This window comes from Lathyrus oleraceus, chromosome 4, assembly GCF_024323335.1.
Source record: "Lathyrus oleraceus cultivar Zhongwan6 chromosome 4, CAAS_Psat_ZW6_1.0, whole genome shotgun sequence".
NCBI classification, from domain to species: domain Eukaryota; kingdom Viridiplantae; phylum Streptophyta; class Magnoliopsida; order Fabales; family Fabaceae; genus Lathyrus; species Lathyrus oleraceus.
In genome coordinates this window covers 216,345,430-216,417,518 of record NC_066582.1, presented here as the reverse complement: position 1 = coordinate 216,417,518, position 72,089 = coordinate 216,345,430, and the positions used below count along the sequence as shown (strand labels likewise).

The following is a 72,089-nucleotide window of genomic DNA, read 5'->3' as shown; positions in this document are numbered from 1 at the left end:
TTTGAAGAAGTTATTTTGGTGGCCGGGAATGAAAAGAGAAATTGCGAGTTTTGTTTATTCTTGTTTGACTTGTCAGAAGTCAAAAATTGAGCATCAGAAGCCGTCTGGACTAATGCAACCGTTGGCTATTCCAGAGTGGAAGTGGGACAGTATCAGTATGGATTTTGTTTCTGGTTTACCGAGGACAAGTAAGAATTTTGAAGCCATTTGGGTGATCGTGGACAGATTGACGAAGTCGGCTCATTTCATTTCGATCAGAATGGATTATCCGTTAGAGAGATTAGCCGAGTTGTATATTGAGAAGATTGTAAGCTTGCATGGTATTCCGTCGAGTATTGTTTCGGACAGAGATCCTAGATTTACATCGAAGTTCTGGGAGGGTTTGCAGAAGGCTTTGGGAACTAAACTGAGATTGAGTTCTACATATCACCCGCAGACTGATGGTCAGACTGAGAGGACGATTCAGTCACTGGAGGATCTTTTGAGAGCTTGTGTTTTAGAAAAAGGAGGTGCTTGGGATTGTTATTTGCCTTTGATTGAGTTTACCTACAACAATAGTTTTCATTCGAGCATTGGTATGGCACCGTTTGAAGCTTTGTATGGTAGGAGATGTCGGACACCTTTATGTTGGTATGAGTCCGGTGAGAGTGCTGTGGTTGGACCGGAGATTGTTCAACAAACTACGGAAAAGATTAAGATGATTCAGGAGAAGATGAGAATTGCTCAGAGTCGTCAGAAGAGTTATCACGATAAGAGGAGGAAATCACTTGAGTTCCAAGAGGGAGATCATGTGTTTCTTCGCGTCACTCCGATAACTGGTGTTGGTCGAGCTTTGAAGTCAAAGAAGTTGACACCTCGATTTATTGGTCCTTATCAGATTTTAGAGAGGATAGGGGAGGTAGCCTATCGTATCGCTTTACCGCCGTCGCTTGCGAATTTGCATGAAGTTTTTCATGTGTCTCAGTTGAGGAGGTACATTCATGATCCGTCGCATGTAGTCCAAATAGATGATGTACAGGTGAGAGATAACCTGACTGTTGAAACATCACCTATGAGGATCGAGGATCGAGAGTTGAAGCAGTTGCGGGGTAAAGAGATTGCCTTGGTGAAGGTAGCTTGGGGAGGACCAGCAGGTGGCAACGTGACTTGGGAACTGGAGAGTAAGATGAAGGAGTCTTATCCAGAGTTGTTCGCTTGAGGTATGTTTTCGAGGACGAAAACTCTTTTAGTGGGGGAGAGTTGTAACACCCCGATAATAATAAAATAATTATTTGAATTGAGTTAATAATTTAATTATTAATTTAATTAAATAATTGGAAATTTTATTATTATTATTTTTTTTGAATTATTATTATTTTGGAATAATAATTATTGTTTGGAAAATATATATATATGTTGGAATTAAGGAAAAAGTCCCATTGGGGAGTAAAAACATTTCACGTGAAAACAGAGAAAATCGTGAAAAGGGAAAAGGGCAGAGAAGAGGAGAAAGGAGCTGAAGAGCAAAGGTTGAAGAACGGAAAGGCTTGAAGCTCAAAGATTCGCCGGATTGTTAAGGTAAGGGGGGTTTATCGTCGATTAATGGGTATTTTGGGATAATATGTCATGGGTAGTGATAAGCCGTTAATTTGACCCTAATTGGGATTTGTAAATGTTGAAATGTTGTTGGATGAACTGTGCTGAAGGTTGAAATTAAATCGGTATTTGTGTGAGTAATGTTTTCCCGATCGTATAGCTTTTTACGGAATCGGAATCGGAGGTCCGGAAGTCCTCCAACGGCGGAATTCTGCATTCTGCCGTGTGTTAGCGCAGGAATGGTTGTTGGTCTGCGTTAACCGGTTAACCCAGGGTGTTAACCGGTTAACACTGTATTGATATGTGAAAATATTGAGTTTTTGCCTGCGTTAACCGGTTAACCCAGGGCGTTAACCGGTTAACGCTGTTGCGTTTTGCCAGAAAGTGAGTTTTGCCTGCGTTAACCGGTTAACCCAGGGCGTTAACCGGTTAACACTGTTGCAGAGTGAAAAATTATTGTTTTTAAATGTGGTGTACCTAATTGAGGGTTGGCCTATGTTGCCTATGGTGTAATAGGGATAAATTCCCGCTGTTTTGAGCAGTATATGAAATATTGAAATGTACTAATATTGTGGTTGTTATTTGGCATAATCTGACATGCTTATGTGATGAAAGATTGATGATGTATAATGATGTACATGATGCTGTGAATGTATATATTATGCATGTATGTGTGAATGGACTGTTGTATGGCTCAGAGTGTGAGCATATGTTTATTCTTGAATTACTGTTGATGTTGCATTGCTAGATGATTAGCATGCATGGCATAGCCTTCGGGGCTGTAGCTAATTCCCATAGTGAGGAATTAGTGAGTGAACCATTGTGGGTTTGTTGTTGATGTTTGCATACTAGATGATTAGTGTGCATAGTCTAGCCTTCGGGGCTGTAGCTGATTCCCATGGTGAGGAATTAGTGAGTGAGTCACTAGGTCTCAAATGAGTGGGACTAGTGAGCTTAGTAGCCGTATCTGGAGGGATCGGTGAGCTTGAACTATATGTTCAAGAATAGTCGGTACCGCATGTGTAGAGTCTCATTGCATAAAAATATGTATGGCGTATAATATGAATGGATGTGTTCCAATATTATACGTGTGTTGTGTTGTTGTAAGTATGATTTGAGATTATACTGGTATTGTATATTGATGTTGAGTATGATGTTTAAGCCAATGAGCTATTACTGAATGTGTATTGCAATTAGGGTGATTGATGTGTTAATTACTTGGCATTACATGTTTTATAATGCTTATTATATTGATTGAGGAACTCACCCTTACAACTATTTTTTTCAGGTAACGAGAAATGAGTTGAGTAGAAGCAAATGCTTGGAGTCTAGTGTAGTCTCCCTAGTGGGTCATGCTCTGATAGATGTAACATCGGGCGGGAACACTTTGATTTTTATTGTTGTTGTTGTTGAACTAAATTACATGTGATGTTACATGTTTTGCTTGATTGAGTTGATCTATATCCGCTGCGTAATTGTGCAAATACTTTATATTTAAATTAACTAAAAGAGCATGATTGTTATATTGTTTAAATGGTGTGGAATGTTTGTGTGACACCCTTGGTGCACTATTACTCTGATTTTATGTTTATTATTTTAATTAATTTTTTGGGGTATTTTAGTAGGGTGTTACATTCTGCATATGTCATAAGAATTGGGTCAAAAGAGACCTTCTTCCTCTCAAAAGTTTATTGTTGATGATTGTTGGTATTGTTGTTGTTGAAGGTGTTTGCTCGTTGTTATGGTTGTTGCTGCTGACGTGGTTATTGTTGAATTGGTGTTGATTGATTTGCTGAAAATACTGGAATTATTGAGGATACTTGATGATGGTGTTGATGAGGTGGTTGATTCCTTCTGATCTGAGGCCTCCTCTGCCTCCCACTAATGATTGCGTTGGCTTCACTATCTTTCTTCTTCCCGAAATTGCTGTCATATCTCTTATTCGATGATGCCTCCTCTTTTAACAATCGTCCTTCTCGGACACCTTCTTCAAGCCTCATCCCCATATTTACCAGTTCGGTAAAGTCACTAGGGGCATTGGCGATCATACGTTCATAGTAAAAGGAACTCAGGGTCTTCAAAAAGATCCTTGTCATTTCCTTCTCCTCTAAAGGAGGGGTGATCTGAGCAGCTAACTCTCTCCATCTCTGCGCATATTCTTTGAATGTCTCATTATCTTTCTGAGGCATGGACCTCAATTGGTCTCTATCAGGCGCGATATCCACATTATACTTATACTGTTTGACAAAAGCTTTTCCCAAATCGTTGAAAGTGTGGATGCTTGCACTGTCCAACCCCATATACCATCTAAGCATAGCATCGGTCAGACTTTCTTGGAAGTAGTGGATTAACATCTAATCATTGTCAATTTGGGTAGACATTTTGCGGGCATACATCACCAAATGACTGAGCGGACATGAGTTCCCTCTGAATTTTTCAAAGTCAGACAATTTGAACTTCACCAGAATCTTCACATTCGGCACCAAACATAATTCAACAACACTCTTACCAAAAAGATCCTTTCCTCTTAATGTCTTCAATTCCTTGCGCAGCTCAAGAAATTGATCCTTCATCTCATCCATTTTCTCATAAACATTCATGCCCTCAGATGGCTCAGAATGATGAATGGTGTCTTCTACGCGAGGTAAGGTGTGCACAACGGGAGGTGGCACAGACATGACCGGGCTAGATGCCGACATAGAAGCAAAGGTAGGTGCAAAGCCTTCAGGCATGAAGTTCGGCGACATTCCCCACGGGAATCTGGCAGACATGACAGGCGCAAAATAAGCGGTAGCAGCAGGCATGGTAGAGGTAGTCACCTCTGAGATATAAGTCCTTTGAGGAGGAGGAGTTGCGGGTGTTGGAGAAGACTAGCTCTAAGCAACTAGCACTGACTCCATCATGGCAGTCAGTCGAGCGATCTCGTCCTTCAGCTCTCTATTCTCTTGCTCAAGATATTCCATGATTCTTGAGTGATTTGCGCGAGTATTGTACCGATGAGTCAGCTTGGCTGAAACATAGAAGAAACACTAATGAGACATCTGGCGAAAGAGAAACCTGCTTATGCAAATGATGCATGAAATGCAATGCTTGTTTATTTATTTTTATTTTTATTTCAAGGAACTTACTATATTATTTGCTAATATATATATATATATATATATATATATATATATATATATATATATATATATATATATATATATATATATATATATATATATATATATATATATATATATATATATATATATATATATATATATATATATATATATATATATATATATATATATATATATATATATATATATATATATATATATATATATATATATATATATATATATAACAACAATTGCAACAATTTGATATGACCAAAAATCTCTTTTATTTATATAATTGGAAGGATTACACTGAGTACACTTTCAGAAACCAAATGGAAAGTACAAGAGCAAAGGAGACTAGTCATCCTAAGGATCCCTAACAACAATGTCAGAAGATCTGGCTGAAGGCGCGTACTTCCTTCGGATGCGTCGAATATCGGTCTCAAAAGAAGCCTTCATCTGAGTCTTCCCGAGGACAAGCTGATCAACAATCTTCTTCCAAGCGACGAAAGGCTGAGGCATACTGGAGGAAGATGAAACCTCTGGCTCTCTCTGTCTCTTTGTCACTCGGTCTTCAAGTAGCTCAATGAGTGCATCTTTGTCCTTAGACTCCAACTGCAACTCCTCATACTTCTTGCTCAAAGCACGGAAACGCTCTACCCACATATCCTTCTCTTGCTTCATCTTGGCGAGTGCGTCTTCCAACTCCTATACATCTTCGTTAGGGAGAGTTAATGGCTCAACCACAACCATAGACATAGGTCTATCACAAGGATAAGGCATCTTTAATTCCATAACTCTTTTCTTCACCCAAAGAGTGTAAGCTTCCAAAGCTACACAATTGCACAGACCAAGCTCGGATCTTCCCTTCCTATGCACATTATGTCAAGCATGCACAATCTTCTGCTTCAAATGTTGGGGATCTTTACCCTCTTGATAGAAAAGACCTTCTAACAAAGTGTTATTAGGTTTGTCTCTCAAGGGGAACCCAAGTTGACGATGAGCCAAAGCAGGGTTGTAGTTAATTCCTCTTTGTGTACCAATGAGAGACACATTAGAGAATTCACCACAACAATCAATAATCTCCAAACTGCTCAAAGAAGGATCATGCCAAACTATATCATCATTAGTGAGAGACATAAGTCTTTGAGACCACTTTAGACATTGTTTGTTCTCCATAAAAGCATGTGTATGAGGCAAGTGCGAAATAAACCACTTGTACAGAAGAGGAATGCAACAAAAAATAGTTCCACCACCCTTAGAATTACTTAGATGCAAAGAGAAATACATATCACCCAACAAAGTAGGCACATGATTCTCAATCAAGAAAAGTTTAATTGCGTTAACATCAACAAAACCGTCAATGTTAAGGAACAAAGTCAACCCATAGATGAGCAACATAAAGATAGCTTCGAAAGTGTCCATACTACCGGCTTGAGCAAAGGTAATAGCTTTCCCAATAAGGAACTCAGAAGTCAACCCAAACATTCCTCCTTTCTTCACCCAATGAGCCTCTATCTCAGACTTCTTCAAGTGAAGAGCTTCAGCAATAATATGAGACCTGGGAATCTCTTCCAATCCACTAAAGGGAACTTTACTAGAAATGGGTATCCCCAAGAGATGAGAATACTCCTCCAACATAGGCATAAGCTGATAATCTGGGAAAGTGAAGCAACGACAGAGAAGATCATAGAACTGCACCAATACACTCAAAAGTCCTTCGACCACATCAACAAACAAGATAGATAGAAGCTTCTCATGACGTTGTTTGAAGTCCAAGAGATCTAATACAAAAGATGATATCTTCCTTAACTCTTTCAAGTCGGGACATCTGAAACTGTACTTCTTAGTGTTCCTTCGTCCACAATCCATGGTCTAAAAATATTTGCAAATAATACCTCAGTTCCTTGAAATTTTCGTGTGATGAATGTTATGATGCGCATGAATGTAACAATCACAAATAAGGGATCACACACAAGGCAAACAAACAAAGGTCAAGGGATGAATAAAGTCATTGTCAAGATCAATCATCCATTTTGGTGGATTATGATTCACACTTTATCAACACCCAAGTTCCATTGATATTGACAAGACTTGATTGGATCAACCAAGAATCAAGGGTTTATTGTGAGTCACGAGCATGAAGTCTGGGTAAGAACCATCCCAAAGGAGTGAATAACAACCTATGGATCATGTCCTAAAAAGTTCCCAGAGTCTTAATTCCATCTATCGGATATTACAGGTTAATATGACTGACTCATCGACCCATAATATTCTTAAGAGAAACTTGTAACACCCCGATAAAATGTGATAATTATTTAAATTAAGTTAATAGTATATTTATTAATTTAATTAAATAATTGGAATATTATTGGATTATTATTATTGGAATATAAAGTTGGAATCAGTAAAAAGAGTTCCATTTGGTAAAAAGGGTTTTTTCACGTGAAAACCAGAGAAGCGACAGAAAGTGAGAAAAGGGCAAAGAGGAAGAGCAAGAGAACAAGGGTTGAAGAAGGGAAAAGCTTGAAGTTAAAGAATCAATTGCCGGATTAACTCAGGTAAGGGGGTTTATCGTCGTTTAATGGGTATTATGGGTTAACATGTAATGGGTAGTAATAAGCCATTGAATTGACCCTAATTGGGATGAGGAATGCTGTAAATGGTGATGAATAAGTTATGTTAAAACTGTAATTGAATCTATATGTGGGTGAGTCGTAAATTTCTGGACGTGTAGCTTTTTACGGAATTGAAATCGGAGGTCCGGAAGTCCTCCGACGGCGAGAAATGCGGGAAATCTGCATTCTGTTTTCGTGTTAGCGCAGGAACAGCTTTCTGTTCTGCGTTAACCGGTTAACCCAGGGTGTTAACCGATTAACACTGTTATGATTTAGAAAAATTAATTTCTGTTCTGCGTTAACCGGTTAACCCAGGGTGTTAACCGGTTAACACTGTTAACAATTGCCAGAAAGCGTGTTCTGTGTTGCGTTAACCGGTTAACCCAGGGCGTTAACCGGTTAACACTGTTTGGAAAGTGGAAAATTGATATTCAAATATTGTGTACATATTTGACGTTTGGCCTATATTGGTGTATGATATAGTAGGGATCATTTCCCGTTGTTTTGAGCAGTATAGGTATTAGTAGAGTGTGCTAATACTGTGATTTATTATTTGGCATGATATGAATATGATTCTGTGATAAATATGTTGATGATGTATGATGGTATGCATAATGCTGTGAATATATCTATTATGTATGCAATTGTGGATGGACTGTTTATGGCTTAGAGTGTGAGCATATGTCTATCTTGGATTGTTGTTGATGTTTGCATGCTAGGTGATTTAGTGTGTATAGCATGGCCTTTATGGTGGTAGCTAATTCCCATGGTGAGGAATTAGTGAGTGAGTTGTTGTGGATTGTTGTTGATGTTTGCATGCTAGGTGATTTAGCGTGCATAGCATGGCCTTTATGGTGGTAGCTAATTCCCATGGTGAGGAATTAGTGAGTGAGTCACTAGGTCTCAAATGAGTGGGACTAGTGAGCTTGGTAGCCGTATCTGGGTTTGATCGGTGAGGTTGAACTATGTGTTCACGAATAGTCGGTACCGCATGCATGGAGTCTCATTGCATAATGTATGTATGGCGTATAATATGAATGGATGTATTCCAATATTATACGTGTGTTTTGTGTTGGGTTGAGTATGATTGAGATTTTGAGTTGATGTTGCCGTTGCTGAATGTGTGATCTGATTTGGGTGATGAAATGTGTTAAATTACTTAGCATTACATGATATTTTATAATGCTTATTATATCGATTGAGGAACTCACCCTTACAACTATGTTTCAGGTAACGAGCAGTGATTGAGTAGAAGCTAGTGCTTGGAGTCTAGTGCAGTTCCTTAGTGGGTCATGCTCTGGTAGATGTAACATCGGGACGGGATATTTTACTTTGTTTTCATTTTGGTTGTTGAACAACTTTACATGTAATGTGTTACATGGTTTGCATGATTGATTAGATCTCTATCCGCTGCGAATTGTGCAATGTTTTATTTTGATTAATAAATGAGCATGACAAGTTATTATGGTGAATGGTGTGAAGTGTCAAGTGTGACACCCTTAAATTGCATATCTACTCTGATTTATATTTTGTTGAATTAATTAATTATTGGGGTATTTTAGAAGGGTGTTACATTAGTGGTATCAGAGCATAGTCGGTCGAGTCGAGTCGTAATTATTCTGTTTCCCTGTACGTGATAGGTGTTGTGTAACCCTATCAGTACTTAGTGTTTTAGCTTGTTGGATTAACTCAGAATAGAGATGGCTGGAAGAGGTAGAGACGATACTGCGATTGCTGAGGCTCTGGGTATGCTAGCTGGAGTACTTGGAGGGAATCCGAATGTTGTGGGACTGGGAGCTGCTCGTCAACTGAGTGAGTTCCAGAAGAACAATCCTCCAATGTTCAAGGGAGCATACGATCCAGATGGTGCTCAAAAGTGGTTGAAGGAGATCGAGAGGATCTTCCGAGTGACTGAGTGTGCCGATAACCAGAAGGTCAGGTTCGGTACGCATATGCTATCAGAGGAAGCAGATGATTGGTGGGTTGCTGCCCGCACTGAGTTGGAAGCTGCTGGGAGTGCTGAGATCACTTGGGCGGTGTTCAGAGAGAGATTCCTGAGGAAGTACTTTCCAGAGGATGTCAGGGGAAAGAAAGAGATAGAGTTCTTAGAATTGAAGCAGGGCAACCGGTCTGTCACTGAGTATGCTGCTAAGTTCACAAAGTTGTCGAAGTATTACACTCCTTATGATGAGGCAGTAGCAGATGGGGCAGAGTTGTTTATGCTGTTAGCGACTTTGGAGGCTAAAGATAAACTGGTGATTTGTGATCTAGCTGTGGTGTGTGATTTTCCTGATGTGTTTCCTGAAGAAGTGAATGAATTACCGCCAGAGCGTGAAGTTGAGTTCTCGATTGATTTGGTACCTGGTACTAGGCCGATATCGATGGCTCCGTACCGTATGTCTGCTGTTGAGTTAACTGAATTGAAGAGTCAGCTGGAAGATCTATTGGATAAGAAGTTTATTCGTCCGAGTGTGTCACCGTGGGGCGCACCAGTGTTATTGGTTAAGAAGAAAGAAGGTACTATGAGGTTGTGTGTGGACTACAGGCAACTGAATAAAGTGACGATCAAGAATCGGTATCCTTTGCCGAGGATTGATGATTTGATGGATCAGTTGGTTGGTGCGAGTGTGTTCAGCAAAATAGATTTGAGATCGGGGTATCATCAGATACGTGTGAGAACTGAGGATATTCAGAAGACTGCTTTCAGAACAAGGTATGGACATTATGAGTATTCTGTAATGCCTTTTGGTGTGACTAATGCGCCTGGGGTATTTATGGAGTATATGAATAGGATTTTCCATCCGTACCTAGACAAGTTTGTTGTGGTGTTTATTGACGATATTTTGGTGTATTCGAAATCTGAAGAAGAGCATGCTGAACATTTGAGAGTGGTTTTAGGAGTTCTACGAGAAAAGAAGTTATTTACTAAACTGTCCAAGTGTGAATTTTGGTTAGAAGAGGTTAGTTTTCTTGGTCATGTGATTTCAAGAGGTGGTGTTGCTGTTGATCCTTCTAAGATAGAAGCGGTATCTAAGTGGGAAGCTCCGAAGTCAGTTCTGAGATAAGGAGTTTTCTTGGACTTGCAGGTTATTATAGGAAATTCATTGAGGGATTTTCTAAGTTGGCATTACCGTTGACGATGTTGACTAGAAAGGGGCAAGCGTTTGTTTGGGACTCAAAATGTGAAGAAGGTTTCCAAGAGTTAAAGAGAAGGTTAACTACTGCTCCTATTCTGATATTACCAAGTCAGTCGGAACCATTTGAGGTTTACTGTGATGCTTCATTGTTGGGTTTGGGTGGTGTTTTGATGCAGAATAAGCAGGTTGTAGCTTATGCTTCGAGACAACTCAAGGTTCATGAGAGGAACTATCCGACACACGATTTAGAGTTGGCAGCTGTGGTGTTTGTTCTGAAGTTATGGAGGCATTACTTGTACGGGTTAAGATTTGAGGTTTTCAGTGACCATAAAAGTTTAAAGTATTTGTTTGATCAGAAAGAGCTGAATATGAGACAGAGGAGATGGTTAGAGTTTCTGAAGGATTATGACTTTGGTTTGAATTACCATCCGGGTAAAGCAAACGTAGTGGCTGATGCATTGAGTCGGAAATCATTGCATATGTCTACGTTAATGGTTAAGGAATTGGATTTAATTGAGCAGTTTAGAGACTTGAGTTTGGTGTGTGAGAGTACTCACAATAGTGTTAAATTGGGAATGTTGAAGTTAACGAGTGGTATTCTGGATGAGATTAGAGAGGGTCAGAAATCCGATGTGCTTTTGGTTGATAAGTTGACTCTAGTGAATCAAGGTCAAGGTGGTGAATTCAGAGTTGATGAGAATGGTGTTTTGAATTTTGGTAATCGGGTGTGTATTCCGGATGTTACCGAACTTAAGAGGAGTATTCTTGAGGAAGGACATCGTAGTGGCCTGAGTATTCATCCTGGGGCTACGAAGATGTATCATGATTTGAAAAAGTTATTTTGGTGGCCGGGAATGAAAAGAGAAATTGCAAGTTTTGTTTATTCTTGTTTGACTTGTCAGAAGTCAAAGATTGAGCATCAGAAGCCGTCTGGGCTAATGCAACCGTTGGCTATTCCAGAGTGGAAGTGGGATAGTATCAGTATGGATTTTGTTTCTGGTTTACCGAGGACAATTAAGAATTTTGAAGCTATTTGGGTGATTGTTGACAGATTAACAAAATCGGCTCATTTCATTCCGATCAGAATGGATTATCCGTTAGAGAGATTAGTTGAGTTGTATATTGAGAAAATTGTAAGTTTGTATGGTATTCCGTCGAGTATTGTTTCGGACAGAGATCCTAGATTTACATCGAAGTTTTGGGAAGGTTTGCAGAGGGCTTTGGGAACTAAGCTGAGATTGAGTTCTGCATATCATCCGCAGACTGATGGTCAGACTGAGAGGACGATTCAATCACTGGAGGATCTTTTGAGGGCTTGTGTTTTGGAAAAGGGAGGTGCTTGGGATTGTTATTTACCTTTGATTGAGTTTACCTACAACAATAGTTTTCATTCGAGCATTGGTATGGCACCGTTTGAAGCTTTGTATGGTAGGAGATGTCGGACACCTTTATGTTGGTATGAGTCCGGTGAGAGTGTTGTGGTTGGACCGGAGATTGTTCAACAAACTACGGAAAAGATTAAGATGATTCAGGAGAAGATGAGGATTGCTCAGAGTCGTCAGAAGAGTTATCACGACAAGAGGAGGAAGTCACTTGAGTTTCAAGAGGGAGATCATGTGTTTCTTCGTGTTACTCCGATAACTGGGGTTGGTCGAGCTTTGAAGTCGAAGAAGTTGACACCTCGATTTGTTGGTCCTTATCAGATTTTGGAGAGGATAGGGGAGGTAGCCTATCGTATCGCTTTACCGCCGTCACTTGCGAATTTGCATGAGGTTTTTCATGTGTCTCAGTTGAGGAGGTACATTCTTGATCCGTCGCATGTGGTCCAAGTAGATGATGTACAGGTGAGAGATAACCTGACTGTTGAAACATCACCTATGAGGATCGAGGATCGAGAGTTGAAGCAGTTGCGGGGTAAAGAGATTGCTTTGGTAAAGGTAGCTTGGGGAGGACCAGTAGGTGGCAATGTGACTTGGGAACTTGAGAGTCAGATGAAGGAGTCTTATCCAGAGTTATTCGCTTGAGGTATGTTTTCGAGGACGAAAACTCTTTTAGTGGGGGAGAGTTGTAACACCCCGATAAAATGTGATAATTATTTAAATTAAGTTAATAGTATATTTATTAATTTAATTAAATAATTGGAATATTATTGGATTATTATTATTGGAATATAAAGTTGGAATCAGTAAAAAGAGTTCCATTTGGTAAAAAGGGTTTTTTCACGTGAAAACCAGAGAAGCGACAGAAAGTGAGAAAAGGGCAAAGGGGAAGAGCAAGAGAACAAGGGTTGAAGAAGGGAAAAGCTTGAAGTTAAAGAATCAATTGCCGGATTAACTCAGGTAAGGGGGGTTTATCGTCGTTTAATGGGTATTATGGGTTAACATGTAATGGGTAGTAATAAGCCATTGAATTGACCCTAATTGGGATGAGGAATGCTGTAAATGGTGATGAATAAGTTATGTTAAAACTATAATTGAATCTATATGTGGGTGAGTCGTAAATTTCTGGACGTGTAGCTTTTTACGGAATTGAAATCGGAGGTCCGGAAGTCCTCCGACAGCGAGAAATGCGGGAAATCTGCATTCTGTTTTCGTGTTAGCGCAGGAACAGCTTTCTGTTCTGCATTAACCGGTTAACCCAGGGTGTTAACCGGTTAACACTGTTATGATTTAGAAAAATTAATTTCTGTTCTGCGTTAACCGGTTAACCCAGGGTGTTAACCGGTTAACACTGTTAAAAATTGCCAGAAAGCGTGTTCTGTGTTGCGTTAACCGGTTAACCCAGGGCGTTAACCGGTTAACACTGTTTGGAAAGTGGAAAATTGATATTCAAATATTGTGTACATATTTGACGTTTGGCCTATATTGGTGTATGATATAGTAGGGATCATTTCCCGTTGTTTTGAGCAGTATAGGTATTAGTAGAGTGTGCTAATACTGTGATTTATTATTTGGCATGATATGAATATGATTCTGTGATAAATATGCTGATGATGTATGATGGTATGCATAATGCTGTGAATATATCTATTATGTATGCAATTGTGGATGGACTGTTTATGGCTTAGAGTGTGAGCATATGTCTATCTTGGATTGTTGTTGATGTTTGCATGCTAGGTGATTTAGCGTGTATAGCATGGCCTTTATGGTGGTAGCTAATTCCCATGGTGAGGAATTAGTGAGTGAGTTGTTGTGGATTGTTGTTGATGTTTGCATGCTAGGTGATTTAGCGTGCATAGCATGGCCTTTATGGTGGTAGCTAATTCCCATGGTGAGGAATTAGTGAGTGAGTCACTAGGTCTCAAATGAGTGGGACTAGTGAGCTTGGTAGCCGTATCTGGGTTTGATCGGTGAGGTTGAACTATATGTTCACGAATAGTCGGTACCGCATGCATGGAGTCTCATTGCATAATGTATGTATGGCGTATAATATGAATGGATGTATTCCAATATTATATGTGTGTTTTGTGTTGGGTTGAGTATGATTATGATTTTGAGTTGATGTTGCCGTTGCTGAATGTCTGATCTGATTTGGGTGATGAAATGTGTTAAATTACTTAGCATTACATGATATTTTATAATGCTTATTATATCGATTGAGGAACTCACCCTTACAACTATGTTTCAGGTAACGAGCAGTGATTGAGTAGAAGCTAGTGCTTGGAGTCTAGTGTAGTTCCTTAGTGGGTCATGCTCTTATAGATGTAACATCGGGACGGGATGTTTTACTTTGTTTTCATTTTGGTTGTTGAACAACTTTACATGTAATGTGTTACATGGTTTGCATGATTGATTAGATCTCTATCCGCTGCGAATTGTGCAATGTTTTATTTTGATTAATAAATGAGCATGACAAGTTATTATGGTGAATGGTGTGAAGTGTCAAGTGTGACACCCTTAAATTGCATATCTACTCTGATTTATATTTTGTTGAATTAATTAATTATTGGGGTATTTTAGAAGGGTGTTACAAAACTTGTCTGAGTGTAGTATCGTGTAACAACTGTTATCAAGTCTACACTTGAACAGTCTCCGCACTACGTCCTAAATAGGCCAAGAGGGGGTAAATGTTCTACGGTCCTCAGCTTCTCGGACCCAAATTAGAGATAGTAATGCCTAACCATAAATACTTGTGTGACATTTCCAAATCCAAAAGGGTCTCCACTGAGTAGATGGATCTCAAGCCAAGTTATTAAGGACTACTCCACACAAGTCGAACATGACTATACCATCCTCCTATCTTAATTGCACTCAAGTTCGGGTTAGAACTTATCTCACCACTCAGAGATCACCAAGCACAACAAACAGATTATATCACACAAATATGCATACATCACATATATACAATTATATACACACAACAAAGTAGGCTAAACCCACTGGAAACTACTCCCCAGCAGAGTCGCCACTTAATTTCTATAGCGGTAAATTCATGATCATCAAGCTATGGATAAGCAAGACATCAAATAACAAGAGTCGCCACCGCGCTTTTATTGTTTCCAAGGGAAAAGGGAAAAGTACGAACAAAACCCAAAAATAAGAAGTCTTCAAATCAAAACTAATAAAATGCCAGAGATTACAAGTAAGGGGGTTGGTTACACAGAGGGAAGGTGTTAGCACCCAAAGTGTCCTAGGTACTCCTAGGGAGACCTTTCTTGTGAGTATATGTATTTTGTACAAAGTGATGTTTACAAATAAATAGAATGGGGGGATGAGAAAAAAATTCATTAACTATATTTTTGTGTTTGACAAGACCTTCGGACTTGTGCCTACGTACCAACATAAAAATGAGGGATCAAAACCTCGTAGTTCGTGATACAAATTTCAAAGTGGATGCATTGCTTTTAATCAAAAATTAAGTTTGAAAGGCACAAGGGCCTAGAAAATGGTTTGAATGAGTTAGTTCTTTTTGGCTTTTGAAAATTTTAAGTCAAGTATAGTTAAGTTTATTTACAAGTTTGATTTAAGAAAAAAAGTTTGAAAATGCAATGGCATAAGGCCAAAGTTTCTAATTTGCAAAGGGTCTAAGTTTTAGAAAATAACAAGTTTAAACAAATAAGTTTTTTAAAAGGAGGGAGATATTTTGAAATTAAAGAAATGGGGGAGGAGATGAAGAGACTAATCCTAAGAATAAATATAAAAGTTAAGAGTTGAAAAGATCTGACCGATGGACTGCATTCCAATAGGCAAGAATGTCATATAGAAACCCCAAATTCCCTTGGATATTAGAATCAAGCAACAAACAATGCATACAAAATTAACTTGAAGATCAAGGCATCAAATAAAGATATCCACATCCAAACTTTAGCCACTTTATGATCTTCTTCAAATTGACTCTTGTAACAGATGAATTCCACAGGTCACAGGTTCAAAATAACAGCTTCACAATGATCATATTGCAGATGAACTCAAATGTATCTTCAATGATGTATCAAATGAAGTTTCTAATTGCAAGCACTTGGTTACATGAAAATTGGCATTGGTCAAGTCCTTTTGCATAGGGATGTTGCCTAGATTCTAAGTCCAATTGCATAAGATCAAACCAACGGTCCACACAATAATTTTTTAGGGTTTTTGTTTCTTATTATGTACATTGATGGTCAAAGACCACACAAACAAACAAAATATACACAAACAAGATATATCACATAATATGGTCCAAGTGGACAAAGTGAAAAGGCATTAATATAAACAATTAGAATGATATGAATAATGGCAAATGAATAAAGCTTAAAAATTAAAGTGCATTAAAAGTAAATGGCTTGAAATTAAATGTTAGTTGTTAATGAGTTAGAAGTTGGTATTGTTTTTGCTTTTGCTTTAAGTCATTCTTTGGAGAACACTCAACCCACTTATCACAAGCATGGATCCTTGAACCAAGACATCTTCCAAACAAAGGAAAAAAGGCCAAGTTTCCACACAATACCATGAAAGAGGGGAGACTTACAATCTCACTAACTAGAATTTTATGTCTTTTTGTTTCAAAAATTTAGCGCTATGTTAAGCAATCGTAATTGGACTTATGTAGAAGTCACAACTATTTGAGGTCGGGCAATAGAATTTTGGTGTTAATGCATGTTAGAGACATAGTATAATAGACTATGCTCATGAAACATACCACACACAAAAAGAATATGCAAAAAAGGTGGCATAATCTCATCCATACTTATGTTGATTTTTCAATCAACTAGCCTTAGGACTTTGAGATATCATAGGCCAAATGAGATGAATGCATAAAGAAGGGGAATTAGATGAAGAGGGAGGGGAATATATCAAACCTCAAATTGGTCAAAGGAGGACTTTTACCAGATTAAGATCATTCATTCATTTTGGGAGGTGGAATGTACATTCCATCAATCCCCTAAATCCAATGATCTTAACCTAGCAAAGTCAAATCAACCTTGACCAAGGCCCAGCAACACAAGTCAAATTTATACAAATCATCAAGATAGCTCAACACAATTATTATTTGGCATTTATTTAATTTTAAAATACTAAAAATAATGCATTAAATTAAATATGGTTTATCAAATTCCTAAGATCTTATCAAAACACCAAAGAAATGGCCATGAGATTTATCATAGGTCAAACAAGGTCAAAGGACCTTGGAGAAAAAATTTCAAAATTTTTGGAGACTTAAAAGTATTTTTAAACAATTAAAATTATTCACAAAATCAATTAAATCATGAAAAATATTAATAATGATCCAAAAAATAACTTGAAAGAAGAATTTATTTAAATTTTTTTGGTGAAACTCTCATATTCTTTGGATCAATATTAAAATTAACATGAATTAATGAAACTGAAATAAAATGAAAATTAGAAAATCAAAAAAACGCGGACCACTTGATCTCCTTCGTTAATTGAGGTGGCAGATCAAGTGGCCTAAAACGCGCATTCCACCAAACACACGAGTCAGCCCGCGACACCAATGGTATTCAAAAGCAACACTCAAGATTAAAACAATTTAAACAAGATCAATGGCTTAGAACCTATCTGTAACACCCCGATAAAAATAAGATAATTATTTAATTTAAGTTAATATTATATTTATTAATTTAATTAAATAATTGGAATTTTTGGATTATTATTATTATTATTATTATTATTATTGGAATAATAATTATTGGAAAATATATAAGTTGGAAATAAGGAAAAAGAGTTCCATTTTGGTAAAAAGAGTTTTCACGTGAAAACAGAGAAGCGGCTCAAAAAGAGGAAAAGGGCAAAGAGACAGAGCAAGAGGAAGAAGGTTGGAGAAGAGAAAAGCTTGGAGCTTAAAGATTGTCGGATTAACTCAGGTAAGGGGGGTTATCATCGTTTAATGGGTATTATGGGATAACATGTAATGGGTAGTGATAAACCATTGATTTGACTCTGATTAGAATGATGTATGCTGAAAAATTATGAAATATTGAATGAACGAAATATGGGTTTTAATTGGAGAAATTCGTAGGAATTAGATGTAATAATGTTAGCATTTGTGAAATCGAATAGGGTATGATTCGTGTTAGAGGATATGAGCGATTACTGTGAAAAATTGGACTGTGGGAGGTTGGATCTGAGGAATCTCGTGGTGGAGAAAACCATAGCAGATCTGGAAATCTGGTTTCTGGTCATACGCGTATGGCACTAGGCAATACGCGTATGAGATGGTCTGGTACGCGTATGGCACTAGGCATTACGCGTATGGATGAGGAAGATGATGTTTTGAACGTGGTTTTGTCTCTGTTGGTACGCGTATGAGGAAGTGGTACGCGTAGCATACGCGTAAGAGGCAGACAATACGCGTATGGGATTGGCTGAGAAATGGGCCATACGCGTATGGGACTAGGCAATACGCGTATGGGCAGAATTGTGATTTTTCTGTGCTGTTGTTGTGCAGTTTTTGGTTGTTCAGCTGAGTAATGTAATTTTAGCTGATGTATGATATAGTAGGGATCGTTTCCCGTTGTTTTGAGCAGTGTAGGTATTAGTAGAGTGTGCTAATACTGTGATTGATTATGTGGCATGACATAATATGATTCTGTGATAATTGTATTGATAATGTATGATGGTGTGCATAATGTTGTGAATATATCTATTATGTATGCTATTGTGAATGGATTGTTTATGGCTTAGAGTGTGAGCATATGTCCATTGTGGATTGTTGATGTTGCATTGCTAGGTGATTTAGCGTGCATAGTATGGCCTTTATGGTGGTAGCTAATTCCCATGGTGAGGAATTAGTGATGAGTTCTTGTGGATTGTTGTTGATGTTTGCATGCTAGGTGATTTAGTGTGCATAGCATGGCCCTTGGGGTGGTAGCTAATTCTCATGGTGAGGAATTAGTGATGTGAGTCACTAGGTCTCAAATGAGTGGGACTAGTGAGCTTGGTAGCCGTACCTGGATTTGGTCGGTGAAGTTGAACTATATGTTCACGAATAGTCGGTACCGCATGCATGGAGTCTCATTGCATAATGTATGTATGGCGTATAATATGAATGGATGTATTCCAATATTATACGTGTGTTTTGTGTTGGTGTTGAGTATGAATTGAGATTATACGTGTGCTTTATGTTGGTGTTGAGTATGATGTTTGAGTTGATATGCCGTTACTGAATGTGTGTTATGATTAGGGTGATGAAATGTGTTGAATTACTTAACATTGCATGACATTTTATAATGCTTATTATATCGATTGAGGAACTCACCCTTACAACTATTTTTCAGGTAACGAGCAGTGATTGAGTAGGAGCTAGTGCTTGAAGTCTAGTGTAGTTCCTTAGTGGGTCATGCTCTGGTAGATGTAACATCGGGATAGGATGTTTTAAATGTTTTATTGTTGGTTGTGAACCAGTTTACATGTAATATGCTACATGTTTTGCATGATTGATTTAATCTCTATCCGCTGCGTATTGTGCAAATGCTTTATGTTTTGAATTAATAAAAGAGCATGACAGTTATCATGGTGAATGGTGTGAAGCAATTGTGTGACACCCTTAATTGCATATTTACTCTGATTGATTTACATTGTTGTTTTAATTAAACTTTTGGGGTATTTTAGAAGGGTGTTACACTATCCAGCACATCACCAGCGCTGGACCTCCGGTCACATTCTCAGGCGAGGTCCACCAGACTGGTTCACTCATCACCATCAAGAAAATGAAAAAAGAGGACATGATCTGAAAGAAAAAATGGCGTAGAGCACGAATCTGACCTTAATTTCAACTAACTCCAAATATATAGAAAGATATGAGGAGTTGAATTTTGAGGTGTATCAACTGAGTTGCTTCGATTTGACCTCAAAGTAACTTAATCTTATTGCCTATATTGGTAGGACTTCAGACAATCAAAGATCCAAGAGAATTGATGAGAATTGAGTGAGAATCAAAAAGAAGAAAATTTCTGAAAATTACCTTCAATGTTGTGCATAAATGGATCTTACTTGCTTCAAACTTGACTTGATCACACTCAAGGAGCTTGCAAAAGTGATTTGGCAATGGTACAAAACTTTGGATCCTGGAGTTTCTGAATCTCCAAACAGTGAGATTCAAACTCAATTTTTAAGTTGAAAATTCTCAGGTTTTCCTTTGAATTGTGAGGGTTTCAATTGGGGGCAAAGCTGGCGCGCAAGGTGTGTTTGAAATGAGCTCGGAGGCCTTGTATTTATAGCATTTATGATTAACAATTGCACATTTGAAAAATTGCTACAAATGGAAAAGGTGATGCACAAGCTTGCATGGGTGTGTACATGCCCATGAAGCAATCCATTATGATCCAATTGCAACTGTACTGAAGTTTAAATCATGCTTGAATGGCAAGGCAAATTGAAATGGAGTTTTGGACATTTAATTTTCTCCAATGATGCAGACCTGTTAAGACCATGCACAGACCTAGCAAACCTCATCCAAAATGCATGAAATATGACTATTTGGAAAGCTTAAATCAAGGGTAACAAGTTTTATGTTGAATACTTTTTCATTTGTGACTTGGATCATAGTGAATTTTGAGGTGGTAGTTTGGAAATTTCAACATGTTGAAATTTTTTCTAAGTGTCAAGTCATGTACCTCAATATTCCACCTTACTTAACTTTTTATGTGAGCTCCAAATGAGAAAAGTGTCTTCATAAAAGTTGTAGATATTTCAATTCCATTCAAAATAGTCACTAATTTCATGTCATTTGGATTTAGAATGATAGAGTTATGCATTTTTGAAGTTGAGGAAAATCACTTGTTCAATGGTATAGGGCAAAAATGACCTATAATGTATCCTCATATCACATGCACATAAAAGTTGATTTAGCTCTCACTCAAAACATAAAAGTTGAATTAGACATCTTGAATTATATTTTGAAACTTGTAAATATTTCATATCATAAAAATTGAGCAAGTTATGGCCTTGGGAAGTTGACTTTCAAATTAGGGTTTAGACAAAATTACCTATAATGTTTCCACATGTAAAATGACTTTACAAGCAAAATTAGCTCTAGAATTAAACATGAAAGTTGTTTGTAATGTCATTTAGAGTAACTTTATCTTGGAATCATTTTCATATGGTGAAAATTGTAGGAGATAGGGTCTAGGGAGACCTAGTTTTGATCAGATGAATTCATCTGGCTAACCACCATCAACCAACTTGCTAACCTTCAATTCTCTTGACTTTCTAGGCTCATGGTAGACTATATATGCATAAGATGATGAATTTTTAAGTGTACATTGAGAAATTTGATCAATTGGTGAGATAGCTTGTTGGAGAAGTTACTTAAGATACCCAGTCAAACTAGGGTTTCCAAGGCAAATCACTTCCAAACTCTTGGAGAAAACTTGATCAATATTACATGTAGAGATCAATGAGACTCATATAGGATGCTTAGAGACATTGTGGATCAATCCTTGTTGGTGCTCTTAGCCATGAGGGTCTTAAACCCTAAATGTGAACTTGATAAATCAATGGGGATCATGCCCTACCTACAAAGGGGTTAGACAAATACAAAGACATATTTTTGGTATTTTGGTTAGTAAAAAAAAGATAATATACAAGTATGATACAATCACATAGTGCTTGGTGATCTCTCCCCAAACAAACCCAATGAAAGAGGGGTAAGGAGAATGCCAAGGTGTGATCTCAATGCTAATGCATATGATGAAATTGCATGAGGGATCTTAGGGTCAAAATTGGGGTGTTACACCTTGAGTATAAAGCTTGACCTGGCATGAGAGATCCAGTGCAATTCAAGTATAAATGTATACTCCTATTAAGTGATCAAGAGACTTATGATCACTTGACTGGATATGGGAAACATGTAAATTATCAAGTGATTAATTGATCAAAAATGACTTTGATCAACCAATCAAAGGGGGATGATCATGCTAAATATATTTCAAGCACATAGATAAGACTAAAGCATAAAGAAATGAATCATCATAAATACTATTTTCTAAATAAACTAATTGCGAATTAATTCTAAAACTAATCCTAATTAATTACTAATTAAAATCTAAGTACTAAATAATAATTTTCAAAATGCTTCATTAATGAAAATACAATGTATTTTTATTTATAAAAAATATATTAAAATGGATTAAAAATGTGTAGAAAAAGGGATTAAAATATATAACAAAAAATGTGCCAAAAATAATAATAAAAAAATGATTAAAAAAGGAAAGAAAAACAATTGCAGGGGGTGTAGGTCCAGAAGATGGATATGGCCTGGAAACTAAGGCGCTGGGCCTAAACAGACTGAGGCCCATTGTATGTGTTGTTTGTGGTTTAGCAATGGTGGTATGTGAGTAGATCATGGGCGTTAGGTACCAAGGGTATAAGCTTAATGGGTTTTGAGACCCAATACGAAATGAAAGGGGAGACAGATCATTCAGTAAACCCAGTTCCATATTTTACATGTTTCTTTATTCAGCTCTCTCTCTCTCTCTCTCTCTCTCTCTCTCTCTCTCTCTCTCTCTCTCTCTCTCTCTCTCTCTCTCTTCAATTAGTTCCATCACCGCAGTTGTACTTCGCTGCACCCAAGGCGACGGAGTTGAGCCAAAATAACCATCACCACTATCAAAATGAACCTCACAGTCTCGTCTCTCTAAATCTCACCTTAATTTATCCTTAATTCCCACCGATTTTCCAAATCGAAGAGAAGAAAGGACGAACCCTAAGTACCAAAATGAAAAATTAGATGGAAACGGAGCAATGATCTGAACCCAAACCTTAGGGTTTTGGTTCGGAATCATTGATACTACATGGTAACGACAAAATTTAAAGCATAAATAAAGATAATCCAAAGCACCTACTTGTAAGGAGAAGATGGCCTTGGAGTTCATTAAATTCGAAACTTGGTGGAGATGAAGAAGACCAGAGAAACTTCGAATAAGGTCAGTAATTCAAACTAAGTGCAATATTCTTCTCCTTCTTCAAATTCTTAATCTGTAGGTTGATGCTCTGTGCCTATGAGTGTAAGGAGTAAAGTTCAGAGAGTGATTGGAGTAGTTTGCAGATAGATAGATAGATAGAGAACTCATAGGATTTTGAGAGTGATTCAAAGAGAATAGATGATGAGAGTGATGAAGTGTGATTGATTATGTGAGAAAATTTGTCAGCCAATGATTCTGCCTCCATGATTGAAGGATGATTATGAATATGTAGAGTGTGAATCCTAACTAATTTAGGCAGTGTTGAGCATTATTTGTTATCTATTAGGGTAGGGTTAAGCTTAGTTAGATTTTCATAAGCAAGTTGGTTGCAGTCATTGACACTGTTAAGTTATGTTAAATGGTTAGTGTTGGCTTGGATTGTAGTTAGTGAATATGTAAAACATTTAGAGTTCAAATGGAGAGCATACATTGAAAGGTAATTTCATTAACATATTGGAGTTACATGAATTTTTAAGATGAGTTTGAGGTTAGTGATTGTTAGTGAGTTTGTTAAGTTTGTTTTGAAATGTTGGTAGAAAATGAAGCGTGGGAGTTAGGATATTAGGTTTGTTAGAGCGAATTAGTTAGAGTGTTGTTATTTAAAAGTTAGTCAATCAAAAAGAGTTAGTTAGGAAGTTACATTTAATGAACTTAGTTGTGGTTAGTTTAGTTTTTGCAATGTCAAGAGTATTGATTAGTTAGTGAAGTTGGTGAGTGAGATGTATCTGATAGAGGAAGTTAGTTAGTCTTGGCAATTAGAATTGAATTGGAAGTTATTGGATGTTACGAGAGTTGGGCTATTATTGTCTTGTTAATGATGATGATTAATACAAATAGTTAGAAAAATGTTAGTGAATTGAAATTAGGAAAAATTCTCAATTAGCTGAAAATCAAAATTAGTAGTTAATCTTGAATGATAGTTAGTATTTATGAAGATTGTTAATGATCTATTGAGGAATTATTATCAACTGATAGCTGAAATATTTGGTGACATGTGAATATTAGTTGGAATGCTTAAGTTGTACTTGGTGAATGCTTGATTACAAATGTGCACTACTATAACAACAAGTGTTTTTAAACTCGTAATGGAATGAAGTGTTAAGATTTGGTTAGAGAAAGTTGAGGCAGTTAAGCTTTAGTTATGTTAGAATACTGTTCTAGTATATGATTGTACTATTGTGGAATAATACTAGTTTTGAAATGCAGTAGAACTGTTGACTGTTTAAACAGCCGCTGAATTTGGAACTATTAATTTAGACTGTGGTGGATCCAACTAGTATGTTAATTGAGTTAGGTAACCTAGTTGAATTTCCATGACTTTTGAATCGTTAGCATGTTGTGAATGAATTAGAGGTTGTTATGGAAGTATGGGTTTTATGTATTTAGGAATTGTAGGAATGAATAATGTATTGAAAAATGATAATGAAAGATGGATGAATTGTTAGGTTTGAATCATGGTTTGTTTGATTTTGTGAGTGTGTGTGTTGTCTATATGGATTGCATGCAATCTTGATTCATGAACCTTATCTTAATATCATGCTTTGAGTTTTGGTTAGGTGTATATGAATCCTAATTATGCATTATGGTATGATTACACAACTGGCATATATGCTTGGTGGCACACTTTGGCATGTAAGGAACTTGGCAACCTAAAGCTCAACTATGGTATGAAAGCATCTTCTAGGGAGAAGACATGATAACCATGGATGAAAGATTAAATCAGGGAATATGTCTTAGGGTTTTAGGATGTGATCAGTTGACTTTGGTCAACCGATTGACAAAAAAAGTCAACAGTTGACCAAGAGTAAACTGTTAGGTCAAAACATGTCAATTTTGGTAGACTTCTTGTAATATGGATTTTGTAATATGCTTGGGTGGTTGTAATGATACTGATCTTCTTTTGAATGAATTGTATATTGTAGGTCATGTAACTTGCCTTTCCTCGATGATCTTGAATCTTGAACATGATTTTGTACTTGAATATGACCTTGAATTTGAGAGCTCTTGATCTCTTGGATGACATATCATGCCATGAATAAAAAATCAAAGACGTTCACCAAATAAGAACAAAAATGGCTAACAAAAGTTAACCTTTAATGGTCGACTTTTATGGACTAGAATCAAGATTTGAAAATGACTCCCCAAATTTTAATGATATGGTGTAGCTAAAATGATCAGACAACCAAAACCAAGGATTAAGGTTTCCCTGAGAAGTTAGCTCAAGAACCAAGATCAATGAACAATTTGTTGTGCCCACAATCCACAATGTCGTGATAAAGTATAATGACCATAAGCTTGCAAATCAAAATTCAGTGCCTTGTATCTTAAATAACAGGAAACCTTTGAATCAAGGATGTTATTTGAAAGATGCAACTATAAATGAATGTCTTATGATGGATGATTATGACATGTGAGTTATGTAGATGAGATGAGTAATAAGCCAGACAAAATTGAAAAAAGTAGGGAAAATTTTGGGACATGACAATATGCAACAATTGTAGTGGCCTTGAAGTAGACAACACATTATTGGGTTTGAAAGTTAATTTGGTTTATTTCCCCTTTTGACAAGCATCACATAATTTATCTTTGACAAACTTTATCTTATGTAAGCCAATGACAAAATCATGTTTGACTAGTTTGTTTAAATGTTCTATATGAATATGAGCAACTCTTTCATGCCATAGCCATGAGTCATTATTGTTTACCATGAGACATTTTACTTTCAAAGATAAATCATCTAAGGAAATCATAAAAATATTATTAAATCTTTTACCTTTGATTTTTACCTCATGAGTGACTTCATCTTCAATCAAGCATCCTTCCTCGATGAACTTGATCTTGAAGCCTTTGTCACACAGTTGGCTTATACTTAGAATATTGTGCTTTAGTCCTTAAACATAAATAACGTCTTCAATGGATGTGAAAAGTGGTGATCCAACTTTTCCTATGCTAAGAATTTTTCCTTTGTTGTTGTCTCTATAAGTGACATATCCCTTATCTTTAAGCATTATATTTGAAATTTTGTTGATATCTCCCGTCATATGCTTAGAACAACCACTATCGAGATACCATATATTTGTAGTGGTTTTTAAGGTACCCAAATTGCCTTGGATCCTTCATAATTAGTTCATTTTCTGACCCACACATAATGCCCATTTGTCACACTAAAGTTCCTAACATAACAAGCATTAAGTATGTGACCAATTATACCATAATAGAAGCAAGTAGGAACAAAATTGCTCCTATATCTAGGAACATAAGTTTTTTTCTTAACAAATCTTTTCCTTTTAGGATAATTATGAACATTGTTTGCTTTGTTCACCTTTTCTTTATTAGATTGATCACTAGCCTTAACAAAGATGGTTTTACTAGAACTTGGTTTATTAAATTTAAAATAACCAAGTTCACTTTTATTATTTGAATATATTTGTTGACTAATGACACCATCCAATTCAATTTTTTCTTTTTCATATCTTTCAAGAACTCTTTTCAATTGTACAATTTGAAAAGAAAGTGAATCACACTCTTTGAATACAAAATTTTAATTTTGTTATTTAACAAAGTTTTGTTTTTCAATTTCAAAATCTTTTTCCACGGTGTCAATCTTTTCTTCAAGAGATAAAATTTGTTTCTTTTGATTTGACACCATTTTATACATAATTTTGCATTTTGAGTAGTTCATTTATAGCACATTGTGCACCATTATCATAAATGGAAAAATCATTACAAGCCTCTTCATCTTCATCATCAGAATGGTGTGATGTCATCAAAGCAAGATTTTCACATTCATCACTTTCTGAGTTAGATGATGAATTTATTTCATTATCTTCCCGTGCAATGTAAGATCTTTTAGATTTTGACTCTTTTATACTTTTAAAGTTGTTCTTCTTTATGAGTTTTGGACAATCCATCTTTATATGTCCTTTCTTTCCACATTCATAGCAAGTGACATTTGGTGTTGAAGTGAAAGCATCCTTTTTCCTGAAAAATTTATTTCTATTTGCATAGTTCAAGGATTTTTCATTTTTACCAAATAACTTACCAAGTCTTTTTACAAGGAGCATGAAGTTTTCATCTTTTTTTGGAGTATCATCTTCTTGTTCTTCTTTTGAGTCAACTTTCAAAGAAATGCCTTTGGATTTATTCTCTTGATTCTTATGCTTTTCAAGTCTTCAAAGTTCAAGTCCATGCTCTTGAAGTTTTCCAAACAAGAATGTCGACGTCATGGTAGAAGGACTTTTCTTTTCTAATATTTTGGTCACCTTTGGTTGTCATTTCAGGGTTAAAGACCTAAGCACTTTAAGATTAAGATCATCGTTAGTAAAATTCTTACCGAGAGTAATCAAGTGATTTATCAAGTGTATAAATCTCTTTTGCAATGCGACGATAGACTCTTGGGTTGCATTATGAACATCTCATACTCTCGACTTAAAGTATTCACTCTGGATATCTTTACTACAACGGTTCCTTAATGAGTTTCTACCAATGTATCCCATATTTGCTTTGTCGTTTTACATCGAGAGACACGAAAAAACCCATCCATGCTAAGTACACTTTGAAGTATGTTGATTATTTTTTTAATTGTAAATGACTTTTTTCTCATCATCTTCATCCCATGAACTCTTAATCTTTAGTGTCCCAACCCCATTGACAACACTTGTAGGAACAAACAAACCATTCTCCACAACATCCCAAATTACTTCTCCCTGTGCTTCCAAATGAGCCTTCATGCAAATTTTCTAAAAGTTGAAATATTCACCAGAAAATAGTGGATGTTTATTACTACTGCCACCATCTTTGAAAACAAGATTTGCAATTGCGGAAGCCATTATGGATCTTTAGAAACAGGTTACTTATAATCTGCTATGATGACAATTGTAACTGTGTAAGTACACCTAAGAGGAGGATATGATGTGAATTAGATATTCAAAAATTTATCTGGTTTTTATATGATGATCTTTCTTTTCTTACTTGATGTGATAATCGATGAAAGCAATAAATGCGGAAAATAAAGAACACCGAGAATTATCCTGGTTCCCCTTACAATCTGAGAGTACTCTAGTCCCCTTACGCAGTAAGGGATTTCAATAATGTTAGAAATTTTGCACAAGCCTAAGCTAGACTTCTATACAATGAGTTCTAAACTAATCAACAAGAACATTCCTCTTGTGATTTAAAATTAAAGAAAAGAAAATAATCATTCATTTTCTTACACCCTTGTTTCCAACCGTCCTGGATAACAAGTATAACAATCACATAATCTTATATCCAACAATCCTGAATAAATAAGATGTTGATACAGTAATGAATTTGAGTAGAAAAATTTGATAAACTGAATCTTATAAATAGGACTTCTTCTCTTTCAAATATGAAAATTCAATACCATAAACTCTCTAAGTGCTCAATGATGCTTTTAGAATGATATGAAAGTTTTTCAAAAAACATATAAGTCTGTAACACGTGAATTAAAAATTATGCAGAGAGCTTTTGTAAAATATGATTGAAAGAGGTAACAATAAAAATGTAATTTGAATTATATTTATAGAGTGAAATCAACTCTTGATAAAACATGATAATGGTTGGAAAATATTTCTGAAATATATTGAGTTTATAATTAGGAGATGTCATGAAAAGGAGTAACTAAAGTAGTGAACATAATTCAACATTTTTCAAAACTTGTTCAGGTGCAATCCATTGCACAAGTCTGTCAACCAATTGCAAGGGCTAAAAATTTGAAAAAATGCACTGCTACAATCAATCGCATGAACTTGTCAATCGATTGCAAGGGTCAAAATTTTATTTTTCATAATTCCATTCAATCGATTGCACAAGGATTTCAATCAATTGCTTGCTGAATTATTTTGATATTTTTTCTAAGTCCAAATACTTTATGCATGCATCAAAACTTATTTTCAACCAATGCTATTAAAACATTAGAAAATTCATTTTAACAAAGTATGAAATGAATATTATCAAATGCATGATCAAATAAGTTAAGCATTTTAAGATTGCCGATGATATGAATTTCCATATACCTCGATTGATCATAAGCAATTTTGTCATTCTTCTTTGATAATAATACTTGAGCTTCAAAATATTGTTTTCATCAAAACTTGTTGGAAGCTTGTCTTCAGAAGAAGGACAACTCTCTTGACTGTCTCTTTGGACTAGAACGTGTGACACACATTTTCTTATTGATTTGAGAGAGAAACATTGGCACACCCCTTTTATATGGGTTATATCCCTTTTTTATGGGTGCTAGCCATTTTTTCAGATGTTAGCCACTCTTTGAATGCTAAGGGTCTGTTTGGTTCAATGAAGATGTGGGAAGGAGATGGATTTTTATAAAAGGGAGGGAAGATGAAGGGATGTATTTTAGTTAAATGTATGTTTGGTTCAAAAGAGGGGGAGGGGGGAGAGGGAGAATTTTCAATCAAAAATGTGTTTGGTTCATAAGAGGAAGGAAGATGTTTTAAAACTACTTTACCTTTTTACCCTTAAAATATTATAACACCCGTGTTAATTAAAGTGAAAATAAAATATTGATAAATGTCATAGAATCGACCAATCTTCAAATTAATCATTTTCTCATCTGGATGATCCATCAAATCCTATAAAATATTTATGAAATTAAATTCTAGATAATATATAACTCATAGATTACCATTATATATCGATATGAAATACAACACAACAATTTATAAAAATTAAATTATTACAAACAAAATAATTAATAAAAATGAATAAAAAAAGAAAGTTGAGTCATAATAATAAGTACAATTTAGAATTATAATAAAAAAATGAAGGTAATTTATCAATATAACAAAAATATATTTTACTATAACCCCTCTCTCTTCCAAAAAACTCTCTATTTAGAGAAAACCAAAAACTGCAAGAAGAATTTAGTTATCTTCCCTTCTCTTCCCTCATAAATTTTTTGAATCAAAGACACTTAATTTAAAATGGCCCCTCTCCTCCCTTTTTCTCCCAAAATTCAAAACCAAAGAGATCCTAAGGATCTGTTTGGATAGCTGATTTGAGATGAAATGAAATTGAATGGTAACTAATTGAGATTTTATTGTTTGGATTTACAAATAATGGATGAAACATGATGAAATCCATTCTATACAATTCCACCAAAATCTCTATTCTTTGTTCCATCCAATTTGGGGGTATGTGATAAAATGCTTCATTTTTAATAAAATAATCAAACAATAGAGTGAAATCTATATTCTATTACGCTCCGCTCCATTCCGGTCCGTCATGTTCCATTCCACTCCACTCCGTTATATTCCATCAATCCAAACATAGCCTAAACCTTCTTTGAATGAGTACTGTGCTATCTTTTCTTTTTTACTCTTTAAAATCTATTAAGATTATATCGATACAACACTAATTTTTTATAATTATATTTTATCTCCTAAATGCATATTTTCAGCCACATAAGTTAAAAAACTAAATAATTACTTAATAATATTTTTCTTTTTAAAATATTCTGTTTATATAATTTATGCCTTTTCATACTTAATCTTAAATTTATTCTTCATTTAGAAAATTATACTCTCTAAACCTTTTGCTTTTTATTTTTTTTATTATTTTTTTTAAGAGTTGACTACAAAATTGAAAAATTCACGTTTGTGTGTAAGGTACAAAATATTTTATATCTATTTAACTGCACCACCTTCGTTCGTTCTGGTTTCGCCGTCTAACCGTTCTGCTTTCTTTTAGGTTTTAATTTTTTCTCAATTTTTTCTCAATTTTTATCATTTTTAATTTAATTAATCCATTCCTATTTCGCAATTTCTCTCTCCACTTCGTTGCTCTCTGCTTGTGCAAATTAGGGTTTGAATTTTTTGCTTCTGAATCTATGAAATCAGATCTACCTATATTGCATGCGATTATATTGTTTAGTTCCCTAATTTTTTCTTCATTTATGCTGTGAATTTAATTATGAATAAAGCTGTGTTAGATTGGTTTGATTATATTGGATTATTTCAGTGCATGTAGCTATGCTTTTGTAGATTTTGCCTTATGAATGTTGAATGTATGATGCAGGTTAAATTGACATAGTTTGATAAAATGGGAGGTGGGTTTAGGGTTCTGCACTTAGTAAGGCCGTTTCTCCCGTTCCTTCCTGAAGTTCAGACTGCTGACAGGAAAGTGCCATTTAGAGAGAAGGTCATATATACTGTCATCGCTCTTTTCATTTTCCTTGTCTGTAGTCAGCTTCCTTTATATGGGATACACTCGACGACGGGTGCAGATCCGTTCTATTGGATGCGTGTTATCCTTGCTTCAAATCGTGGAACTGTCATGGAACTTGGAATCACTCCCATTGTGACTTCTGGGCTGGTCATGCAACTTCTGGCTGGATCGAAGATCATTGAGGTGGACAATAATGTTCGAGAAGATCGGGCCCTTTTGTAAGTTGACAACTTTTATTTTTATTTTTTAATGAATAGCTTATATTTCCTCAGCCCATGTCAATAATTTCAGTCAGTCAGTTGGTCTTACAATTGTGATTATCAGAGTGTATCCTACTCTAGGGTTTATTACCCTTGTGTATGGTTTATTGCTGTTAGATCCTGTTCAGTACGATGCAGTTCATCTGTTACGGTTGCGACATGATTGCTGAGCATGCTCAATTGAATCTGTTTAACAGAATCAGTTATGACTTATGGGTCTAAGTTAGGCTCTGGTTAGAGCTTAAGTCTATGTATGGACTTTCATACTCAGAAATCGATGTGATGAAAATCGTAGTCACACACACACTCTTCTAACAGTGGTTGCCCATTTGACACACAATCCTTTATTTAATGGTGTACGAATCCAATTCAGTTATCAATATCTATCACGAAATATAACTTATTAAATGCATGTCATGTTATATGCGCTGCTTTCTTTGATGGGTTTTCACTACAGGGTGGTATAGTTATTGAGTTAAGTTCCTTTTCTATGACAGAAACGGAGCACAAAAGCTACTTGGTATTTTGATAGCTGTTGGAGAAGCAGTTGCCTATGTCCTTTCAGGGATGTATGGTAGCGTGGGCCAACTTGGAGTAGGAAATGCTATCCTCATCATCATTCAGCTCTTTTTTGCGGGTATTATCGTGATATGTTTAGATGAGCTTCTTCAAAAAGGATATGGTCTTGGTTCTGGAATTTCCCTATTCATAGCGACTAATATCTGGTACATTTCTAGTCTCTGATAATAAAATATATTCAGCTTTAGTCTATGAAATTGGTGCTGTCTTATATCATTTTCTAACAACCAGGGTATCTTTCCTTTTATCGAAAACTTAGAAGAATTTCTCTTGTTATTTTACAGTGAAAACATTATATGGAAGGCATTTAGTCCTACCACCATTAATAGTGGACGTGGAGCTGAATTTGAGGGTGCTGTTATTGCTCTGTTCCATTTGTTGATAACTAGAACAGACAAGGTTCGTGCTCTTCGTGAAGCATTTTACCGGCAGAATCTTCCCAATGTGACAAATCTTCTTGCTACTGTCTTAATCTTCCTGATTGTGATATACTTCCAAGGTTTCCGTGTGGTCTTGCCTGTAAGGTCAAAGAATGCCCGAGGACAGCAGGGTTCATATCCAATAAAACTTTTCTATACCTCCAACATGCCCATTATTCTTCAGTCTGCCCTTGTTTCCAATCTCTACTTTATCTCTCAGGTAATAATAATTTTATGATAGGCTGGGCTTGACATTTTTGGGTTTTCTGTTGTAAAAATCTAATCTTACTGGATTTGTTCAGCTTCTCCACCGTAAGTACAGTGGAAACTTCATTGTAAATCTGTTGGGAAAATGGAAGGAATCTGAATATGGAGGTGGTCATTCAATTCCTGTTGGTGGTATTGCATACTACATCACTGCACCGTCCAGGTAAGAGACATGCTCCCAGTTATACTTATTGCATATAAAGCTTCCACCATTTATATAAATAGGGCTTGTCTCTATGATTTGATTTTTTTGCTGCATGTATTTTGCAGTTTAGCTGATATGGCAGCCAATCCTTTCCATGCTTTGTTCTATCTAGTGTTTATGCTGTCAGCATGTGCATTGTTCTCTAAAACTTGGATTGAGGTTTCTGGTTCGTCTGCTAGGGATGTTGCCAAGCAATTGAAGGTAATACTGACTAGCATTTTTTTTCCAACTTGCCTTTATTTTTGCCTAGACCTATAACAGTTTCGCAAGGATTTGTGATTTTAGTTATTAGAAAAGATCCACCTGGTGACAAGCAAGGTAATTTAAGATGCTTTGAGCTGTTGGAATTTAAGCATTCCTTAAAAACCACTAATACTGGTTAAAAACAATGTTATTTTCGTTTTAGTATAAATTTCTGAATTAACTCTAAAGGCTACTTACATGAAGCAAAATACTAGCCATACTTGGGTTTTAATTCCTCAGAAACCACTTATACTGTGGTTAAAAACTAAATATTGCCTGTAGGGCCATTGACTGGCCTGCTGGAGTTGCATGACTAGTTGCACTCTGTCGTTTTAGCTGGAGTTCACATATTCCTGTAAGTTATTTATACTTGTAGGGCCATTGACTGGTCCGCTGGAGGTACTAGTTGTACTCTGTCATTCTTGCTGTAGTTAACATATTCCTGTAAGTCATATCAGATATGCTTTGGCATGACTACTCCTGAAAAGGAATAGGAGCATGTGAGTTGGTTAGTTTGGAACAAGCACTAGTTAGTGACTTTTGTTTTTACTGATTTGAGTTTTGTATCAAATTTTAATTGGATCCTTGAAGTCAGAAATCACAATATATCTGTTTACCCATAGTGTATGCAACAATGTCTTCTTCCTCTCTGCCACTTTTATTTGTTGTCTTGTGAAGTTTCCGGTGTTGGTTCAGGGTAAGGTCAATAATTTGGGCAACTTTAATTTTGTAACCGAGTTTGTTGCTGGGGAAATCTGTTTTATTATATGAGAATTTGATCTTTGTATTAAAGTTCAACTGAGCGAGTGGGTGTTTAAAATTTCAACTGATACATGGCTTTTAATTTGCAGGAACAACAAATGGTAATGCCTGGACACCGTGAGTCAAACTTGCAGAAAGAGCTAAACCGATACATCCCGACTGCTGCAGCATTTGGAGGCATATGTATTGGTGCCCTAACAGTGTTGGCAGATTTTATGGGGGCAATAGGTTCAGGGACAGGGATATTGCTTGCAGTAACAATCATCTATCAGTACTTTGAAACATTTGAGAAGGAAAGAGCCAGTGAACTTGGCTTCTTTGGTTTCTAACTTCTGCCAAGCAATTACTTATGTTGCGACACTTACCTTGTATTAAGTTATCACTGTACTTTAAGATCCTTTAAGACCAAGAGTAGTTTTTTTTTTTGGCATGTTTTTATCTACTGAGGAAATACATGACATATAAGAGTAATTTATATTTTGAATTTTCATATATGTGATTTTCGTTGAATCCATGAAGTCTGACCCCAAAGGTTAAAAGTGTGATAGGTTTAATTATGGAAAAGAAGTGTGTGATATACTTTTCCACGGCGTAAGTGAACTTTTAAAAGAGTTTTTTATCTAGTTTAATGCCAGAGCAGTAAAATGGGACTGTGATTCTGATGAACCTCAAGTCCCTCACTCTAAATCCATAGATTGCTTTTTGAACTTGCTACTAATAAAGTTAGTGTTTGATTGTTTTAACCTTTTTAATTTTCAAAAGCTATGCTTAAATTCATTTTGAAAAAGTTTGCTTGGAAGAAAATATGTTATTAACGGTACCTTAAAGTCTATGTGATCTACACAGATTGCTACTTGTGCAACTTTTTTTATTTAAGAAGTTCATACATCTATAACCAAAATTTGAAATATATTAATGCGACTGAGGACAATTATGTTGCTGCGAATCATGACATACAAGGACATTAAGCAATTCACATTATAGGGTAAATTGACTAATAGTTAATGTTGGTTAAAAATTTATAAAATATCGATTTACACTATAAAATTTTCATTTTCTCATTGATGACTCTTGACATATTAAATAGAGTAAAATATAGTCCAATGCAATATATATTATTGAAAAACTCAATTCAGTTAGGGTGTTTTATGTGGTGTAAATTCCAGTGAAAAGAAGCGGATCTAGACAAACAAAAAAATTCATCTAATTGCTGTCCCACAACACGATCATATTGTATTGTGGCGGAATTTGAGAAATAGCATAACTTGCCATGTCATCAAGCTAGATGAACACATAAGAAAATTCATCTAATTGCGGTCCCACAGCACGATCATATTGTATCGTGACGCAATTTGAGAAATAACGTAACTTGCCATATAATATTAATACAAGGGTGAGTGTATCTTTTATATGATTCATATGGTGGAAATTTTATGTTCAATTACATATGATGAGTAACTAAACTCTTTATTGTTAGAGATGAGTTATTAATCTTATGACATAACCTTGTCCCTTTGTATTCAATTGTCATGTTATTTATATAATATATAATCTGTTTTTTTATTGATTAGTCTTTCATAAGTTGATTTGTGCTCCACTTAATAAAATGGAAGTGAAATATGTAAAGACTTTGAATTAAATATTCTAGATGGTTATTACCTAGGATTAATGGTGGAACGATGATGAAATTCATATTCTTATTTACGTGCTTAACTAACTAACTAAAGCATTGAGTAGTTCCTCTAAATTGATAAAAGTAATTGAATTTTTTTAAAGAATTTAAAATTTTATACAATTTAAGGGACTTAATTGAAATTCATTCACTTATAAATAGAGTATTAAAATTATTTATTATTTAATTTTCAAAATATTTTAATAAATTAAAAAAAAATTGGGTCAAATTTTAAATTTGAAAATAAGGACCAAGTTGCAATTCTAAAAATTTAAAGAAATCAATTTGAAAATTTTAAAAGTTATTAAAACCAATTTGCAATTTTTGGAAAATTTTAAAGAACAATTTGAAAATCTTAAGAAAAATGAAAACCAACTTGTAAAATTTAAAACAATAACAATATTCAATTTGACACTTACACTCCATGAAATATGAGAATAATTTAAAATCCTTTGATTTTAAATGTCATTTCAAAATCATTAAGTTTAACTTAAATAAAATATTTCATAAATTTTTATTATTTTAACAATTCTTCATATTTTTTTATTCAAACAAATGATTTTGTCAAAATTATTTTAAGTTCCCTCCAAACATTACATTCTCTCTATAAAATGCTTTATCCAAACACAAGATAAACACAAGGTTAAGCTCTCATGCAGCCTCAATGCTTCATAGCTTGAATCATCAATCATGAAAAGGATGGGATAAAATGGGAATGAGGTGCAACATGCATACTGCACAGCAAAAAAAGTTTGGTAACATCAAATTTTCAGCTGCTCATTAGGCATTACAAATGATTGTGTGGTTATTGTGGTTCACTGGACATCCAATTGTGTCTAAAACTCCATCATAAATCAATTCTACAACATTGGTTGAAAAATGATTAAAAAAAAATTAGAGCAAAAAGAACCTGATACAAAGGAAAAATAAAAATGACAGAGAGAGAGGTACGATCATAATGAGCTCAGCTAAGTTTTCAAATACAAATATAACATCTCTGCATTATGAGAAGACCTTCAATGACTTCCATCCCCTGCCAATGGAAACATGGGCGTGAGGAACTAGCTGCTACAAAAACAAAATCTCTTCGCCATGTTTTGTTTTCCATCCTGGCTTTTTCCTAGGCAGCTCCAAATATTAAAAGTCAATTAGAAATAGGAATTGCCAAAAACCTTAAGCAATTACAGAAATGTACATATTTAGCTTTATTCCATATGATCAAAAATTCAGAACATACATATAAACATAGAGAGCATGAGATGCTAATGTTCCCACATGACAAACAAATGCCGTTTATTTGTAATGCAAATATCTAATTCAAACTTTAGTTTATGCTGTCACAGTTTTCAGCATAGAACTCATTGTCAGGCAATAATAAGTAATAATTATCAACCTCCAATCATCCAATGCTTCAACCCTTTTCTGTAAAGTAAGCGTCACGCCATTTGCAGGAACCAATTTAACTTTTGGAGAAAAAAATATACAGATGTAAAAAGACAGACATTGGTTGTTGTTAGAACAGTGCTCACCTACCGTAATTTGTCTAAAGGAGGGATAATTTAATCCCACCGAACCTAAGAGCTTCAAACTTTGGTTGTTGTTAGAACAGTGCTGCACTGCACCAACAATATCTTTTCCTTTCTTTCTCCTCCTACAAATAGTCATTGTATAACTAACTACATCAAGGAGCCTCAAACCTCAGTCAAGAAAAAAAAGCACAGCTCATTATGTTACTTTCAAATTATTTATTTCTATTTAGATGCAAATAAGAGTATCTTAGGCTAGACTTCAGACAATGTGTATATCTAACTATAGAATTAGAGTAAGACCTTCCTTCTCACCCCATGTCTATTCACTCAAACACAAAATAGTCCACCCGGGGATAACGAGTGTAGATGACAAATAATAATTTGAATTGGGTGGGCAGCTACGTAGAACCGAGACTTCGGATTGAAAGTCAGTCTGGTGTCCAACACATGACAATATCCGATGCCAACATTTGTGATTACATTCAGTTGCAATCATTTTCTTAAATTATTAAAGAGTGTCCATGTGCTAGTGTTAGTGTTAGGGCTTCAAAGATTGGCAGTATAGCAATCTATCAAACAACAAAACATACTCTCGCTCAATTCTACACAAAACTTAGAGTAAATCATACACACAAATATACAAAAATCATATCTAACTATCCACATAAACACAAATTAGTACCTTATTATTCCATGGAAGCTTTTGCTCCAACCTCCTTCAACTTGGCAATAATAGTCTCTGCCTCCTCCTTTGTCACACCTTTCTTCAATAGAGTAGGCGCTTTCTCCACCAAATCCTTAGCTTCCTTCAAACCCAAACTAGTAAAAGTCCTAACTTCCTTTATAATCTTAATCTTCGACGCAGCATCAAAACCATCAAGCTTCACATCAAACGCTGTCTTCTCAACCTTCTTCTCCTCTCCTTTTTCTCCGCCACCACCTTTAGCTCCACCCAAACCCTTCGGCAAGCCTCTGATTCCCATTCCGGGCACCATCAACATCATAATTGGAAGCTCGTTGATCCCCTTTTTCTCTCTCATCACATCAACGAGGTCCATCACTTCCAGTAGCGTTAATCCCATGAGTTCGTCCACAATCGCGGACACCTTTTCGGAATCCGGTGACGCGGTGTTGTAATTGCGTATGGAGGTAGATTCGCATTGGGGTTTTTGATTCCATTGGTGTTGATTTGGTGAAACAATATAGGGTCTTGAAATTTGAGGAGAAGTGAAATTAGGGTTTTGAGTTAGGGTTTTGCGGAAGCGTGAAAATTGTAGAAAACGTGAATACCTCATTGCTAACGGTGACGGAAAAATGCTAGTGGTGAGTTCTGTTTATCATTGCCGCATACTGAACGGCGTAACAGTTTTGGTGATGGTGGCTAGTTTGAGTGATGTCAGAAAAACCCTATACACGAAGACGATGGTGGCTGGTTTACGCTTTTACCCCTCCCAGCATGCCTAAATCTTTATTAATTTTTAGTGAAAACTGTCATTCACACAAAAGAAAATATAGTTTTTTTTTATAGTTCTTTGAAAAAATAAATCAAGTCCTATGTGCCAATATCTTTCGCGTAGATTATTTAATTATTACTCATGGAATCATTAAAGATGTTATTTAACCGAAAATAAGATTTTTTTATAAAAGCAAATAAGATAATTTAGTCTCTTATTAATTAAAAATTAAAAATAAAGTAGTGAAATTAAAAGGGAAAGAGACATGTCTCAGGAGGAGCTTTTTTAGAAGAAATGATTGGTCATTTTTTTTCAAAGAGTTGGGTTACGTTGGAGGTGTCATCTCGGGGTAAAATCTCAATGAAATGTTTGAAATGTCTTGTTGAGACCTTCTTGCTGATACACACTCGTACTAAAGAGGAAAGAAATGTCATTTTCGATGAGCTCCCCCTGTAATCTTGCCCAATGCCATCAGATTTGTAATCAGTAACGCCCTTAACTTTTAGTAATTATTATCTACATATTCAATGAAGAATGAGGAATAATCCACCAACTGAGACATAAAATCTGACTCAACCCGACTATTACTGGTCCTCCAAACACTTTAATATCGGTCAATATTCCTCTTCTGGCTGGGACAATAAGGGTTTCGCCTCAGCCCTTTCAGCTAAATTCTTGACGGGTGTCGCGTATGCCATATTCTCTGTATCTTGTCTTCTTGGCTAGGTCAAGACCCCGTGCTCTAAAAGAACACCAACCATCTATTTAAGAAGAGAACTTCTATTATCTCGGCAACCTGACAAGTGGGAATCTCGAATAAGAGTTATTGAATTTGCTTGTTATACTCGACAAGCTTCTTCTGTTATGGCCATTGGTGGTGTTGGTCATTGAGATACTTTCCTATTTGATCAACATCGTAAGAAGAAACATCTATGAGAGGAAAGTATTCATAGTCTCACATTTTAGGGAGATACATACCCGCAACAAGTAAATAAGATCTATATTTCTCTTACTACGATATGTGATGCCTTGAATTCCTTCAACCTCTTTGACTTATTAGTTGATCAGTTAAAACTCTTGGTAAAGGAAACGATAAGGAAAGATAAAGTTTTGGCTTGTGCTCGGGCCAGTTTATCTGATACCAAGGCATGTCTTTCTGTTGTTCATGGAGATCTTGAAAACTTGCTCCTTGAGAATGCCTCTCTGGCCCATAAATTAAATGAAGCATCCATTGTCGGTCTCACAGCCATTTCCGAGTCCTTTGAGAATGATTTACTGCAACTAGAGCATTTTTACTCTCCTCTATGTAATTTGAGGGAGTAAGTACGGTCGAACCAGATGCTTAAAGATGGAAAAGTCATCTCACTTAGAGATTAGCTATGTACTTCTTTTTTTAATTAAATGTAATACCATATACTATGAAGCGTAAGCAAATGAATTTGACATTGAGATATTTCTTTTACCTATTTAAGGCTCATGTGATTGATCCCAAGTCAATTGTTCCAGACTTTGCATTAACTTATGAGGGTTTCACTCGAAGTTTATTGGGCATCTCTAGGTCCATGCTCAACCAATGGTCGGTACCTCTCCCTCAAGGTGAAAGCCTGGTCTGAGATTGACGCGTGGAAGACTCACTGCGGCCTCTGAAGCGGCTAGCTACCAAGATGACGTAGGTCGGTTATAGTCATTTTAGTGGTTTTCCACTTTCTTTGTGTGTGTGCTTTGCCTTGTGGGTTTTAATTATTTTAATCATATGCCTATGGCATTCATGAAAACACCCTTACGTTTTTATGTTGGGGTTTGAATCTCTCTGGTCGTACCCCAGACCCATCATTACCTTACACTGTCACAAAGAAAAGAGATATTTTAGAACTTGTGTGTTGTTCATTAATGATGGAAATATAGTAATACACTTTTATAAGGTAGTTAATTACACAAAGAAATAACATAAAAAATAAAGCTGTAAACATAACCAGACGTGCCTTCCGGCGATTATTATTCCTGGTTTATAGCTCTTAGTGTCAACCATTCTTACTTATGAATCCGACATGATCTCTACTTCCTGTGGTAGGCCGAATGTTCATGTTCATTAGTTGACCTCTTATGGGAGTTATGCATGGCCTCACACTCTCCCTAGTCTTGCTGTAGTTCCAGGTAGATTCTTTTGGCTCCTTTAAGGTCAGCATAAATCATAACCAACTCACCATGAAGATTATGAAACTTGAGCTTTAGGAGGACCAAAGAAGCCACACCATCCAGAGCCACCGTAAAAGGTCTTCAGAGTATGAAGTTATATACCTCTTGCATGGGACTATAAGTAATTGTAAGTCTATGATCCTGATGTCTCTTTCTTCCCCAATAGATAAAATTAATTCAATGTATCCCCATGGGTGGGTGGTCGTGTCATTGAATACTTGCAAGTCCGACCCTTCATATGTCCATATATTCTCCTTATTGAAGCCAATCTTTTCAAACAACTTTGAATATATTATGTCGCGGAAGATTCTGCCATCGGTCAGTATCCAAGATATGTCAAAGCGATTGATCATGGCCATTATGACTAGAGGGATAATATCATTCAAGGCTTATTCAAATTTCTCGTTATCCTAGAACTCGAGCATTGGTTTTTTTTGGGTCTTGACTTAAGTGCTTCAATCTTTCTTATAAGCTGCCTCAATTCAACCATCTTCCTTTTCATCGTCCCCTTTGATGGGATGTTCGCCCGGGGTACACCCCAAGTAATGCCTATAATGTGTTGGCGTTTCCCCTTGCTTGATCCTTTATATTGATTGCTAGTCCCTTCATTGTTAGTTACGACATCGACAACCTTAGACGATAACTTTTTCTTTGCCGATTCCCCCCGGTCCCTCTTGCCGCCTTTGGTATAATAAAATAAGCGGACCCTCTTTATTAAACTTAGGTGAAATATAATTAGTTTTAATTTCAAAATAAAAAAGTAAGTTGCCTAATTTTTAAGGTTTCACTTCAGGCCTATGTACACCCGACGTGAAAAGGAGTATATTTGTTGTAGTGTACTATGATTCTTTTTTGATTTTTTTCTGAAGTTGTTCCTCTATTTTGAAACTTACATTATTCATATTGATTTGATATAAACCGCGAGCCTATGGAATTGATGAATTTAGTTCATGTACATTTTCCTTGTTCTCTAATGAGTAATTCTATGGAAGATGAGTACGCCAAGTGGTTAAGCTAAACCTATATAAATATTGCTGCAATCTGTCTATCCCATTCTTTTATTTCTATTGATTATGTTTATTATCTCTCTAATTCCTTCTTTCAATTTCATCTACTTTATCTCTGCACTATCATAAATGTTTGCTCTAAGTAAAAGATTTTTTTCAAGTTAATCACGATTTCTACATTTCACAGTTCATCCCTTCTTCTGTTTGAGGTCACTTGTATAACAAGTAGAACCATAATCCAAATCATATTAATGAATAAATGTCCCAGGAGGAAGGAAAATACTTCAAATGATTCGGTTGAACCCCTATCCTTTAATGGAGAAGGCTATGATTTAGGGAAAAAGAAGATGAGAATCATCATAGAAGAGATGGATTTTAAAATGTGAGAGGCTATGAAAAATGGTCCATTTCCCCCACACATGAAGTTAATGATGTTGTGGTAGATAAAAAGGAAGATGATTGGACCAAAGATGAAAGAGAAAAAATGCAATGGAGTCTGAAAGCTAAAACTATCTTCACTATCGCTATAGGTTTTAATGAGTTTCTATGTGTTTCACACTACGAGACCGCCAAAGAAATGTGGGATACCCTTCAAGTTACCCATGAAGGTACTGCCAATGTGAAAAGGGAAAAAATGAACACATTGACTCATGAATATTAACTCTTCATAATGAAGCATGAAGAAAATATTTATGAAATGAAACAATGCTTTATCCACACTGTTAATCACATGAGGACCCTTGATTTTTTTTCTTCAAAATGGGTACTTGGTTGTAAAAATTCTTAGATGCCTAAACTAAAATTGGCAACCTAAAGTCATTGTGATTTTTGAATATATGAATTTGTCATCCATGGACTTGTCTACTCTCTTTGTTAAACTACAATAACATGAGATCAATGTGAAGATACTTGCATATGATGAAGGTGGCAAGAAGAAGAAGAAGACCTTGGCACTTAAAATTGAAGAAAAATATTCTGACTCCAATGATGACAAAATGACGTTAATTATTGAGAGCTTCAGAAGATTCACGAACATATATCTCATGGAAAATAATGAAGATAACAAGTTCACTTCATATCTTTAATATCATGACTTATTTTTTATTTTCAAGAAGTTAAACAAATAAACAATTAAGCTAAAACAACTTGTCTCCACTTCTAAAGTATTTATTTATTTCCTTGAATTTAAAAATAAAAACCTTATGGAAGAAGTGGAAAATGTTAAAGAAAGACAAAGTGTTTTAGCTCAAGTCTCTTCTCTTTCTCAGAAAGTCTTAGATAAATCTGTCAAGTGAAGTTAATGTGGTATTTTTAAAACACATCTTTAAAGATTCACTAAAGGAAGAGACAACTTAAATTTTCTTCTATGAAATCAACGAGCATCATATATAATAAGGATGTCTTATGCTCTAAACCTGATAATAATGCTACGAAGTTTGATAAAATTTGCCATGCACAATAACCCCCTAAATACAACACCTTTAAATGAAACTATTGAAATAGAATCGGCCACGTTGCTCATTTTTGTTTTATTAAAAAAAGTCATTAAATCAAAGATGGTCATCCTCCTTTATACTTTTATTAAAAAAGCATCATGAATGTGAAATGAAAAATATGTCCTCTACATATTTATTCAATCATGTTACTTGTGAAAAATATATTAGGAATAATTGTCAAATTAAAATTAAAGAATACAAAATGATTTGGATACCTAACATTTACATCTTTATCTTTACCCCCGTCAACACGAAGAAACGTCTTCGGGGGGAGACACGGTCGTGTCACAAACAATCGATGGTAGTTCTGGCACTACACCCGCGGTTTCGACTGCATATATTTGACCAATTCTGACACCGCGTTAGTCTCAAACTCCGACGCAGATGATGACGAGAACTTCAGCGCAATACATGCCCAGTTTTACAGTCCCCATGCACAGAACATTGGGAATGCCAACTGATTTTATGGCAAATATGCATAATATCGATTCGATATTCGACAAAACACCATTATCGTCATTCCCACGCTACCAAGGGTTAATACCATTGGCAAATAAATTTGGTCTACCCCCGGGTTTTGGATTGTCATCTCAGTCAATCCCAACTTTCACATCAAGTTCTGTCGCAGTCATGAGACATCAGATGGATGAAAGCAATCACGAAATGGTCCACATGCTGACTCAGCAAATGGGTACCATACTGAGACCTTTAATTCAGGATTTTACCCAGAGTTACCAATAACTGGCAACTCAGATGACCCGAATAGGGGATTTCCTAGGGGCTCATAGAGCGCAAGTTCGTCAGACTCCCCCACCTCCACCTCGATCGGAAACCCCGGTCCAACAAGAGGAGATGGCAGATGAAACAATCGAATAAGAATACCAGGAAGTCGAACTAATTCCTAGGGTGGATCGAAGGCCTTTAGTTGTATTAGTTAATAGGAACCAGGATCTCGACCATGTGGTCAGGCAGATTCGATAAGAGGCAACGAATGAGGAGAAAAACTTAGAGGCTATTGTCGAATGAATCATAGTGCAAAATGAAATAAACTCGGGCCTACAGAGGCCGGCATACTTTCCTCCTTTGCCAGATTTTGTTTTACAAACAAAATTGCCTATGGGGTGGAAAGTTCCAAAATTTACCAAGTTCGCTGGAGATACCGAAGAATCTATCGTTGAACATGTTGCCAGATATCAAACCGAAGCTGGAGATGTAACACCCCTTTTTCTACCCCAAATTATTTAGCATATAATCAGAGTGAATACGCACGCATATAAAGAAAAGGGCGTCACATCGACGTTTTCGAAACTTAAAACTTTCAAAAACCAACAATACACCTGGTCATTCAAAATAACACATTTCACTCATCAAGAATATTCAAGCAATATGCGTTCGCAGCGGAAAATAAAGAATACTCATGTATTTCATAAAAATGATCCATGTCCCATACCATGATCATCTCGAATTAAAATAAACAAGTAATGACATAAAGCATATCCAATAAGATACGAGTTCAATACCACTAATCTACCCAGTGTTACATGACCAGAGCATTGACTCATTACCTAATTTCAAACTAAATACGGAAACTCTCCAGCTAATCTTGAGCGAGCTGCCGTCCACCTACTCCAGCAATACTACTCTGTAGTATCTGCGCGATACCCATGAAAAGGTAACATTCAAACAAAAAGGGTGAGAATTCCAAATCATTATGAAATAGCATAATAAGACACAATGAATTAAAACACAATTTTAAGAATTCATCACACTTGGTATAATTATATCAATGATATTAGCAGACAATTATTCCACATATTTCAAATGTACATCACACACTCACATCAATACATGCATTCAATGATCACATAACTATAGACGACTCCATGCAAGACAATGTGACTCCATGCATGTGGTACCTCAATGTGAACTCAAAGTTTCACCGCTTTCCGATTCAATATCTAGAATCCAAGCCACGCTTCCGATCCGGACAAGACCAAAGCCCTACGTCTGTTTCCAATGAAGGATCACCGCTTAATACTACGCCTAATCCCAATTAAGGATTAACGTTTGCTACGTCTGTTTCCAATGAAGGATCACCGTTTAATACTACGCCTGATTCCCATTAAGAATCAACGTCTGCTCATGTGAACCCACAGTTTCACCACTTCCACAATGAAGTCGACCATGCTATGAATGAATGCACATATACCAACACATATGCAATTAAGACCTTCTATACCGTCTTAACATCCCACATATCACCATGACTCACAATTGGTACATATACACATTCATCACCACACATCATCTATGATTACATATACACATCCATAACCAGAAATCATTCACAATCCAATAATGGTATACATACACATTCATACAATATTTTATTTTCATCATGATAAAATTCATGGCATTTATAAATCACATAATATTTTATAACATGGAACAATAATAATAATCCTTTACTTTATCTTTAGTCATGTTATTTCACAATCAAACATATCAACCATGTTTAACACCCATCAAAATAAAATTCATAGAATTTGTAAGACGCATAATACACTATAATATGATATAATAATAATAGTCTTTTTCATTATCTTACTAACGCATCCGTCCGCATCCAAAACGGAGCTATAATGCTCAATTAATTCATTAATCTATCTTAATCAAGATTTAGATTAATATTTATTCATTGCATAAGTATTCAACAACAACCTCTCTAGCCTAGTGGTAAGGCATGTACAGTTTCAGGGAGGTCCTGGGTTTGAACCCCACTGGTGACAAATTCTGTACAGGCAAATTTTAGCATAATTTTATCATCACAATTCAAGAGTATTCTTAATTCCAATTCTCTATCGCCTTCAGTGCTCAGGTGAATTCTAATTCTCACTCCTTCACCTCTTACTATTTATAATAATATTCTAGTTGGGCTAAAACTTACACGTTTGATGTATCTAAATGTGACAAGATATTTGATTTATTGGTTAAAGATGGTCAAAATGTTGTTCCTAAGGGTTTAAAGGACCCCCCTTTAGAATAGAAAATGAAAAGGCGATTTTGTAAGTTTCATAACTGTCTTGGTCATAAAACTTATCAATGTGTTCTTGTTAAGAATTTGGTGCAAAAAGCATTGAAAGAAGGAGGGCTTCAATATGGCGAAAGGCTAAAGATGCAAGTGGAATCTGATCCTCTGAAGGTTGAAGAATCCTTGTACTCTGAATCACTTGAACGCATGATGGTGGAGACTACTGATGGTCTCATGGAGTCTCTGGACCTCGTCATCCCCAGATTCGTATTCAACAAACATGGTTGAAGAAGCCTTGTACTCTGAATCACTTGAACGCATGATGGTGGAGACTACTGATGGTCTCATGGAGTCTCTGGATGTTGTTTCTCTAGCTGAATCTTTTGAAGTATTAATGGTTGAAACCACTGATGGTTTCGACAAGAGAACTGAAGATGATTTGGAATCAGCTTATCCCTAAGTGGGTGAAAACATAACAGATTTACAAGAGAAATGAAAAGTAAGTGGGTCAAAATTGATACTATGTTCAAGGTGTAGCGTTGTGTTCGAAGAGAAAACTGTTGAAAGATTAGAAGCTGACAAAAAGAAGGCACAGGAAGAAGAGAACCTCGTCATCCCCAGATTCGTATTCAACAAACATGGAGCACCACGTCGAAACAAAGAATACAAGAGGCAATTCCAGCAGCCTTGACCAAAGACTTTCCTTCCGCCATCAGATATCCAACAGGAGAAATAAATGGAATCGGTGAACCAGAAGGGGGGCAACAGGCCAAAATGGAGAGTGTTAGATTTAGAAAAGAAACAAAGATGCCAGAAAAGAAGGTCAAAACAAGAGGTTATGTAGTTTCTTCTAACTACAAGGGGAAAAACCCAATGACTAGAACACAATGGAGGCGTTACCAGCGGAATAAAAAAGCTGGGAAAGAGGCTCCGACTTCGCAGTTGAAGCATGTCGAAAACTTCTTGACAGAAGAGGCAACTCCCAAAAGGAGTGTGGGTAGAAAAAGGAAAGATCGTGGCTAATCAGAAAATAGCCATGACTATTGACCCAACAGAAAAAAAAGGTATGGTATCTTCCCAAAGTATGAAATGTTCACCTCGGGTCGAGAAGGAGAAAGACCCAGAGGACACACTTCAATCGAATGAGGAGGAGCCTGAATACTCCCCTCAATCGGATGAGGGGGAACCCGAATATTCTCCCTAGTCTGATGAAGAGTTCGACGAGGATATGTACGAAGATACTAATGACGACCCTTATGGTGAAGATTTCGTCGTTAACTGCAACACCGTATCAGTGTTGCCTGGAGAATATGATATGGTGTCAGAAGTCTCCGAAATAGAGGAGGACTTCATGCTAGATGAAATTGTTGGAGGTCAACCACTGTGCTATCACATTATGAATAGTGGCATGGTCGAGGTGAATGAGAATGGCGATCCAAAACGCAACGGAATTTAAAATTTCTTCTTTAATGATCCTTACAAATGGGCATGATCAGTGATAGAATTGTTACCTCTTGTGGCGATCACGAACGTTGAACGATGACAACGCCTCTACTCAGTCCACACGAACGGATTCCTTCAATCTCAGTGCTAGCTGCTACGAATGAAGGCTTTGAGTGAGAGAGAGAGAAACGAAATTACAACTGCAATAATGCTTCTACACAAGGGTTCTATTTATAGAACCACTTGTGTGGGCTGCAAGCTAAAAAGCCCACTCAAGTGTATATGGCCCATATCTTATAGTATGTCAAAATCACTTAAGCGCGTGGTACCTTACCATATTTCGTACTCTACTTAAGTACAACGTACCTTACGATGTTCTATAATTCACTTAAGGGCACCGTACATTACGGTATTCCTTAATTACTCTATCTCTCATCAATCTGTCCTTTGTGTGTGACCCTATAGGTTTTCACGGCATTGGCAATTATATTAAATCACGTATTTAACATAATAAATAGTGAGCGGTATCTAGCAACACATCACTGCTACCCTAGACACGAAAGTGTCATGTGATCTGACAAATCCTTCTGTGATAATAATTATGTGTATAATTATCCTTTTGCTCTTATGTCTATATTGAACACAAGGCATAGACCGTGTCATCATTGTCCAGTTCAATATTGGGCCCATAGACATTTATCCTATTACGCAGGATGGATAAATTCCATCTAGGTCACTCATGTCCCTTAGCATGCTTCGTGGAGTACCCATCAACTGTCTTTATGGTCATCCAATTACGGACAACGTTTGATCAGCAATAAGGCACTCGACTCTACATCTAGGGTCCATAGTGGTTTCAGGTCGAAGGGTGGTATACACCATTATCACCATGAGAATAACTTATGACACTTTGCATAACATTCTATATAGTATTCTCATAGCGGGTCAATCCAGTATAAATATTACTCTTAATATTCATACCTATGTTTAAGACTTGATAACTCTTTATCCATGATCCATGAGATGTGGTCATCAGTCTATAAACATAATAGTCTTCATGCTTTAATGTTATCCCACATCACAATAAAGCTTGACTACAGATACTTTAAGAATAGTGTCCTTATGTTTAATGTGATCTCATTATTAATTCAAACTCGATACATTAAACGAACTAGCTATTCTAGGGACTTTATTAAACAAACATAATAAAGAAAAAGCCTTTTATTATTAATAAACAATTCGATACAAATACCAAAAGTATTGGCCTCTAAGGCTTACACCAACAATCTCCCACTAGCACTAGAGCCAATCAGGCATACCCCTAATGCCCATAGATCTAGTATGGCCATCATGCTTCTACTGCGCAAGAGGCTTTGTCAGTGGGTCAACAATATTGTCAAGTGTAGGTACTCTGCATATTTTCACATCTCCTCTATCTATTATCTCTCGAATGAGGTGATAACGCCTAAGTATGTGTTTGGATCGTTGGTGAGATCTAGGCTCCTTAGCTTGTGCGATAACACCATTGTTATCACAATAGAGACCAATGGGGTCCACAATGCTAGGAACTATGCCAAGTTCACTAATGAACTTTTTGATCCAAACAACTTTCTTTTCTGCACTTGAGGCAGCAATATACTCGGCCTCAGTTGTAGAATCAACAACTGTATCTTGCTTTGAACTTTTCCAGCTCACAGCGCCACCGTTTAAGCAAAACACATAACCAGATTGCGATCTAAAGTCATCCTTATCTGTCTAGCTAGCATCGGTGTATCCAATTACAACCAACTCTTCCTGACCTCCATATATCAAGAATGAGTCCTTAGTCCTTCTCAAATACTTAAGGATATTCTTGACAGCTACCCAATGGGCATCACCAGGATCAGATTGGTACCTACTCGTTGCCCTTAAAGCATACGAGACATCTAGTCGAGTACATAACATGGCATACATGATAGATCCTATTGCAGATGCATATGGAATCTTATTCATGCAATCCCTTTCTTCCTTAGTTGAAGGGGATTGTGTTTTTGATAGACACAGGCCATATTGCATAGGTATGAATCCTTTCTTGGAATCATGTATATTAAAGCGTCTCAACATTTTGTCTATGTACGTACTCTGACTTAGGCCAAGCAGTTTTTGTGATCTATCTCTATAGATTCTGATTCCTAATATATAGGCTGCTTCACCTAGGTCTGAAATTCTAGTTATCAGACTTTGGATGTCACACGGGTTGTTATGACATCCAATTCTGCACAGACAGGGATTATGCAGAACTTAACAGTAAGTGCAGTAAATAACACAAGTAATTGTTTACCCAGTTCAGTCCAACATGACCTACATCTGGGGGCTACCAAGCCAGGGAGGAAATCCACTATTAGTAGTATCAATTCAAAGCTAAACTCACCCGTTTACAACTTATCACTTAGTCCCTACCCAATGCAATTTCAATCTTAACCTAAGATCAGAGTTCCTACTCACTCCCCCTCAATCACCTCAGTGATTACTATCTTTAAACAATATTAAAGACAAGTTGAAGTCACACTTCAAACAACTCTTGATTGTGCTTCACAACTTTAATCAAGATACACAGCACTCACGCTTAAAAGCTTTGAGCGACACAACACTTACAACTCAATGAACACCCTATGCCACAGCTATCATCTACTTGATAATGGCTTGGCTTACAAGATACGTCTAATACAAGACTCACAAAAATACAGCAGTGAAGTATGATGGACACACAAAATCTTCACACCTCAAAATCCCTGAAACTGAATGAAGGAACGCCTTCCTTTTATATTGCAGTACCCTGGGCTTTTGCACCTGTATTCTCCTGAATTTAAGGTCACGCGAGTTCCCATAAATTCAACATTTAGGTTACTAACAAATAGGCTATTTGTTAGGTTCATTGAATGTAGCTTGGTTGTTGATTTCCTGGATTTTCTCTCAGTTGTTGAATCCCTGAAGAATAGCCTGAGAAAAAGCTGAAACAGAAAACTGAACAACCTACAATATAGCATATGCTGTCAGGCATGAATGTCACGACATTCAGCTTGACATCAAGGTCCATATGCTGAGTTTGTTTTTCCAGAAAACAGACTGTACAATTTTGCTGACCTGTACATGATCAAAATGACCATACTACAGTAACAACTTACATTAATAAATGTCAAAGCGTCCAACTTAACATTTACACATTTGGCCTTAAGTTAGTTCTGTTATTCTCTTGAAGAACAAACTAAGTTACATGCTGAAGTATAGCAGAACACCACTCTGTCTAATGTTCAGTAGCTGCTGTCAATGATGAATGTCATAACATCCAGTTTGACATTCAGTCAGTAGGCCTTATGCCAGGTCTGGTCTTTCCTTGATAACCAGACTGGAAATAAATACTAAGTTCTAACAGAACACCTGCTGTTCTATTCCTTAGTATCTGTTGACAGGTATGAATGTCACAACATCCAGTTTGACATTCAATAAATCCTGTGTTAGCTAGTCCTGCAGTAACTACAATGTAGTCACACATACATGTCATGACATCAGTCAAGACATTAGTACCCATCTAGTGTTTTACCATATAATGCAGCCAATTAAACACCTACAAACTCCCCCTTTGGCAAATTTTTGGCTAAAACACTTTGATCCCCATAACAGAGTTCATAGCAGCGGAATCACACACCTAGCAGGAATTAATACTAGCTAATACACTCAGAGTGGCAACACACTCACACACATGGAAGTTAAATAAAAACTTCACACAGCAGCACACACATACAGAAGTTAAATAAAAACTTCACACATAATCGCTGCAGGGGAGGAAGTTAAATAAAAACTTCACACACATAGCAGCATACAAACAGAAGCTAAATACACACTTCATCACACATAAGCTGCAGTAGAGGAAAACTTCAATCTGTCAGAATGAGAACCTGTTTTAACAAAGTTTAACAAAGTAAACTTCTGTTGTCTTGGGGTATCACTTGTCACTCCCCCTTTTTGTCAAAAATGTTGCCAAAGCAACACTTTAAGTTACAGATCCACAAATAGTAATTAGAGTTATACAAATGACAGAAAACACAAAAAGACAAGTATTTAATCCTCAGCCTCATCATCAGCCTCCTCTTCAGAGCTGGCCTCCTCCTCCTCCTCAGAACTTTGCTTATCAGCTCCATCCGTGTCCTCAGCAGAAGTCTCCAATTGCAAGATGAGCTTTTCCAGAGCATGCTTTCTAGCCTCCAGCTCTTTGCAAGTCTCTTTGAGAACTGCAATAACATCAACTTTGTCTGGTTGGTTGCCAGCTTTGGATGTTTCTCCTGATGTCAAGACAATGTCAGGGACATGCTTGCCCAGGAACAGTTTGTAGCTGAAAGCCAATGGACTCTCTCTTCTTCTCACAAAGTCATTATCTGTCAGGATATGTGGAAATTGATTCAGCACAATTCCACATATGAGAGATGGAAAGGCAATGGGTCCCTTCACACTAAAACTCCCATCATGTTTCATTGTCTGATCAAAGATGTAAGTACCATAGTCCACCTTTGTCTTGGTTCCCACTGCATAGATGAACTTCCCTAACGCCACAGACACAGTTGACTTGTGATTAGTGGGTACCCAGTTGGCTGCTCCAACTTTGTGTAACATTGCATACTTTACACTTAGTTGACTGGCCACCAGCTTCCCTTTGAGAGGCCATTTCTGGACTTGCTTTGTTGTGATGACTTGACAGATAGTGTTGTCAGTCACTTCAAGTTCTGGTTGCACTTCATCTGCTCTTCCCAGATACAGATTTATCACTGAGGGGGAAAAAGTCACACACTTGCCACGCACATAGACCTTTCTAAATTCTCTGGATTTCCCATCAGCACACTCCTCAGACAGATTAACAATGAACTCCTTCACTAAGGTCTCATAGCATTTAGGGAGTTTAGTCACAGTTCTCATCAGTCCTGCCTCTTTGATGAGATCCATAATTTCCTTACACTCCAATGTATTCTGAGCCAGTTCTCTCTCCAATGCCAGCCTCTTGTGGTATACATACTTCCACCTGTTAACATTGGAGGCAAAGTGGAAGGACACATTGTCAATAGGAACTTCTGGGACACTGGTTGCCAGCCTGCTGGAAGAAGGCTTCTTCCTGGACATGGATGTTGTGACATCACATGGGACATCAGATTCAGACTCCACCACCACAGCCTTGGTCTTCAACTTCTTGGGCACCTCTTTGCTCCAAGATTTTGTAGGTCCATAACCTTTCCTCTTGTGTGCACTCTCTGTCTCTGGTTGCTTGTGAGGATTTGTCTCACCAACTTCCTTGGAGGGGGACTTCTGCTCCACAGTCTTTTTCTCCCTTCTAGACCTAACCCTCTTGGCTATCCTAGGGACAACTGAAGCCAAAAGTTCATTGTCAGAGAGCTCTTCCACGTTAACCGTTTCAGCTCTAGGGTTGTCCTCAACACCTTGAGTAACATTGGCCTCCTCACCTCTCACTTTGCCTGAGGGTTTGTCAATCTTTGACCCCTCATGAGCATCTGGTTGCTCAACATTGTCAGTGACATTCTTTCTCAACACTACAGCTTTATCTTGACATGCAGCAATATCAGGAATGATTGTATTCAAGGGAACAGAAACCCCAGGAACATTTCGATTACCAGATAGTATCTGAGTGACGATAGTTGCAATGGAGTTATGCACATACCTCGAGCCTTCCCTTGTTTGTTCATCAAGAGCGATTTCTGATGAAAACCCAGAGACCGTTTCCTTAGGTCTTCTTGCATGGGACGAAGTTGCTGCGTCAACAACAGGATCCTCCCGGGTAGGGTGGTAAGACTCAGTGCTGAGAGAATCAGACATGGTGGTGTAGGAGGAGGTATCGGATTGACGAGCCATGCTGAAAATCTTAGAGGGAAGATGAACCGTTTCTTTGGACGAGGGTTTGCACGAGTGGAGTTTGAAGCGACTGAATGTGAAACGCTTTATGCAAGAGTAAGGTCTATTAGATTTTGACCACTCAGAGCCCACTATTTGTTGTTTAATAATTTGACTTATTAAACAGTAGCTAACTAACTTCGTTAGTTGCTATAACTTTTCAGACGCACGCATTCCCTCTTTACCCTTACTAGTTTCACACTTAGTAACGTACAATGTCATGACATTCCGGGTGACATTGTACTCTGTCTGCATCAGGTTCCTCCATACTAGAGATGCCCACTTGCTACCACAAGCTAGGTACTGAGTTTCTGCAGACGTCAATAATACACACCTTTGTCTATCCCTTGCTGTCATATCAGTTGTATGATGACCAATGGGTACCAAGGGCTCATAACTTTTGATCAGACACTTTCCACAGTTTGTCCTTTTATCTAAAGACAGATATGAGACTCTTCTCATAGCTCCCTTGGACAAAGGACACTTGGGAAAGTTGAGAGAGTCTTTAGATTTCCATAGATAGCAATTGTCTTTGGATCTTTCTCCTCTCATCACTTCTTGATTGCACCCATTCAACACCACACATCCTCCCTTGGTAAATTCCACCTTGTATCCTTGGTCACACAGCTGGCTTATGCTTATGAGGTTCACAGTTAGTCCTTTTACTAACAATACATCACTCAATTTTGGAGTTTCTGGACAGTCCAGATTCCCAACACCCATGACTTCTCTTTTAGTTCCATCACCTAATGTCACAAACTTGGTGTTAGAAGGATGTAGATTCACCACTAGGTTGTTCATCCCAGTCATATGCCTTGAGCAGCCACTATCAAGGTACCAATCTTGTCTGATATGTCCCCTTGCAGAAGTGTGAGCAAGGTTAGCAACACACTGTTGATTCTCAGGCGAGAAGTGAGTCTTAGATGCCAGCTGCTTAGGATTGACCTGAGTTGTCTGCTTAGCCGCCCATGTTTGTTTCTTAATGGGGACATTATGCGTAGACACCTTTTTCTTAGGCCTACCTTGAGAGGTTTGGTTTGGGTAACCATGCAGCCTATAGCAGAATGGTTTTATGTGACCGAATCTACCACAGTAATGACATTTCCATCTCTTGAATTTCTTCTTCTGATGATTGTTCATTCTGGTTCCTCGATGTTGTGACTTTGGATGAGACTTTCCTTTGGATTTCTGAACCTTAGCCTTTGGGCGTTTGCGTTCAGCTGAGGATCTTTTCCCAAAGCCTAAACCAGATGTGGTTCCAGACTTCTGTCCTGTCTTCAGGATCTCTTCCAAGGTGTCAGATCCCTTATTCAACATTTTGATGGATTTGGTCATTTGGTCTAGCTTAGAGATCAGCAAAGAGATCTCACCCTTCAGACCCTCTATGACTTTCAGCTGCTCTAGTTTCTCAGCTTCTAGCTCTTTGATGAGTTTCTTATGCTTTTCTCCTTGGATGCAAACTTCTGCACTTTTAACACATAATTCTTTATATGAGACAGCAAGCTCATCCAAGGTGAGCTCATCTCCACTTGAGTTATCCTCTGAGGCACAAACACTAGTCATAGCAGTGACATGTTTGGCCGATTCTCCTTCAGATTCACTCTCAGTGTCTTCTTCTGACCAGGTGACAGATAGCCCTTTCCTTTGTCTCATGAGAAGGGTAGGGCAGTCAGCCTTAATATGACCATATCCTTCACATCCATGGCACTGGATTCCCTTGCCTTGGTTGGCCTTTTCTTCATAAGTTGATCTTTTATTTATGTCAGACGGGACGTTCTTGACATTAGGTCTACCCTGTTGATCAAATTTCTTTATGAGCTTGTTGAACTGTCTCCCAAGCATGGCTAAGGCTTCTGATATACTTTCATCACCTCCAGTATATCCTGCTTCTGACTCCTCTTCTTCATTAGATACAAAAGTTATACTTTTGTTCTTCTTCTCAGCATACTCACCCAAGCCCATTTCAAAGGTTTGGAGGGAACCAATGAGCTCATCCATCTTCATGTTGCAGATGTCCTGCGCCTCCTCTATGGCTGTGACCTTCATAGCAAATCTCTTAGGCAAGGACCTGAGAATCTTTCTTACAAGTTTCTCTTCAGTCATTTTCTCACCTAGTCCACCAGAGGTGTTTGCTATTTCAAGAATATTCATGTGAAAGTCATGAATAGTCTCATCCTCTTTCATCCTCAGATTTTCAAACTTGGTGGTCAGCATCTGAAGTTTGGACATCTTCACCTTGGAAGTACCTTCATGAGTTACCTTGAGGGTATCCCAAACTTCCTTAGCTAGTTCACAGTGGTGTACCAGCCTGAAGATGTTCTTACTGATTCCATTGAACAATGCATTCAAGGCCTTGGAATTTCCAAGAGCTAATGCCTCTTGCTCCTTGTCCCACTCTTCTTCAGGAATCTGCACACTGATTCCGTCTTCACCTGTTCTCATTGGATGTTCCCATCCTTTGTTGACAGCTCTCCAGACTTTGCTGTCTAGAGACCTTAAGAAGGCTATCATACGAGGCTTCCAGTCATCATAATTAGAGCCATCCAACATGGGTGGTCTGTTTGAGTGTCCTAAATCCTTGTCCATGGTACTAGAAAGTAACTTCCCTAGATCTCACCCAGAAATTCGCAGGCAGGGTGCCTGCTCTGATGCCAATTGAAATTCTAGTTATCAGACTTTGGATGTCACACGGGTTGTTATGACATTCAATTCTGCACAGACAGGTGTCGCATCCGCGAAAAACAACCGGCGGGCTAAAACAAAACAACACAGAGCCGCCACCGTGCGTTATTTATCCCAAAAGAGGGAAAGGAAACGCTCAGAGTAAACCTAGGAAAAAGCATGGTCTCGCGACCAAAGAGAAAGGGTAAGGGAGTCGGTTACGCAAGGGGAAGGTATTAGCACCCCTCACGTCCGTCGTACTCGACGGGATCCACGCTCTAAAAGAAAGAAAAGGTTGCTAAAATAAACATCACACACACACACTGAAGACCACACAGGTGGGGTAAAAGAGGAGGGGCTCGCTAGGATATCGCATCCTATGCCTACGTATCTCGTCTGGAACGAGAATCAGAGCTGCCGTAGTTCGGCTCACGCACGCCAAACAAGACACACACAAACACGGGCAAACCGGGAGCCTGAATGCCAATCACTGGACTTACATCAGCATCCGAACCAAAACACACACAAAAAGGCAAACGTGGAGCCCGAAAGCCAATCACTGGACTTACATCGGCATCCGAACCAAACACACGCACACTGGAACCCGAATGCCACTTGATGGACTTACATCAGCTTCCAAGCACACAACAACCAAACAAGTTAATAGGGAGTCGGGAACTCGAGCCTATAACTGTCGAGCACACACATAAAAAGGAAAAAAAGTGCCCGGAGAGACCTCGCACGGTCTCCTGCCTACGTATCTCATCTGGTATGAGGATCAGGGCGACGTAGTTCCCCTGAAAGGGAAAGAAATTCTAGCCAGAGACAAAGGGAAGACACACTACCAGGGAGCTGTACTCGAGCCTAGTGTTATCATGCATCATTGCCCTATGTTATGGTTTCTACCTACTTGCACCACAGCAAGCTAATCCTAACCAGGAAAAACAAGCATGCAAGCATCAATCAAAATAAAACAAACATTTCACATAGCACACACTATATCCAGTCAAGTGAGGCTCAAACAAGGGTGGACTGCCGAGGCAAGTCAACTGTACAAGGTAGTGTTCGCTCTTAACCTTGCCATTGAGGGGCTAAGGTGAAGCAGATGAAAGGTGAGTGAAGGTTAGACTTCACAGCTCTTATCCCTGGCCAGGGAGAGCTTCAGACAAAGGAGCGTGGGTCCAGAATGGAGGGACCCTTCTACGCTCAAGACTCTGACTCGACTGTACAAAGTACAAGATCTTGGGTTTGTGTCCCAATGCATCAACACAGTGGTGTGAGCAGAGGGACGACTCAACAGAATAGCGGGAGATAGATTGCATATCTCTTTGATCCACCAATTGCCTTAATCAAGGTCTTTACCTGCTTGGCACAAAAAAGTAAACAAGCACAAACATCGCCTCTTAAGGAGGACTTCAGACAGGTGCCTTGCCAAGTAACAGGCCAGGTCTTCCAGACTACATGGAGAATAGAAATTCTACCTCAGTTGGTTTAAAAACCAAGCAACAGCAAGCAAGTTCTCAAGGAACTGTAAGCAACTAAATGTACCTGAAATCAATCAAGTATCATCAGTGCTCAGACAAACCAACAGTAAACAGCAAAAGTCAAACAGTCAATTTGTTAATGCACACAAGTGCAAGCCATGAGCCCAAGCTCAAGCATCAAACCCTACAACACAAAACAAGTTAGTTTACAACATCAAACAAAACTCAATTTAATCAGCTTGCAATTTTCTCCTTAAGGCTTTTGCATCTCAACCTGAAAATCCAAACCAAACATGAGAAACTAGACCACTAGGCCAAGCCTAGGGTCCAAAGGGGGATGAAAAATCCAAAACAGCAAGTGAAAATTATCCAAAATCACATTCAAACAATTTAGAAGCAAAACCAATTGGTCCCATGCTCATATCAGTCACCATTATCATTTTATGCACAAAATAGCACCAAACATGCAATTTGCAACTTCAAAAGACCAAACAGAAAGATCTCAATCAAATCCCTATCAAACCAGCTCAATAAATTCCACAAAAATTCCAACCTAAACAGGACACATTCAATGAATAGCATATCAATTTTCAGCTCATTTGGATCAATAGAAGTATGGAAATTAAATTCATGAAGTTCAGACAAGTTCAAGCAAGCCAACACATGGTATCCAAACAAGCACCAACTTCCATCAATCATAAAACAGTGACAACATATGAGAAATGAATGGGATCAAAAGCATGATGTCCTATAATGTGTCTAGAATCACTCCAACAAATTTCACATTCATCCAATACAGTATGAGAATTTCACAAACAAAATACAAACATGTGTCACACAATGTCACAAAATGAGCCAACAGAAGAGAAAATCACAATCAATTAGGAAATGCTATCAAAAATTCCAGCAAAAAGTCTCATGTGATCTCATCATACATATGTTCATTCATGCAAAATTTCAACTCAATTCAACATCTCTAAGCACATCAAATAAAATCATGAAGTTGACCTAGCTTGGTGTGACACAAATTGTCACACCTCTAATCAAAAATTCATATCTCTTCAACCAAGTATCCAAAAATTACAAACTCTACATGAAAATCACCATCAAAGTGTCCGGAATATGCACAAAAAATTTCATCCATTTATTTGAAAGCATCATCATTTTATGAAAGATATGGCAAGATATATACAAAATGAACACATTCAATCAAACCCTAAGCATTTTAATTTTTTACACGTGCACAAAAATCACAAAAATCATGATTAAATTCTACACATTACAAGGAGCATGGTGGAAAAAACCTCACAAAATTCGGATAAAAAATGAATCATCTATGAATTTTCTAAGTTGTGGATCAAAAATGAAATGAAATGAAAAAGAAAATGAAATAATCAAAAGAATTAAAATGAAAATGGCACAAGCGTAATTCTGAGGAGCCAGGGCAAAACGACGTAGCATTCATTTAAGCATTGGCACGCTCCTATTGGACAAGGCTTGGCGGTAAACGTGTTTTCAAACAAGGCAATGGAACACGAAGATCAAACAGGCGCTGGAAAATGTTCTTCATCAAGAACACACATGAATTTCCAGAAAATTGACGAACATCAAATCTCAACTAAAATTGACAAACTATATATCACCAGAACCGTCTCAACATGTACATCATGGATATGTAATTTGTTTAACCTAATTCTTAACATGTTATCCGGATCGAACAGAAAAAGATCTCACATCAAAAGTTCAAATCCAAATTTCTCTCACAATCCTCAACCAAATCAAAAACTATGAGCATCATGTTAATCTACATTGAAAGACCTACAAAACGCATATCATGATTTGAGCAATGGAGATTTTCGAAAAGTCACCTTATGGAGATGGCAGACGCGAATCTTGATGTTTCAAGGAGTGAAAAGCAAAAACAGATGAAGCTTGAAGTTCAGGAAGATGATTGGAAAAGATTCTTCAGCTCAAGGATGCTCCAATTGCAAGATTCATCCATTTGCCATTGTTGTGCAAGTTTTGGACAGTCCAAATTCTTGGAGCTTTTGGCATGGATCTATCAAAACAGTTCCTCAATGAGTCTTGTGGAGCATGGATCCAATGAACACGAGCAAGTTTGATGAGGAAATCAACAAGAATTGATGAAAAAAGTGTGATGAAGTTTTGGAGAATTTGAGAAAATTGGAGGGAAATTCTGTTATGATCCTTGAAGAATGTGATGTCATTAGCATTTTCTGTTATGCTTAACCATTTATACCTCACATTAATCCATCTCTTAATCTCAATTAGCAAAAATCAAGTGATTAGTGTTAATGCCACTTTAAGTGAAAGTTCAAAAATGACCTTGCCAATTAACCAATGTAATAGTGCCATGACAGTTGGGGCAAGTTTCATTTAGCATTTGGAGTGTGTTGGAAGTGGTCTTGTGCGAAAAATCCAAGTAATGCTCAAATTCACTATCTCACACCAAAAATGCTAAATAGTCCACTTGAAATTTGACTTTTTGCCTTGACCATTTTTGATGAATTTTGATTATGCAACATGAAAGTACATGTGAAATGTGGTTTGCTCAAAGAAAGATCATCCATTTTGGCCATTCCATGTGAAAGTTAGGCCACTTTGATTATAGGCATTTTTGGAAAATGAATGGACCATAACTTGCCAACCATGCATGAGAAATTCAAGTTCTTGGACTTTTTGGAAAGGTGAGAGCAAGATCTACAACTTTCATGTTGAACAAAAATCCGTTTGAAGCTTTTTTGGACATGTAATTTTGTGGTGAAAAACTTTCCATTTTTGGAAACTTCCATTACAAGTCACTTTCCATTTTTGGAAATTTTTTCCTGACTTTATTTTCTTCATTCTTGATGATTGAAATGTCAAATGAAACTTGTTTCAACATGAAAGAAGTATATCCAACTCTTTCCCACCTCCAAATCCATAAAATCAAGCACAGTTGACCACAATTGACTTTTTCAACTGATAGATGAATTTGGCAATGCACTGATCAATCTGAGCCTCAATCTCCTGATGAAATGTCTCAAGGGTGAAACCCTAGCCTTCATAAGCTCAATATAATCATGTGATGATCCCCATATCCATTATAGACCCCATCTCCATGCCATGCCCTGATTGGCCCAATGCAGATGATTAGGGTTGACCAGTGGTCAAAACCCTAATCTCAAGGTATCTGATCAATCTTCTGAATCTCTGGATGATATCAAGACCATGATGATGATGATGTATCATTTCAACCAAGATCAAGACCAATCTCCTTGAGAAATCATGAAACCCTAATTCATAGCCCAATCCTCAGATGGCTAATGATCAGTCCAATGAAACCCTAGGCTTGCATCTCCACCTCTTATCTTCTGATCAAGACTTAGGAGGATGACTTGTACAATGTAACCACATGATATGCAATATGCAATGACTAATGACCTAAAAATGCAATGCAAATATATTATACTAGTCCCAAGAGAGGAGGGCAAATTTTGAGGTGTTACAGCTGCCCCTATTCAATCCACTGTGAACCTGTCGATATGAATAGCCTCGGCTTTCAGATGATCAGGATGAAGAGTGATTGAATACCAAGAACAGACGAACAATTTGCACTCTGATGGGAAAATAATTAACAACGCCTGTCAGAATCGGCGAAGAACACAATCTTGAAAAAAAATCCGTCTGGTACGGAAAAAGTCGGCCTGATCACCGAAACAACAACGTCGACCTGGATACCAAAATAAATGGTAACACAGGGATAACCATGGCCTGAACACCACACACCGCTGGGGATTATTATCTCTTTTTGATTTTCTTGAACCCCGAAATTTCTTTTCGAACTGATAATCTTTTTCTTTTTCTTGAACCCCGAAATTTTCTTAGCGCCAATGATCCCGGATCATCGCATTTGAACCCCGTTCTCCTGTTTGTCAAAAACAATGAACCCCATTCTCCAGTTTGAACCCCAGTCGCCTGACGATTACTTGCGATCGCCATTGTGAACCCCATCTCCAGAAAACACCTCGTGTCTGTTTTGTTCCATTTGAACCCCAATCTCCAGAAAATGCCTCAACACTTCCCTTTCTCCGTGTGAACCCCGATCTCCAGAAAATGTCTCAACATTTCCCTTTCTCCATTTGAACCCCGTTCTCCCATCTCTCGTGATAATTCCGCTGGCAACGTCGGAAATAACACCCAACCACTCTGAGGGCGACATATCAGAGGGTACACCTTCACAAAAGGAAGGTAACATGTGCATCTCTTCCTCAGAAGACACCCATAACGACCTCTGCTGGCCTCCGCCAAAGTCTTAGGTGACACATGAACAGAAGATAATCCTAAGGACCTCATCCTGGATATAATCTTCATCTCCAATCTCCCTATGAACCCCGCTCTCCAGAAAATGTATCAACATTTCCTTTTCTCCGATTGAACCCCGATCTCCAGAAAATGTCTCAACATTTCCCTTTCTCCGTTTGAACCCCGATAGCCGCGCTGATCGCGTAACATTCTTTGATTTCATTTCCATCTCCGTCCGACGGAAAAAAAATTTCATCCAGTATCGCACTACTGGAGAACATTGTTGATCTGACATCATGATGTTAAACTCCTCAGAGTAACACCTTCACCATCCGGCGAAACCAAAACTTCAAGCGGTAACCACGGCTTGAATTGCGCTGATCGCACAACATTTCCCATCTTTGCTCGACAGAAACCAATTCCTCCAGTATCGCACTACTGGGGAAGTACTGTTGATAAAAAAACGGTGCCAAACTCCTCGGAGCAACATCTTCACCCTCAGGCAGCCACTTCTCAAACGGTAACCACGGTCTGAGACTAGCTCATGCTTGCAATATGATACATGATTGATTTTTCTGCGTAATGCTCCATAATTATGGAAATGCTACACGATTTATTTTTCTATGCAACATGCTATGTTTATTCTACATGATGAATGCATAAAAAGCGTCCCCCTCAAGGGATTCTGCTGGGGAGCACGAGACTCTCCGTTGAGGAACTCGTCAATACTCTGATCTCCACCCCGCTGGGGAATAGCACTGCTGCTGCTGGGAAAAGGTAACCCTTACTGGGGAAGAACCTCCTTTGCCCCCAATCCGCCCGGGAAACTGCAGGGGATAAGAACCACCAACACTCTATGGGGATACAACAGTCTTCGACTTGCTGGGGATATCAATCCCGACTCTGCTTGGAGAACCCTCACAGATACCTGGTGACTTCACTGGGGAAATGCTCACAGATAGCTCTGCTGGGGAAACAGCAACCTCCAGGCCTGGCGACTGGGGAAGCATCGATCTGACACCTGCTGGGGATAACGATCCCGACCCTGCTAGGGTAACCACAGACCTTGGATCTGCTGGGGATTTGGTCCTCCTGACTCTGCTTGGGGATATACATCCCGACTCGTCTGGACCTTTTCTGCTCCATCATCTTGTACTCCCAACCGCTCCGCGCTCGACGAAAAACGAACTCCTGGGGTCTATATAGACTTTTCAATTTTCCGACTTTGAAGAGTCTTCTTGATTAATTCCAAGGATCGTCGCACGTCCTTCGTCGTCTTCTCGTCATTCCTCTGTTCATTCGTCCCTGATTGGACCCTGCGGGGAATTTCTACAGACTTTCCAATCTTCCGATTTTGAAGAGTCTTCTTGATTATCATTCAAGGATCGTCGTACGTCTCAACGTCTCTTCGTCATCCCTTCCTATTCATTCGTCCCTGATTGGACTCCATGGGGATTTGTTTTTCCATCACAACCTACAAGTGAGGGAAAGATATCTAACAGCTCCTGCAAAACAGATCGTTAGATAAAATCGTGCCCCAGGCGTGTCAAGATTTCAACACTTGGGCCACTCAACCTTCCGAATAGGATTTCAAGATTTCAATCTTATAAACATGCATTGGAAGGGACCTGTATGTCTTAAAATGCAAAATTCTTTATCAAAATAATCGGATGTTTTTGCAATCAAAGCGGTAATGAAAAACAAAAACAAAATTATTTGACTGAATATGCATTTTATTTATTGAAAAGTGTGGCTCAAATTGAGCAATACAAAGGAAGCAATTCCTGAAAAGAGGTAATTGCGCAAAAAAAGAAAAATCTATCCTAATGGCAATGTGAAACCCGTAATCTCATCGAGTTCCAACTCGGTTACACCCCATATGTCCTCAGACCTTCCGTGCTTTCTGCCTTCTGAACAAGACGATTCTGATTGATCCCTACCGGGTATTATCCATGATGCTTTAACCAAAGCACAAACGATCATGCCAGACACAGTTGTTCGTTTCAATCCCTCTTTTGCCTGGACCGCCCTTTCAGGTTTTCAGTCTACCGGGATACCCTTTTTTGCCCAAGTCGCCTTTCCAGGTTTTCGACTTGCCGGGTGTACATTTTTCTTTTTATCCCTAACTTTTGCCCGAACCTTTCTTTCTGTTTTTTGGTTCGCCGGGATGCCCCTTTTTTCCTGGACTGTTTTATTTTTTTCGTCCAGCGGGTCTCTTTATATGAAGTATTTTTTAACCGCGTCCGCATTCACAGGGGATGGAAAATCTTCGCCATCCATGGTCGTTAACAACAAGGCTCCGCCAGAGAAAACCTTCTTGACCACGAATGGACCCTCATAATTCGGTGTCCATTTGCCCCTTCGATCGTTTTGAGGAGGAAGGATCCTTTTCAATACCATATCACCCACGTGATATACCCGAGGTCGTACCTTCTTGTCAAAAGCACGCTTCATCCTTTGCTGGTATAACTGCCCATGACAGATGGCCGCTAGCCTCTTTTCTTCTATCAGGCTCAACTCTTCATACCGGGTCCTTACCCATTCAGCCTCTTGCAATTTCACGTCCATCAGGACGCTCAAAGAGGGAATCTGAACCTCAACAGGTAACACCGCTTCCATTCCATATACCAATGAGAAAGGAGTTGCCCCAGTAGACGTACGCACCGACGTTCGATACCCATGCAATGCAAACGACAACATCTCATGCCAGTCTTTATAGGTTACCACCATTTTCTGCACAATCTTCTTTATATTCTTGTTGGCTGCCTCAACCGCCCCATTCATCTTCGGACGATAGGGAGAAGAATTGTGATGCTCAATCTTGAATTCCCGGCACAGCTCTGCCATCATCTTATTGTTCAAATTAGAACCATTATCAGTAATGATTCTCTCGGGAACCCCATATCTGCAAATGATGTCTCTCTTGAGAAACCTGGCAACGACCTGTTTCGTCACGTTCGTATAAGAGGCTGCTTCAACCCACTTGGTGAAGTAATCGATAGCCACTAATATGAACCTGTGCCCATTCGAAGCTGTAGGCTCAATCTTTCCGATCATATCAATGCCCCACATAGCAAACGGCCATGGAGACGACATTAAACTCAACGGATTTGGAGGCACATGCACCTTGTCAGCATAAATCTGGCATTTATGACACTTCTGCACGAAATTGAAACATTGGGCCTCCATTGTCATCCAATAATAGCCTGCCCTCAGCAGCTTCTTTACCATCGCATTCCCACTGGCATGGGTACCGAACGAGCCTTCATGAACCTCTTTCATCAATTGGCTTGCTCCTTTATCATCAACACATCTGAGCAAGACCCAATCAAAATTTCTCTTGTACAAAACCCCATCCTTGTTCAGGTAGAACACCATGGCCAACCTCCGCATAGTCTTTCGGTCCTTCTTCGATGCTCCCTCAGGATACTCTTGAGTCTCTAGATAGCGCTTGATATCGTAATACCACGGCTTCTCATCATCCGGCGCTGTATCAACAGCAAACACATAAGCCGGTCTATCCAGACGACCTACTTCCACACTGGGGAACTGATTCCACCACTGCACCTTAATCAAGGCAGCCAGGGTAGCCAAAGCATCTGCCAACGGATTCTCCTCTCTAGGCACATGATGCATCTTCACCTTGGTAATCTCCTCGTATAATCCCGGTAGGGAACTAAATGAGATTGATGCGTATACCATTTTCCGTTAACTTGATTTATCACCAGAGCTGAATCTCCATATATGACAAGGTTTTTGATTCTCAAATCAATCGCCTCTTCAATCCCAAATATGCAAGCTTCATATTCAGCCACGTTGTTGGTGCACTCAAATGTTAGCCGGGCAGCAAAAGGAATGTGGGATCCTTTCGGCGTAACCAAAACAGCACCATACCGCTACCATTCACGTTAACGGCCCCATCAAACATCAGAATCCATTCGGATTCAGGGTCAGGCCCCTCCTCCGGGATTGGTTCCTCACAATCTTTCGATTTGAGAAACATGATGTCCTCATCAGGGAATTCAAACTTCATCGGTTGATAATCATCAATGGGTTGCTGGGCGAGGTAATCAGACAATACACTCCCCTTGATCGCTTTCTGAGAGGTATACTGTGTATCATATTCAGTCAAAATCATTTGCCACCTCGCAACCCGTCCGGTCAATGCTGGCTTCTCAAAAATGTACTTGATTGGATCCATCTTGGAAATCAATAAAGTGGTATGAACCAGCATATACTGCCTCAGTCGGCGAGCAGCCCAGACCAAAGCACAACAAGTTTTCTCGAGCAGTGAATATCTTGTTTCACAGTCGGTAAACTTTTTGCTAAGGTAGTATATGGCATGCTCTTTTCGACCAGACTCATCATGCTGCCCCAAGACACACCCCATAGACCCCTCGAGGACTGTCAGGTACAGAATTAACGGTCTTCCCTCCACAGGAGGCATCAGAATCGGAGGCTCCTGCAAATATTCTTTTATCTTTTCAAATGCCGCTTGGCAATCATTATTCCACCTGACCGTTTGATCTTTTTTCAACAACTTGAATATAGGTTCACACGTGGCTGTTAGGTGAGATATGAACCGTGAAATGTAGTTCAATCTACCTAAGAAACCACGAACCTCCTTCTCCGTTCTCGGTTCAGGCATTTCTCTTATTGCTTTTACTTTAGCAGGATCAACCTCAATTCCTTTCTCACTTACTATGAACCCCAGCAATTTACCGGACCGCACTCCGAACGTGCACTTATTCGGATTCAACCTCAGTCTGAACTGTCTCAACCGGTCAAACAACTTGGCCAGATCTACCAAATGCCCCTCTTCTGTTTGGGACTTTGCTATCATGTCATCAACATAGCATTCAATTTCATGATGAATCATATCATGAAACAAAGTCACCATGGCTCTCTGATAAGTAGCACCGGCGTTCTTGAGACCGAATGGCATCACCTTGTAACAAAAGGTACCCCATGGTGTAATGAACGTTGTTTTCTCCATATCATCTGGCGACATTTTGATTTGATTATAGCCAGAAAAGCCATCCATGAAGGAAAACACCGAGAATTGAGCCGTATTATCTACCAACACGTCAATGTGAGGTAGTGGAAAATCATCTTTCGGACTAGCTCTGTTCAGATCTCGGTAGTCCACACACATTCTCACCTTCCCATCTTTCTTCGGGACTGGCACAATGTTCGCAACCCATGGCGGATAATTAGTGACAGCAAGGAAACCAGCATCCCACTGCTTCTGCACTTCTTCTTTGATTTTCATCGCCATGTCAGGTCGAGTTCTGCGCAACTTCTGCTTCACTGGAGGACAATCTGCTCTCAACGGTAGCTTGTGCATAACAATATCGGTATCCAACCCTGGCATATCTTGATAAGACCAGGCAAAGATATCGACATACTCTTTTAACAACACTACCATTCTGCTCTTGACACTTTCCTCCAAAGCAGCCCCGATTTTCACCTCTTTCTTGACCTCGTCGGTACCCAAATTTACAACCTCAATCTGCTCTTCGTGCGGCTGAATCACCTTCTCCTCTTGTTTTAACAACCTGGCCAATTCCCCTGGCAGTTCACAATCTTCTTCGTCTTCTTCTTCAGCAAGATAGATTGGATTGTCGAAGTCATACAAGGGTGTAACAGGATTGTTATCAATGAGATCCGGAGAATGATCGCATCTGCATGAATGTTGATTCATGCATTGCTTTAGAACCGGAACGAGACAAATTGAAAAAGAAAAATGAAAACATTGCCATTTTTATTTTGTTTTTATTTTTAAACTACAAAAATAAATGAAAAACAGGGAACACCGCTTTTAACTGAAAAACATCCTTTTATTAATGATGCGAATTTGCAAATTTAAACATGAGGTGGCCCTTACAATGGACCATTACGTGTCGGGCAACACGTATGGCTTTCATGCAAATAAAATCAAAACAGGAAAAATATTACTCTTCCAGCAGAGTGACCCGGATGATCTTTTCAGCCTTCCAGTTCTGGATTCCCATCCCTGGTGCGCACGGCTTTATCCACCGGTCCATGTCACAGTCACTATCAGCGTCGTCACTCATCATGCAGATGTGATCCGGATCCAGCATTCCGGCACTAGTGAATGTGACCGATGTACGACGTCCTCTGCCTTGTCCAGACGAGCCTCTGTTCGGCTGATACCCCACTCCGAAGCGGTCTTTCTTTGCAGAGATATCCATCATTCTGCCCCAACCAGGAGCCTCTCCATTCTTTACCACCTCGGCGGCCTGTTTGTATGAAGATATGGACGGTTTCTCCTCCTCTTTGGCAAACAGAGCATTCTCCACCTTAACGGTTTCGAATGCTTGACTGGGCGTCTCCCATATTTCGCCATCCATCTCCACATATTTGAATGAGGACAGGTGGCTGACAAAGATGTCCTCCTCTCCACACACAGTGACGACTTGGCCTTCCCAGATATACTTCAGCTTTTGGTGCAAAGTCGAGGTCACTGCCCCAGCAGCATGGATCCACGGCCTACCCAACAAGCAACTGTATGCCGGCTGAATATCCATGACATAGAATGTCGACTTGAACACCTTTGGGCCTATCTTCACAGGAAGCTCAACTTCTCCGAACACGGCCCGCTTCGACCCATCAAACGCCCGCACAATCAAATCAGTCGGAGTCAGAATCAGCCCGTCACAATTCAGCTTTGCCAGAGCTTTCTTTGGCAACATATTCAATGAGGAGCCGGTATCAACCAGCACATGCGAAAGCACAGCTCCTTTGCATTCCATTGCAATGTGTAACGCCCAATTGTGATTCCTCCCATCCACAGTCAGGTCCATGTCTGTAAAACCCAACCCATGGCTGGCATGCACGTTAGACACGACCGTCTCCAACTGGTTAATGGTTATCTCCTGAGGAACATAGGCTTTCTTCAGGATCTTCATCAAAGCCTCCCTGTGCCCCTCAGAGCTTAACAGCAAAGATAGAATTGATATCTTGGAGGGAGTCTGCTGCAGATGGTCAACCAACTTGTACTCTGACTTCTTGATGATCCTTAAGAATTCCTCTGCATCATCATCAAGCTTCTCTTCCGACCCCGCAGGCGCCGGTGTCACCACTGGAGTACTATCACTCACCACTGCTTTCCCTTTTGCCCTGGCTAGAGCCTCGGCCTTTTCTTTTTTCTCTTTCTCTCCTTCTCCTCCCCTCAAGGCATCAAGAGCAAATAATCTGCCACTGCGAGTGAAACCGCTGGGACCGGCATTATCCACCTTTGACACGGTGGTTTCACTAGCAGTCTGGTCTTCTACCCTCTCACCGTTGCAATAGACCTCTCCACCATAATGCCAAGGCACGGCATCATCTTTGTCATACGGAATCGGTCCAGGTACCGTGATGGTAACTGGAGCCGCCTCAGCAAGATTTGACAAATCCACCGGGTCAAAATAAATTGTTATGGTGGAGACTTCATCTTTCCCCAAATCGGCCTTCTCAATCAAGATACTCCCCTCGTCCATCAAACCCTGAACAGTCTTCCTCAACAATGAACACCCATTCTGAACAACGGTGCATTCAACACAATCAACCCCACAGCCCGGATAGACCCCATTCAGCATCAACTGCCTCCTAACCTCAGCCAGAGGAGTCTTCAACTGATCAACACTTGACAACCCAACTCTACTCTCTTCAGAGATAGCATTCACCCCTCTTTGACCATGCGCGGGCATGGGATTAACATTGACGTTGGGAGATGGTGCAAAGTTGATCGCTTTCGAATCCACCAGGTCTTGAACTACGTGCTTAAAAGCTTTGCAGTTCTCTGTGTTATGTCCGGGAGCACCCGAATGGAATTCACATTTGGCATTTTCATCATAATTGGCTGGCCTCTGATCAGGTCTCAAAGGTGCCAGAGTTCTGAGTTGAACCAACCCCAAATCCATCAACTTCTTTAGCAGAAAAGAATAAGTCACCGGAGGCCTGTCAAACTGCCTGTCATTCATTCGGCCCCTGACTTGGTAACCAGCCCTCTGCGGCCTCTGCTGAAACGGTTGTCTCTGTTGTTGAGGTTGTTGTTGTTGCTGCTGTTGCGGTGCAGGCTGATGCTCAGCAGGAATAGTTACCGCAGCAGTGTGCTGGAAGTAACGATCCCTACTGGGTCCCCTTTGCGCATAGACAACACTGGTGTCACCCTTCTTCTTCCTCTGACCGTTGCTGAAAGGCTTCTTCGACCCTGAAGAAGAGGCGCTACCCTGTATCTTCCCGAGCTTCATCCAGCAATCTATCCTCTCCCTAGCCACAACTATATCAGAAAAGTTGGTCACCGGACAACCAACCATCCTCTAAGCATAAGCCCCCTGCAGGGTCCCCATAAAGAGATCAGACATCTCCCTGTCAACTAGAGGAGGTTGCACCCTGGCAGCCAACTCCCTCCATCTTTGGGCATATTCTTTAAACCCCTCGTTATTTTTCTGAGACATACCCTACAGCTGGGTACGACTCGGGGCCATATCAGCATTGAACTGATACTATTTAAAGAATGCGTCCCCCAGATCCTGCCAGTTCTTAATGTCTGAGGATTTGAGCTTGGTGTACCACTCCAGTGAGCCTCCGGACAGGCTGTCCTGGAAGAAGTACATCCACAGCTTTTGGTCCATAGTGTAAGCTGAGATCTTACGGACGAACGCTTGAAGATGAGTCTCAGGGCATGAACTCCCATTGTACCGATCAAACGCAGGCGCTTTAAATTTCTGCGGGATCACAATCCCCTCCACTAGCCCCATATTTGACATGTTGACCACCCCAGGAGTGGCATAACTTTCCAATGCTCTGATCTTTTCAGCCAGCAGCTGAATCTCCTTGTTCTGCGGCGGGGCACCATACTGACCAAATGGCTCATTATGCATCGAGAACTGATCAGCCTCCCTGTCTTCCTCTCTGTCGTCATCGACCCCGAAGAAAGGTGGGAACAGACTGTCTTTTATGTTCTGACCCGGTTGACCACCTGCAGCACCAAAACCTCCAGTAGTGTTATTCACTATACCGACTGTTGTCCTCTTACCGCCGTCTCGAGAACCACCCAGCCCCTGGTTGGAGACTCCATCCAGGTTCACACCACTGTTTGCTGCTGAAGCCTGCTCGAGCTTCTCAACCTTATCAGCTAGAGCCTTCTGACCAACTGCAAAACCTTGCATGATGTTGATCAGCTCAGTCATCTTGTCTTTCAGCTCAAGGATATCAGAATTCGGGAGATCCATTAGTCTGGGAGTATTGCGTCGCGTGAAGTATCTGTGAGGACGTGTTGAGTGCAAAGGTACAACTCTACGAGCACGAGCAATGATTCCTGAAACAATCAAGCACGTTAGCAACAGATACCTGCAAAATAAAACACAAGTTATTATGATCATGTATGAATGCAGTGTTTATCCACATGAGGAACACTTTGTCTCTTGATCCTGGCTTCATCGAGATAGATAATAACCCGGCAACAATATTTCGGCATTCAGCATTTGATTTCATCATACAGATCAGAGATATATGATTTAGCAAAATACCCCCAACCATGTGTGTGCTTGTGTGAGTGCATACAGTAAAGCAAATAAAGCTTGAAGATCACTCACTGAATGAAAATAACCATCACATAGCAAAATGCATAATAAGTGCCATAATCATACATCAAATCAGATACAAGTCTCCAGAATCGGGAAAGAAATACAAACAAATGAATTCCGTCAACAAGCCTGACGGTAATCCACACAAATGAAAGGCTAGCCTGATGAGGGTCCCACAGATGGCCCTATCTCAGCTTCCATCTTTGCGAACTCTACGGCGAACCTGAGCTCGGTGTTCTCCTGCTGTTATCTCCCCACCTCCTTCTGATGAATCTTCATCTGCCTGAAGTAATGATCTCTCTCAGCCATATAATGATCTCTCTCGGCGATGATCTTTGCTTTCTCCGCTTCCTACTCTGCAGTAAGGACTCTGGCTCTGTCGTCTCGTTGGGTCTTCACAAGGATTTGCCTCCTCTTCTCATCTTCGATGACCCTTGAAGCTCTAGCCAATCTCTCCTTAGTGATATCATGCTCCTTTGTTGAAGATGCCAAAGCCTGACTGACCTT

The 72,089-nt window shown here is 38.4% G+C and overlaps 2 protein-coding genes across 4 annotated transcripts; one reads left to right on the top strand and one right to left on the bottom strand.

Annotated features, from left to right (window-relative positions):
• The first annotated feature begins 30,414 nt into the window (after nucleotides 1-30,414).
• On the top strand, nucleotides 30,415-34,271 carry LOC127074625 (uncharacterized). The gene is made up of 7 exons (XM_051015961.1): nucleotides 30,415-30,565; nucleotides 30,893-31,260; nucleotides 31,800-32,027; nucleotides 32,166-32,520; nucleotides 32,603-32,730; nucleotides 32,838-32,973; nucleotides 33,867-34,271. The coding sequence occupies exons 2-7, from the start codon at nucleotides 30,917-30,919 to the stop codon at nucleotides 34,104-34,106; spliced, it is 1,431 nt and encodes a 476-aa protein (XP_050871918.1). The 5' UTR covers nucleotides 30,415-30,565; nucleotides 30,893-30,916; the 3' UTR covers nucleotides 34,107-34,271.
• A 1,913-nt stretch (nucleotides 34,272-36,184) lies between these two features.
• Nucleotides 36,185-38,474, bottom strand: LOC127074624 (uncharacterized). Of its 3 annotated transcripts, none has more exons than XM_051015959.1 (2): nucleotides 37,661-38,474; nucleotides 36,185-36,577 (listed from the first exon to the last, which is right to left on the bottom strand). In XM_051015959.1, the coding sequence occupies exon 1, from the start codon at nucleotides 38,271-38,273 to the stop codon at nucleotides 37,665-37,667; it is 609 nt and encodes a 202-aa protein (XP_050871916.1). In that variant the 5' UTR covers nucleotides 38,274-38,474; the 3' UTR covers nucleotides 36,185-36,577; nucleotides 37,661-37,664. The 3 variants fall into 3 exon arrangements, with proteins under 3 accessions (XP_050871916.1, XP_050871915.1, XP_050871917.1); XM_051015958.1 differs by having other exon boundaries at nucleotides 36,185-36,569; XM_051015960.1 differs by lacking the exon at nucleotides 36,185-36,577 and adding an exon at nucleotides 36,978-37,100.
• Nucleotides 38,475-72,089: the final 33,615 nt, after the last annotated feature.

Excerpts from the sequence above, each read along its gene's own strand:
- LOC127074624 (XM_051015959.1), bottom strand. The coding sequence starts at position 38,273 with ATGAGGTATTCACGTTTTCTACAATTTTCACGCTTCCGCAAAACCCTA.
- LOC127074625 (XM_051015961.1), top strand. The coding sequence starts at position 30,917 with ATGGGAGGTGGGTTTAGGGTTCTGCACTTAGTAAGGCCGTTTCTCCCG. Across the intron at positions 32,028-32,165 it reads TTCATAGCGACTAATATCTG|TGAAAACATTATATGGAAGG; the intron begins GTACATTTCTAG and ends GTTATTTTACAG. Across the intron at positions 32,731-32,837 it reads TACATCACTGCACCGTCCAG|TTTAGCTGATATGGCAGCCA; the intron begins GTAAGAGACATG and ends TGTATTTTGCAG.